This window comes from Nothoprocta perdicaria, unplaced genomic scaffold (assembly GCF_003342845.1).
Source record: "Nothoprocta perdicaria isolate Ctin4 unplaced genomic scaffold, notPer1 scaffold_39, whole genome shotgun sequence".
Lineage (NCBI taxonomy): Eukaryota > Metazoa > Chordata > Aves > Tinamiformes > Tinamidae > Nothoprocta > Nothoprocta perdicaria.
In genome coordinates, this window is record NW_020455632.1 from 10,289 (window position 1) to 82,377 (window position 72,089).

The following is a 72,089-nucleotide window of genomic DNA, read 5'->3' on the forward strand; positions in this document are numbered from 1 at the left end:
ATTTTAAAAGCTCTGTTTGGGGCAGTGCCAACTGAGCCAAGGGAGTGTTTGAAGGCTGCTGCTCCTAGGAACAAAAATGAATGTCCAGAAAGCTATAACCTTGGAAATACCACCCAGAACAGGTCAATAAAAGTTTACAGGAGCTCATACTAGCTCTTCCTTGCTAGTGGCAGGTGACTACACAGGGAGATTGTATAATTATGGATGGGAGGTCAGCTGCACTACTGTGCAGTTCCATCCCATGCAGACCTTAGGCTGCATAGTCCTGTTGACCATAGTAGATCATAGTCCAGTTAATTCAGAAACATTTGAGATTGACTGCCAGTCAAACCCATTTACTCTTCTGTATTGACAGTGCTCCTGCTCAACTCACCCTAAGGTATAATTGGACTACATAAAACTTCTAAGCTATTGTCCACTTTGTAAAACTTTATGAACATCAGCTGTGTAGATGGCAGTTGATGCTGTTTGACTCTAAGTTAAAATAGGAGGGATAATTAGCAAGTGAAGAAATAGAAAACCAAAACAGCAAACAAGAAAATGGATGGACAAGGAAACTAACCAATTTCCTATCACCTTCAAGACAATATTTTTAAAATGTGTGAGTTATTTGAAATGAATGATGCCACTATTGAAAAGATCCCCAGTAGTGAAAATTGGTTCTGAYAGACCAGGTTCATCTTGTTAGGTTTATAATATGTGCCTCAATAACATTTTCTCCTGCTGGTTCAGGCCTCAGATCTGAGTTAGTCCATGAGCCCTCCCTGACCTATGTCTGTACAATGAGAATACAGCAAACTGCAGAACAGAAATTTTTCATGTTTCAAGTTTTCAGGATAGCATGATGAGGAATGGGATTATTTCCTCTTTCATAATTGTAAGATCTAAATCCTCTCTGAAACTCAGAAAAAGAAAGGAGCATCAAGCTGAATGGCCAAGGAGCTATTGGTGTATATGACCATCTCTAGAGGACAGGGGTGACATGTCATGTCCTGGGGCATCAGTCCTGGGATAGAATCAGTCTTGGGAAAATACTGTCAGGGAGTTCATAATTATATCTCTCTTATCTTTAAGATCACATTTTATAATGCAATGTTAATTATTAATTGAAAACAGCAATGGTCCAAATTCTATTATCACTGCAGTGCCAATAAACCCAGGATAGCTCTGCTTAAGCATGTGCTTTTGGGCCTGTGTAGCCAAGACCATAGTACTGACAGATAAGGAACACAGCAGAAGGAGTCAGCAACTCTGATCCAAGTTGAGATCTTACATGAAACCAGGGCTGGCCTTTTACCATGTGGACTGAAGATCAAAATTTATCACATTCCCCTCTGTAACATTCCTTCAAAGTGGACTTTAAGGTAAATGATAATAACAATGCCATCACGTGTTGTTTAGCAGGGAAACCTTGCTATTCTAATAATGCCACAAAGGTGGAAAGCTCAAAGCTGGTTGGCTGATGTTCTGTGGAAAGCTCAGTGGCAGGCCCTATAAATTGCAAGGAATGAAAGCAAACAGTTTGTCTTTCCATCACAAAAATGAGCTCCACCAGCTTCCTGTCCTGCCTAGCTCTCCTATCATACTATGCATATGGTATCTCTGTAAGTAGAAACCAGTTTTCTACAGTTGCCTCTCATTCCAGAGATGTATTGGACCTTATACGAGCTSTATTTTACTTTCTTTCAGGTCAAGCATCTCTCCAGTGAAGTTGGTAAGGACTCTCTGAGCTGTTCAGAGAACTGAAGATTGTTTCTTTTGCTTGTTGTGTTGCTACCACCTCTGAATGCATGTTCTTTGTCTGTCTTACAGCACAAAATGCTGATGCTGGTGAGATAATCAAAGACATTCCAGAGATTAACTTAGGTGAGTTGATGTCTAAAAATCCATGCAGTCCTACTGAGAAAGTTGTAAGCAGAAAGATGAAGCTTTATTAAAAAAAGAGGCAGGGGATGGTCATGAAAAGACCATTGTTACAGGAAAAATAAATATAATGAAGGGGTCTCCAAATCATCTTTCTCAGACTGCTTTGCATAGAATTTTGAAATTATCCTAGTTTTCAAGGCACTCCAAGGCTTGGGTGAAACTGGGGCTATAGCTCTGCATAAATGAGAGATGCAGATGTCTTCCACTTGAGGCCGTAGCATGCTGTATCAGTAGTAAAGGCCTTGGAGTCTAGCATTTTCCTTATCTCTATACATGTTTTTTATAGAGTTTCAAAAAGCAGGTAATAGCTTAAATGCTTAGTTGAGTATATATGAGCAGTTAGGTAATCAGGAGGAAAAGGTACAACAGCATACCTTCTTTCTCTATTTTTTAAGCTCTGTAATGCAAATTTCCGCATGTACTTTACTGACATACTACRCAATATTGCTTATCGATGCATTATTGCAAATTGCTATGTTCTCTACAGAATTGTTTCATCATGTGACTGTTGCCACTGGCTGGTAACAAGCAAGAGGTTATCACACTGGCTACCAAATTTCTGCTCCCCACAATACAGCCTTTGTTAAGTAGTAAATATTGAGTAGAAGCTGCAGATAGAAGCTAATCCTTCCTTGTTCTCTGTAAATACCTGAGAACATAAAGCTCATACACATCATAAATAGATTCAATGCTTTATGAATTGAAATATATTTGATATTTGATTTTCAATTATCTTTCATTAAACTGCTTTTCAGCTGCTGGACTGGACCTCTTCCAGGGGGATATCTTGCTCCCAGTAAGTAATGCAAAGTGTTGTAGCTATAATTTGTCCTAATTATATTTTCAGCACAAATCAATCCATCTTCCTACAATAGCATCATCATTACCTATTAATTCTCTTTTCAGGACAAACAGCGAAATGCCCTAAGAAATGACACGTACAGATGGAAGTTCCCTATTCCCTATATTTTGGGTGATAACCTAGGTAAAGCAGATACGTTATTCATATTTTAAATCCAAACACAGGAATCATTATGAGAATTTTTTTTAGAGGGCTTTCCCACGTTAACATTCACTAATAACCACATTGTGCCTTTATCTGAAAACCAAATGTCTCCTCTATACCTGTCATAAAAAACATATAATTCAGTCAAACTCAATCACTTTTCTTTTGGTTGCATGTATATATTTCTTACTTATGTGAGATGAGTGACCTGCAACATGTTAAAAATGCATTCCTGAAATATGTTTTGCAGATCTGAATGCCAAAGGAGTCATTCTTGAAGCATTTGAAATGTTCCGCCTGAAGTCTTGCATTGATTTCAAGCCATATGAAGGAGAGCCAAACTACATATTCTTCAGAAAAGAAAGTGGGTAAGGTTTAGTTTTGTTCTGCAGAACCAGTATGGAATTCATCTGTTCTTACTTCTGCAGTCTGTACGTTTAGCCTAGGCAGGCCTTGTGCACATGATAGTGAGTAAATTTTCAGGGCTTAGGTTGCCTTCATTCTGTAGATGATCAGAGCACATGGTCCACACTTAAATAATAATTCATATACTTGCTTTGTACTTAAATCTTTTTTGATATTGCTTTAAGTCCAGTGAGCAAATGGGAACCTTAAATACAGAAAAGAATACTTAATGAACAATGAAATCTCTTTTTCAGGTGCTGGTCCATGGTGGGAGACCAGCAGACTGGACAGAACCTCTCCATTGGCTCAGGGTGTGATTACAAAGCAATTGTGGAACATGAGATCCTGCATGCTTTGGGATTTTACCATGAGCAGTCAAGGATGGACCGGGATGATTACGTGACAATCTGGTGGGATGAAATTCTTGATGGTTGGTATTGAACGTAAAGCYGAGTATTATAAAGTGTAGACTGATGGTATCTTTCTCATTAGTTGTTAAAGCCTTCTTAAAGATGTGAATTCAGTGATATGGGACCACACCTGAGACCCCCTGTAAATCAGTGTGTAGATGAAGCATGGTTTCCATACAGTTTCTCTTGTGGAAGATGAGGATCAATCTAAGCCCAGAGATGAGTCACACTCTTTGGAAGTTAGGAGGCAATTTTGCCCCTTAGTTGAAGGACTGTAGCCCTTTTGAACAAAACACTTTTTCCTTTCTTGCTGTGTAATGTAAAATTGCATTTACTGTCAGGTTTTCTCAAAGTCTGAAATGTTTTTTTTTTACTCAGAAACTCATGTTTTCCAGAAACTGGAAAGATTCACTTKGTACATAAAGAAGCTTCAAAGAGTCAGATGGGATACATAAAATAAGGTTCTTTCCCACTCTCCCCAGCCCACTATATCTCTGTAGGTCCTTGGTTTCATGTTTAGTTTCATCAGATTTGGTAGCTTGCTGAGTTTCAGCAGCTCTCTGTAGTCCTCCTGGTCTCTAGGCAGTTTATCTTTCTATCTCCCTTATTATTTAATAATACAATATTTGAAACAGAGTGAATGGTAGTCTGCAACAAACTCTTAAAGGCAAAGGCACCAAATATAAACTCGTTTCTCCCAGTAGTGGTTCATTGTCATGCCAAGCCTTGTGGCCATTTGCATTCAYACTTGCCTCTGCCCTGCCCACTCTCTTTTGGAGTGGCTGAGCAGTAGGTGGGATGTGGATATTCATGGTTTGGCAGACCATGATTTTTACTGTTATGAAAAGCACTAAACCCAGCCCACYTTATCTACCAATTTACCAATTTGATCTCAGCTTGAATCATGGTGGTTATGATGGTGATGATGCTAATACTTAGAGCCTGACTTTTGGGACCTGTTATATTGTGCTCTGTAACTACTCACCTCTTAAACCAAAAGTCTTGCAATGGATTATTATGAGTTTTGTGTTGTATAGAGCTATTGAAAAACTTAACAGAATAGTCAATTCCTACCTTCTATAGGTTTCTATCCATASTACATCATTGTATTTTCCAATGAGGAAAATACATAATGTAAAAAACTGTAACTGAAACTCTCTGAAAGAACTAAAAGGTTGGAGAAAGGTTGATTTGATTCCCTAGTTTGCATTAGATTTAGCCAATGGGCAGAATTTGTTTCTTGAGGCTTTTGGGTTAGAATTAAGCTCACAGACTTATACATCTCAACATCTACCTCTGTTGTCCGCCTATAAGCTGTATGTCTAAGCGTAGATGACTGTATTAGCATGACATAAGTCTCTCTGGGTTAGATGAATCCCACCACAACTGAGTCAGCATAGGCTGGATTTACTGAATGCTGCACAGGAAGGCACAAACCCAAAGAACCCAAACAGTTAATCAAGCCTTCATTCAGGCAAGACCCTTTAGACTTTGTATGTTTATTTTTACCCAGTCCTGAAACATTATTTGCCCCTCTAAAGGGTAATAAGGCTGGTGTATATGCATTTGTTTGCCCATCTTCTTTAATGCATTAATGACTTGGAAACCCAAATTTATAGCATGGTAATGTTTTTTATCATAATGCATTTCCATAAACTTCAATGCAAATAGAATAGAGGAGAAATAGAGGAAATAGAGAAATAGAGGGGGGAAAAAAACTCTTATTCATGTTCCTGTTGACATAAAAGCTAATAAGCTTTATTAGACTTTGGAGAAAATACACAAGAAAGCTAGGAAATGAAGTTGCCTTCTCAATGAATGGCTTATTTATTTTAAAAACATCTAGAMGTTATTCTTTTCCTGATAAGGATCTTAAAGAACAACACTATTATTACACAAGTCTGTGTTTTGCCACGATTTTATTCCCAGTTATAAAAAGCAATAGTGCTTAATTAGCAAGATTCTCACCCTTTCTGATAAGAGGTCCATTTCAAGAATCTGGAAGAAAATAATCCCCAAGCTTTTATATAATCTTGAGCCTTGGACTGAAGACCTTTGTGCCCAGTATAGAGCTTTTCCAGAAGGGAAGGGCAGATGTACACAGAGAAGAAGTAATTGTCCTCTGATTACAGGCATTTAGGAGAGAATGAACCCAAATATTCTGGAAATATGGAAGTATTATCTGGGGAAATGTTAAGAATCTCTCTTTACTTCCATACCGATGCATATGAAATGGTCTCTCTGTCTCAGAGGATAATTTCACCTTGAAAAAAAAGAAAAAAATAACCCGTTCTCTTGTAAGAAATGATTCCACCAAGGAACATGTTTCCAGAAGATTTTTCAGAAAAAAAAAAAAATAAGGAAAAAACCAAAAGATTAATAAACCGAAAATATGCAAGTTGGTGTGGCTGTAGCAATATGATCAATCTAGGGTAAAACCTCATTGCTTTGGCATATTACTCGTAGCATGTTCTTTTCACTGAAGAATAGAAGAGGCTGGAGGCACTGCAGAACTGCCACTCCTGCCCTCTTGATGGTTGAAGGGCTTCTCCTTGTTCCTATGGGATCTAATGTCCTGGAAAATGTTTGCATCATTGTTCACAGAGTCTGGAATGCACTATTATTTATCTCTAAATACATTATTTCAGGATGCTTATCAGGGACCATTAGACAACCTAATTTGACTTCCAAGATATCAGTGGTCTTTATAGCTGGCTTATGTTTTATTTTGAACCTACATAACTCACGTGGGATAGGAAACTGCAAACTAAAAATGCTTTGTTGTCCAAATGACTTCACAAACAAATCACATGGATTTTGAACCATCTATCAAAAAGCAATTGCTTTGCATATATCAATTCTACCACAGAAAATTGTATCCAAAGAGCCTTGCTAAACCCATTTCTTTTCTGATTGCTCTAAGGATGAAACACTTTTATGCTCTTTTCCCAGGCAGGGAACATAATTTTCTGAAGTACGATGACARCTACATCAGTGACCTGAACACCCCCTATGACTATGAATCAGTGATGCACTATGCACCATTTTCATTCAACAAAAATGAGAGCATCCCCACAATCACAGCGAAGATACCAGCATTTGATAACATCATTGGACAGCGTCTAGACTTCAGTGCCATTGACCTGGAAAGACTCAATCGCATGTATAACTGCAGTAAGTCATAATTTAGAGATGGCAAACTGCTTCCTATGTTTACACTTTACCCTKCCGGATTTATTTCCCTTAAGTCCCTAAAAATAAGAAAATTATTCTCAGGTGCTCTTCAGGCAATATTGAAGAGGGACTGTGGTACAGAGACTTAAACTGTTCATGTCTCCTTTTGTCCCTCTTTGGCTCTGCTGTCATAACTTTTATAGAACTCCAATTTGTCAATGAAAGTCAGCTCATTCCCATCTTCTCTTTCATGTTGCTCCTTGGGACTCAGACACATGGCTGTGTTCTGCTCTTTTTTGGGGCAGTTTCTCTGGCCTCTGGTATGAGATGAACGCAATTGGGTATTCTCTTTTACTGAAATTTGGACCAGATGCATAATGTTGCACCTGGTATGGGTTGAATCTAGACCCCATCATTCTTTCCATTTGGTTGCTCAGCTCGTTAAAGATGTTATCACATCTGTGCTTTTTAGCAAAAAATTGTTGTTCTCACAGCTCTGCCAACAGGAACATCCACTTGCAGGCAAACTTACCTGAACTGACCTAAGCTAACTGGATAGACTTTGCTGGAAGTGGGTTAAACCTTCCTAAATCCAAGCATACAAGTGAGCCATGGAGACTGATAACGTCCAGCAGTTAAATACAGGAATGAGATGACAAAATCTTTAATCAACATCGCTGTTCACAAAGCAACTATGTTGTGTGGTGGGATGTTGGTATCTTTATGCAGGGAATCTCTCTGGAAATAAACCTTTTGTTTTTTTCTCTCTTGAATCCTTGTCTTAGGACTTACATCTGCACTGATCAGGTATTCTCCAAAATATCTATACTAATATAAACAAAAACCCAAATAGGAGTAGAAATATCCAAATTTTGTTTTAAATGAGATACTTCAGACATAACCATGTATGCATTTTTTTTCAGCTTCAACACACACTCTTTTGGACCAGTGTGCTTTTGAGTATGAAAACATCTGTGGCATGATTCAAGGAACCAGAGATGACCTAGACTGGGTCCATCAGCAGAGCAGTGCTACAGGGCAGGAAGACCACACGCTTGCTGGGCGTTGTAGAGGTAAAACCAAGCAACAGAGCACCCAACCAGAGAAAAGGGGTTAGCTGGGGTAATGGCCACTTCTGCATGCCTGGCTGGACAGTTTGGTTTAAAGGAAGRTTTAGAGAAGTTGCTAAAGATGTTGTCATAGAAATGCCAACATTGTCTACTCTAAAAACAGAAGATTAAATGATTACACTCAGGAGACCACCCAGCAGACAGTTTAGCTGTAATGTTTCTAGCTAAGCAAAAATCTCATTTCATTTTCACGTGTCTTGGCACTGTCATTCTAAGTTTATGATCTCTTTAGTGTTATCATAAAAGCTTTTTGAAGATAGTGGAATGTTCTCCACACCAACAGTATAAAAATGAACAACAAACCATTTTAACTAGAGTCCTTTTAAATACAGCCTGGAAGAGGACTTACTGCAACTTTCAAAGTCTGAGTGGGAATTATTTTGTTGCTRTATGATAAGAAGTGCACGAAATAGCACTCATAAACCATGGATGAATGTGGCATTTGCAAAGCAAACAATAAGTTAAGCTTAAGAGTACATGCTCTGAAGATAGCAGAAAGTCACATTTCATTATAATGTTATTTTTAAACGTTAATTTGACATTTTTCAAAGAAGAGAATCTCAAAGATCTGGAGTCAATTCCAGTCAGAGTTGCAGGTTGTATTCTACAAGTGAAAGTAATGATTAAGCAAGGATATGATTTGTCATTACTTAGTCAGCTTTCTTGGAACTTTGGTGGAAAAAAAGTGTCTATATATAGAATGCAAGAATCAGAGCCACATTCAGTTGTGCTTTATTTAGTGTCTATATATAGAATGCAAGAATCAGAGCCACATTCAGTTGTGCTTTATTTAATCTTTGATGAGGGAAAAATTTGACCTGTCATCAGGATGAGAGTCTATTCCTCTTTTGTTGGAATAGGCAACACAAGGAAAGAAAAACAGAGTATCAACTGCTCATAAGGCTGGTAGTTATCAATCAGATAACTGTGAGACTGCAAAGTAACTTTAGAAAATCATCTGATATCCTTTACAAGAACATGCTTCTAGACTTCTTCTGGGATTTTTTTTCTTCTTTCTTCTACTTTTTTTCTTTTTTTCTTGATATGATTGTTGCTGAAAAAGCCTTTGAGTTGTTTGRTATTATTATTGGGTAAGAGCATGTCTTGTAAGAGTTTTTGTGTTTTTAGGGCTTAATAAGTTAGAGATAATTAATTAATTAATCATGCTCCTARCTCCCGTGACATCGCRAGATCTTCCGAGTGCCATGCCCTAAGCTCTATGCCCTGTATTATACTATATCATCTACTTTCGCTAAGCTCTCTAATTTATTAAGCCCTAAAAACACAAAAACTCCTACAATGTCTAAAAACTTAACCTGCACCTATGCTTTAACATCTAATGACTCAGCATAAAATAAGTAATCATGTTCCCTGAAGACTTAATGGAGAGGGGTAGGTGCCATTAAGGATCTCTCAAGGGCCTAAATGAATTGCTAGGTTGGGGAATGCCTCTCCTTTTCAAGACCTTCAAAGGCTCCTTAATTCCATCAGGAATTCAAACACTTTTGGAGAACCCCTTTTGCCACTATCTCAAGTAGGGGCTAATTTTAGGTTTCTAACACAGATGGACCGCATTTTGCTCAAACAGTTGCAAATCCAGTATTTTTTTACTTTTTTCCTGGTTTACCTGAGGGAGGGGCTGTACAGCTTAATGGTCAGAGAGAGGACATAGCAGGAAGGCTTTTGATTTGGTCGCTGTATGCTCTTGCTGACGTCCCTCAAGACCAATGGCAGTCATGGATCCTACTTTCTAAGCAGTGAAGTGCCTTATGTGTGAATAGAGCAGTCAGGCACCCTTGATAAAGTTTCCACAGCATATGTGTTCAAAGYACTCAACATACCAGGTGTGAGGCACCAGAGAATATTCCCAGACCTGGCTAGAAGGGACATGAAACACAGAACAGCTCTGCCAGCTCCACTGGCCGTACAGGAGGCTATACTGTGATTATACAGCTGCAGGTTGGACTGGTGACACCTCAGGCATCAGAGCACGTGAGTCCAAAAAACATGTCCCAAGGTGAGAAGGCTTTCACAGAATAGTTACAAGAATTTCACTTAATAGTGTAATCATCGACTGTAATGAATAACTATAGAGCAATGCGGTACAGATAAGATGTGACAAGGTCGTGTGATAAGAATGCATGTGATAAGAAATGTGTGCAATGGTGAGTTTGTGAATGTCATACGAAAACAAAGGTAAATATAAGGATAAGGGTAGATACTTCAATTCTAAAGATTGCTTCAGCAAATGTTAGTGGGGAATTAGTAGAGTGACAAAGATGATTCACAGAGAAACAAAGATGATTAAGGGACTGCAGCATGGATTGTGTGARGAAAGACTAAGCAAGCTGGGCCTGTTTAGCCTGGAGAAGAGAAGGCTGAGAGGAGATCTGATCAATATGTATAAGTACCTGTAGGGAGAACGTAGGCAGGAGGGGACCAAACTCTTCTCAGTGGTGGCCAATGATAGGACAAGGGGCAATAGGTATAAGGTGAAACACAGGAAGTTCCATCTCAATGGGAGGAAGAACTTCTTTCCTGGGAGAGTGACAGAGCCCTGGAACAGGTTGCCCAGGGAGGTTGTGGAGTCTCCTTCTCTGGAGATCTTCCAAACCTGCCTGGATGCCACCCTGTGCCCCGAGCTCTGGGTGTCCCTGCTGGAGCAGGGGGTTTGGACTAGATGATCTCTGGAGGTCCCTTCCAACCTCAACCATTCTGTGGTTCTGTGTGCTTTTGTGATCCTGTAAATTAAATTAGATGATAGACAAAAATTCTTATCCAATTCTTGCTGGTTATCATATACCGTTTCCTTCTATTTATGTCACAGCATTTTAGGCCTACTAAAAGAGTGGGGTTGAAATGATAGGTTTATACTATGCAGCTATAGGAAAGCCAGGAGGAGACACCAATACTCTATACTTTCTTCCTAGATGCTGGCTATTTCATGTACTTTGACACCAGCTCTGGCACGGCAGATGAGGTGGCTGTCCTAGAGTCTCGAATCCTTTATCCAAAGAGGACTCAACAGTGCCTCCAGTTCTTCTATAGGATCACAGGAAGCCTTTCTGACAAGCTGGTCATCTGGATTAAAGAGGACGATGGCACTGGAAATGTTCGCAAAATGAGGAAAATCCAAACCTTTCAAGGTAATTCTGAAAATATAAGGAATATACAAAATACTGCAGGAGGAAAGGTTGATTAATGAGTGCAGGACTAGTACAAAGCAGCTCAGATTTCAGGAGGCTTTCCCTAACCTACCAAAAGAGTATCTTGCAATTCAGCTAGTGATTTTGATATTGCAGCAGCGTATGTGTCAGTAACACTATGACTTGTAATAATRTAGCTCATGTGACCCACAGCAGAAGTCCCTAATTTCCTGATATTATATCGTGCTTAATGAATGGCACCCCAAACTCTGCTGGAGTTTTTTCAGTCTAGATTTCTACAGGCTACGATATGATCTGATGCTGGCTTGCTGACAAGCAACTATCTGTGCTCGCATTACTCAGTAAGAACCCCGACTGTTTCTTTTCATGTGGCCAGAGATAAAATACATGGAATTTTGGAACCAGAGTTCCCTCTTTGGATTATTTTGCTATATAGGACAAATCCAGCTACCAAGGGACTATTTATTTAATGTTGAAATCCAAGATGTGATAATCTCTCTTTATTAAGCTCCTGGAATTTCATGGAAGGACAAATTCCTGAAAAATTAGTGGTCACACTTGATTCCAATGTCCTGGAATACCTGCTCACATCTGCTTGTTATGTCTTGGCCTTTAGCATCTTGCCCCTTGAATTAGAGACTGTCATTCACCAACATCTGCATTCTTCCTAATGCAATGTGTCCAAGGCATTTAGATGATAACATCTATAATATTATTATGCTATTATCATTATAGCAACTTAAGATCTTTAGCCTTCAAGACTCTGTGAGAATTGTCTAAAAGTGCAGCTTAGTTGGATGGACAGATGGTTAGGAATAAACTGCTTCATATACCACTAATCTTGCTGATGTTTTATTTTTCTTTTACCAAAGCGGATAATGACAATAACTGGAAAATTGGCCATGTAACCCTCAACGCTCAAAAGAAGTTCCGATATCTCTTCCAAGGACTAAAGGGCAACCCCAGCTCTTCATCTGGTGGGATTGCTATTGATGACGTGACACTTGCAGAAACACCCTGTCCCACAGCTGTGTGGGTTGTCCGAAATTTCAGCCAAATCCTCCAAAATACATCAACCAGTGTTATTSAAAGCCCTCGGTTTTACAGCCCGGAGGGTTATGCCTTTGGCATAAGCCTGTATCCCCAGTCCAGAACCAGCGGCTACAGTCGCGTTGGCTTTCACTTGTGCAGTGGAGAGAACGATGGTGTTATGGAGTGGCCAGCTCTGAACCGCCAGGCTACCCTCACGGTGCTGGACCAGGATCCTGACATCTTGAAAAGGATGTCTGCAAGCAGAAGCTTCACCACAGACAAAAGCCAGGTTCTCCCAAGTAAGTGGTATTCACATGAAAATAAAAAATAAAAAAGTGAAAATTAAAGTAATCTGAGCCACAGGATTGAGTGCAGGACACAAAGTTGGGCAACTTTGTCTACATTTCATGATTTGGGCCCTTTCCCTCAGAACTCCTGTCCATTAAAGGCCATTTGAAGTGAAAAGTGTTGCACAGAGTGTTGTTGGTATTATTATGAAGAATATAAGGAATATCTGAGTTTATTATGAAGAATTTAAGGGATATCTGAGTTTGACTATCTGAGTTTGACACAATGCTTCTGCGCCAAAGGGTTGCCAAATCCCATCCTGCAGTTTGAGAATTCTAGTTTCCAAGCTCCTTTATGAGCTCTCATGCGAGCTCCTTTATGAGCTTTATGAGCCTTTATATCATCCAATATGATGGGTGCTGTGTCAGCACATGATAGTGCAATGTCAGCAGGGCAGTGTATTTCAGTGCTAATTCAACATTAATTAAATTAAAATTATATTTTGAGAATTGAGTTAACTTTAATATACCCGATCTGAAAGCATGGGGTTCACACTGTAGCTGTATTCAAGGAACAAAATATCTGCAAACACCTAAGAGATCAGTTTGCAACATTTGAAATTTATCTCACTCTGGTATGTAGTCCAGATTTGATTTTTTTTAGCAGAACCACAGCAATGAAAAAAAAACATTAGACTATAAACCATAGATGCTTCAGAACTGCACACGAGCACTCCACCATATTTAAGGGGTGTCCTTATGCAGGAGAGTTAGTTCAGCCCTTGATGAAAGGAGAGCTGTGGAATTCAAATGTCATGAGAATCGTCATGTAGACTATTTCTAAGCATCTACTGTCACCCACAGTTTGTCAGTGCTCTGTGATTTGTTTGGGCATCTGAGCCCTGAATTTGATTTTGCAGCATGAATCCTGTTTTAACTTGGAGTAAAAGTCATGTTATATTTCCAGACTGGAAGAGTTTATGGTGTCCATTTCTCTCTTTGCAGACGCTAACACGACCTCGATATGGGAGAGACCATCTCTTGTTGGAAATTTTGATGTCTCATGCAATTGCTATAGAAGTGTAGACTGGGGGTGGAATACCTTCATATCCCATAGCCAGCTGAGAAGGAGAAGCTTCCTGAAAAATGATGATCTGATTATTTTTGCCGAATTTCACGGTAAAGGCTCTGTTCCTGCTTCTTACAAAAAACAAACAAACAAACAAACAAAAAAAAAACCCACACAAGTGGCTGCTCTTTTCTACCTCTTTCCTAACTGTGTCTTTTCAATATTGTTTCCACTGTCTAAATCCTCTTCTCCTCTAAGCGCACTCAGGAAGAACTTTAGAAAGGAATTATTTGCCTTATTTCAGGGAATATTGACTGAAGTGTTTGTGAGTTCATAGAAATAGCAATGACTTATTGAGGGTTAGTTTCTTAGACACCTTTAAGCACCCTCACCACTACTCATCTACATTTCTGTGAACATATTAAAAAGCCTTTCCTACTTGGTCTATTTTCAAAAAGAGCAGCCACACTTAGCAGTTTTCCAAAGCACCGAATGACTCTGACTTACTTAAATCACTACTATAAATTCAGCTCTTTTGAGCTTTAAATTTACAGCACTTCTTGTGGCACAGCAAGAGCTCTCTAAGGGGTTTATGGGCAAGGAGTATCTTCTGATCCACAAAGGTCTTTGTGGACCTCTGCGATAAAGAATAGTGCATATAATAGTATCACTCATTGTTATCTGATGTCCTTCTCTCCTCTTTCCTTCTTTAAAAGATCTGCTTCACCTCAATAACACTGAAGTCCCTGTTGAGCCTGCCCCATCTTCCATCACGGAAGGCCTCATTCTTCAACGGCAGAAGAGAGCGGCCCAGGATATTGAGCCTGTTCAAGACTGGCTTCCTTATCTGCAAGATCCGTGTAAACCAAATCCGTGCCAGAATGATGGAGTCTGTGTGAATATGAACGGGAAAGCAAGCTGCAGGTACCACTGACCTCTCCTCTGTCAGCCTCAATTTTCTTAAGAGCTAAGTAACGCAAGTGATAAGAACTCAGTGCTACAATTCTCAAAGAAGGTCTCAGCTACTAGGTTTTTAGACAGCCGGAACAAAACACCTCACTGCAGCAATTATTTTTTACTAGCAGTCCCAGGAAGCCCCCTCTGCATTGCTTACAGGGGATGTAAATAGCCTCCTCATTAGGTGGGCATGTTGTGATGAGAACTGCTGTAATGGGAACCTTCCATGCAGAACCAGGCGTTAGAGACCTATAAGCCTTTGGGGTAGGACACAACACCTGCTGTGCTTGAATCTGTGGTTTATTTTCACAGGTGCCCATCAGGACAAGCCTTCTTGTTTACTGGTGAGAGATGTCAGTCAATGCAGGTCCATGGAAACATCCTGGGACTGACAGTGGGTGGAATTGCTGGAACCATTGTCTTGACCATTGTCCTCATTTCCATGATGGCTAAAAGATAAAGAGCTATAGGAGGATAAATCTCAGCCCAGTATTTTTCAAGAGTTCAAAAGGCATTGGTTTGCAGTGAAAAAATGTTAAAATACAACTTGTAAAAGACTAGTCAGCATACAAACATTGAAAGCAAAACAAATAATTTGTTAACAGTTAATGCCTTAACATGCTCGATTACCTGACTGGACCTTACCATGAGCTAAAGATAGTTACAGATCCAACTACCTTCTGCAAGCTGCTCCAACCCCCCATGAAAGTTGTCAAACCCATAAATTGTCCACAGTTATGTAATAAATGTAAAAAAAAAAAAAAAAAAAAAAAAAAAAAAAAAAAAAAAAAAAAAAAAAAAAAAAAAAAAAAAAAAAAAAAAAGCAGGACCTGCTTGTTAATCTGTGAGACTGAGAAAGTGAAATGAAGCCAAGTTGCTGCTCCTTATCCATCTGCAAAATTTTTGAAAACAGTTGCCATCACTTCATGAAAGCTTGTCTGCCCTCAAGTTCCCCCCATTTCATTTCTGGAAATGGCCTCAAGTGGTGCCAGGGAAGGTTCAGGTTTGTCCCGATCCGCTGTTGGGGGAAGTTCTGATATGATCCCCAGRGCGAGATTAAGACATGAACAGGGTCAAATGCCATAGAACCTTCTAAGCTCTATTCTCATAATTGCTATCGATAGAACAAAGAGAAGAAGGGAAAAGGAAAAAAACAAATATAAGCAAGTGAGCGGGAGAGAGAGATGCAGCAAGATTACAGATACCACCACCATCAGTCCAGCTACATTTTTTCAGTTCCACCTCAGTGCAGGTTATGGTCTCTTGAAGACGAGGCCGCTCTTGGTGCAGGTGATGATCTCTTCAGAGAGCTCAGAAGAAAACAAAGAAGAAGCTGCTCACTTGGTGCACAGGTGAAGAAGTCGCTCAGTGCAGGTGAAAAGGAAGGAGGCCTCTCTCAACAGAGAGGCCTCTCTCAACAGAGAAAAATGTACTCCTTTTATTGTCCCAGTTCTTGAAGAGTCCGTCCACCTAAAGATTTCTGGTATGTGTTGTTTATGTTGTATGTGCTGTGTGCTCTGGTGCACCTATTCCCCCCAGCTTGAGTGCCCATGGCACTTGGCAGCCCAAAGCCCACTGGTAGCCCCAAAAGTTGTAGATCCTCGAGATGATATCACAGTCTTCCTGGAGACAGGATGCCACAGTCAAGAAATGTGAATGATGTGGCAAGAATGTTGAGACATGCACATCAACCAAGAATGCCTTTGTTCGAGTCTTGAGCTGATATCCTGGTCTTCCAAGGTAAATGGTGCAGCAACAAGGCAACAAGAACGAGACAAACACAGTCCAAAACGGTCTCTTACAAGGTTAGATATTAGGAAAAWTTTCTACATGGAAAAAGTAGTCAAATATTGGAACAGGCTGCCCAGGGAAGTGCTGGAATCACCATCCCTGGCAATGTTCAAGGAACATGTAGATGAGGTGCTTATGGACATGGTTTAACAGGCATGATATTGAGGGGCTTATGGTTGGACTTGATGATCTCAAAGGTCTTTTCCAACCATAATGATTCTGTGATCACATGATTTGAATCATGCCTACAAGCAGGGACAGTTGCAGTAGCAGAGATGGGCCTTTCTCTGTGCTGTTTCTTTGCCCACATAACCCCTTGCCTTCACCAGCCCATCCAGTCTTTGGGACCGCTGAGACTGACCAACCTGAACAACTGCTCTTGGACACAGCTGTTGCATGCGGGACATTTGGGAATGGACACATTTGGGTGAGAGCTGGTCAGCCTCCAGGAGCCCTGGTGATGTCTGAGGTGAGGAAGACACAACTGTCCTGGGCGCAAACCAGCAAGCCCAGGGCATGAAGTGGGTGCAGCAAGAGAGGGAGGGTGAGATTGACAGTGAGACAACAGGTCTCCTTGTGCAAAGCAACCCATGACTTGTGCTGTCCACCAGAGGGAGAGCTGAGCATAAAGCTGGGCAGAGGGGCCTTCTCCCACCCACAGCCACCACTATGTCCCACTGCCATCAGCACAGCCTGGAGGCTGCAGAGCTCCTGCAGGCCCTGCTTGACCTTGTGGGCAGTGGTGCAATGCTGTGCGCACKAGGGCTCTGGCAGAGCCTTCTGAGAGGCTGCTCCGCACTCAGCAAGACTACAGAGGTGAAGCACTACCCCATGCAGGAGGAGGCAGCTTCACAGAGCACAGGGCTGGGCATTCATGGGTATCTCCAAAGCAGCTATTGCTGCTGCTCACTCCCCAAACACAAGGACAAAAGTCCTTCAGTTCTGGGGTGTTGGGCCTGCAGGAAAATGGAGTGAAAAAAAAAAAAAAAAAAAAAGAGTTTGAGAGCTTATGGAGGAACTGGCTGACAGTCATTCACAAACTCAGCCTGAAGCAAGTTGAGGGGATCTACTCTCACTCATTCCCACTACAATTTCACTCTCCCTTAATCTTCTGGCAAGCAGCCCCACAAACACCCTGATGGGGGTGTCCAGGGTTCCTGGCCAGCCTCACTGATGCTCACAGCATAGGACAAGCAGCAGCAGGGACTACTCACAGCATCCCTTGCCTTGCTCTTTATGCATGACAGCCTCTCCTTTGTGCAGAGATCTACTCCGTCCTTGACAGCCATCAGCTGGCATCAGGTACTGCTTGGCCTCCCAGTCTGACTCACTTTGCCTTCCCTCAGTCTCCGCCCAGGTCACTGCGCACTTCTTCACTGGGGTCTCGCTCTCTGTTCTGGCTCTGGCTCTGGCTCAGACTCTGACTCTGACTCACCATTTATCTTAGAAGCCAGGGATATTTAGAGTCTTCTGGCTCTGTTCTATGGGACTAAAGCAGGAGGCCTGGCAGAGGGCACGTGCTGCCTCCTTGGTGCTGTCTTCACCCTGGGCAAATTCAGGCTTTTCTGTGCTGGGGCCTTGCACCTGCAGCCTCTGCAACTTGTAAGCCTGGCAATTCCAACTAGAAGCATCTCCCTCGCCTGCCCTCTCACTCCAAGCCTGAAAAGAAACCTCTGAAGTCAGTCATGATCTGATCCCGGCTTCTTCTTTCCATCTGTGAGACCAGATCCTCCAGGAGGCAACCAGGAAAGACAGACTGACAGAGCCAACTGTGCCCTCCTTTTTCCAGAATTGCTTTCCTGGTGGCCTTTGGCTCTTCTTGTGACAAATTGGCACTGTCAATCTTGGGGCATGAAGCAACACTGAAGTATGAGCCTAAGAGCAAAGAGGGGCAGGGACTTGTAAGTTTATGGATCAACATGGCATGGGAAATGTTGAGCAGTTCTTTGCATCTTGATGGCCTTCCTTGGGCAGTGAAGGTCTTTTCAGGGTTGCTTTGGGAAGTTGCTTTCAGGAAACCACTGCTGTGTGCTGTGCTTTGGCTTTCCCTTTTGAAGCAGGACTTGGACCCCGAGCAATCTGCAGACTGCACATTTGAGTTATGCTGTCTTTGGAGACATGGAGCCTTGGAGGCTGAGAGCTATGTGTGATCTCGTGGCACTGTTTTAGTTCTATACCTGCTCAACATCCCTTTGGCTTGCAAAGTCTTCATGGCATTGATAAACAGAGGATGCCAAGGGAGGCAGAGGGCTGGGGGCCACAAAGAACATGTCCAAGGTCAATGAAAGAAAGGCCCAAGCCATGCCTGTGAGCACATGCTGCTCACAAACTCCTAAGACTCTTTGTTTTTTGTCTACTGGTGGAACCCTGGCCTCATGGTCCCACTCTGCTATCAACCTCATTTGGGCACTTGGTGTCTAGTCACCTGGGCTTCCTGCTCAGGGACAAAAGGGAGCCCTGGGCTACCTCCTCACCTCCTTGCTCCCTCCCACACTCAGAAGCATGCACACCTAGCCCACTGACCAGCCTCTCAAGCCCTGTCTGTGCCCAGGAGCCACSAGAGAAGCTGTAGCGGTTGTTTTGGGCAAGCAGAGAGCTCAGCGCCTGGGAAGGGGCACCATTATAAAGCACCCTGCTGATCTGAATGCCTTCAGTGTAAATGAACCTCCGGGCAAGTTGGAGCAGATGCGTAAATGCACCAAGCCAGCTGATTTGTAGTTAGCTCTGCATGCAGGAGAGGTCAACTCCCTTAAGCAGAGGACTGGGCACCCGCAGGCAGCTGTGAAGCAGAGCAGTGGTTTCTGCCATTCCCTTGCCAGTTTGAGAGACAAGTCACCTTTGTGGTGCTGGGCCTTCAGAAACTGGTGCAAAAAACCTGAGTTTGAGAGCTTATGGAAGAAGAGGCTGAAACTCGACCTGAAGCAAGTTGAGGGACGCGTTCCTGCTCATTCCCACCACTATTTCACAACACCTGCTCAAGAACTTAGGGTGCAGAGCAGGCCTTTCCCTCCAGGGCCTCATCCCAAGCAAGGCAGGCAGAAAAAGCTAGGAGATCATGGCGATGTTGAAGCCAGAGTGCAGAGCATGAGGCAAGTGTGTGGTAAAGATGAAGGTGGGAATCCAGTTCCACTTCAATGGTGGGTGCAGCCCAAGACTGCTGGGGCTGAACTCTCCCCACCACCCTCCACTTGCAATGAGCGGCTCCACTTCTTCTGTATGATGTTTCAGGCGCCGAAGTACTGGGCTGGGATCTGTTGCACRTGGAGGGAAATTCTGTTAAACACCACTCAAGCACACAGATCTAACCCGGACTCCTTTTTGGTCTAGCACTGCTGTATTGTTAAAAAACCCCATCACTGCACCGGAGCCCTTGTGTGGATAGTAATTTAGGTAAAAGAGTGACTGTGAATTTTGCCTGCTAAATGCTGTTACTGAAATATATAGCATGAATATGTATAAATACCTGAAGGGTGAATGTAGGGAGGGAGGAGTGAAACTCTTCTTAGTGATGACCAGTGACAGGACAAGGGGCAATGGGTACAAGTTGAAGCATAGGAAATTCCATCTCAACATGAGGAAGAACTTTCCTGTGAGGGTGACAGAGCTGGAACAGGCTGCCCAGGGAGGCTGTGGAGTCTCTGGAGGTCTTCAAAGCTGCCTGGACGCCACCCTGTGCCCTGTCCTCTGGGTATCCCTGCTGGAGCAGGAGGTTGGACTAGATGATCTCCAGAGGACCTTTCCAACCTGAACCATTCTGTGATTCTATGAAATGCGAATATGTGGGTGCCGAGCACAGGCCTCGATCCCCCGTTTCCTGGGGCCTTTCCAACGGCCCCCGGCGTGCGCTGAGCCACGGCAGCCCCGCGCAGGCGCTGTGGCGGCCGCTGCTCGCCGCCCTGTGAGGGGAACGGCGGGAGGCGGGAGGCGGTGCCCGCTGCGCAGCCCGGGCCGCACTTCCCAACGGTGCTGGGAAGAAAAGGAGCGAAAGGGACCCTGTTTGAGGGAGGGAAAGTGGTAAGAGAGAGAGGTGGGAGAGAGAGACAGGGAGAAAGGAGAGAGAGGAGGAGGGAGAGGAGAGGGGCAGCAGGGTGGGAGAAGGGAGAAAGAAGCGAGAGGGATGGAGGGAGGTGTGCTTGGTTGGAATGCTGCAAGAAGAGGCGGTAAGAAGATTAGTGCACCCCATCCTGAAGGAAAAGTGAACTCCAGGCATTCACCTGCAGTCTAGACCCAGGTTTACATGATCTTGGAAATGTATTGAAACGCCAGAAATGAAATGACTGCAGAGACAAGTTGCGCTGGAGYTCTGCTTTCTGTCAGGACCTAAAGTGCATGGTTAAGTGAATTAACTCACTGAAAGAGCAGGGTCATCTTCTGCAGCAGATCAAACTGCTTCTTTAGACCAAATGACTATCCCAATGTTAAATTGTACTTGGAATAATAAGTGTTTTTTTTCTGAAAAAAAAATCTGATCTGAAGACCTGAAAAAATCTGAAGAGGTCTGATGTTCAAGGTTCCCATGTAGTTCAGAGATTCTGGATTTTCAAGCAACTCTTTATCTCTAATTGAGTTCTAATATTTCACAATTTCAAACATCATCAACAACAAAAGGATTTCTGTATAAATAAAACAGTTGATGCTTGTTTATTCAGTCATTGTCACCATCAGCACCTGCCCATCTCACACCGACACACTGTAACTGTAACTGAAAACAACAGTTTCCCCCAAAGTTCGGGTAATGAGTTTGCCCCTGCAGAACACAGGCCTGGTTTTCCCAGGAACCAAAATGCTGCATTGCCTGATGACAATATTTGATTTTGGCCCCAACTCTAAATCATCATCATTTGTGCAATTCCTTCTATTTTGCACATTCCTCAAGATTTCACACATAACATTTGTCTGTACTATAAATACTTTGCAGGCACTTTCATAACACTCTGCATAAGACCTCTGAACTCTGCCTTTGAAGGCATGGATACTTGGAAATAACTGATTCCACAAATGTAGCATTAGAGCAATAATTTATATAGAACCTTTCATCCTGCCTGGCACCTTATAGTTTCTGTTCACTCCAGAATTGATTCTCTGAACACTCCAAGTGTGAGTCTCTTCTGATGAGCAACAGAAGACCTAAAAATACAGACTTTATATGAGAGTCCTTTTGTATGTTATGCTAAATAAATGCAGCCCTCTCTGAGGTAAAGGACAGCAACCATATTTCATCACATTACATATCAAGGGAGGGATAATTGTAGTTCTGGATATAAGGTTTGCTTCCTTATCTTAAAAACATGCCACGTGGAGTTTGCAGTGTATCTCATCTGAAAGATAACCATGCAGGAATCATCATGGTCTTCCTTTTTATCAGACTCAAAAATAAAGATCCAAAATGGACCTTCTCAGCTCAGGAATCTTTGGTTCCACACAGTCTTAAACAGAAAATGCAGAGCACTATCCCCTTCGGCTGTTTCAAACTCCCAACAGGAGGGTGGATGAGAAGCTCTGAGGTATCTGTGTATCTACATAGGCTTTTGACATTGTTCAGAAAATTGGCAATGGGAAATACTAAAATTGTTGGACGACAGCTGTGATGGCACTGCGCTTCATGGCTCGATACTGCGCAGTGCTAAGCACCCTCATAGAAGCTGAGAATTCTTCAGTCTCAGTGTCTTTACTGACACTTGAAGGTCTTCAAATCCTTCCACATTTGAAATGTCTTGTAATCTCTTCTGGCACTGGCAGAACTTGAAATTCCGCCTCAAAAGGCTTGCCTGCCTTGYACATTAACCAGAAAGGATCATTACAGAAGTATGCACCAAGGAACAGTTTAGTCAATGTGAAGCAGTTGCTTCTTGATGACTCACAGATGCTTTTTGTTTGCAACTCAGAAAGGTCATGGGTCCTTTTACAGGTTCATTGCTTAGCATTTGCAGTTCCTCAGTTCAGCAAAGAATATGACTTGGAAGTGTGTTCAGAGGAAGAGGTGGATGGCTCTGAAGAAGATACTTGGTATTTTCCTGCAAAGCAAAGCAAAGGAAGTAAACATGGGCACAAACAGTGTGAGACATGTTGGCGGTGACAAATAAGAAGGGTTAAGAGACACAAATCCTGATGACCTCAGAGGCCTTGACTTGCCCTGCAGCCCTGATGCTAGCTTTTATTTCTGGGATATGGCAGTGTCAGAGAATAAAAAAACTCCRTATGTTTGGTAGCACAACCTAGAGCTGTCTGTTTGATCTGAGAGTGCTATCATAGGGTTGTAATTTGCCTACACAAATGGAACATCTGAGTGGTTCTTGAGCATGGAAGACTATCTAGAAAATACACTTTTTAGGTGAGTTCCAGCTCCCTCTGTCCTGTGACCACAAGGCCTTTTACTGAGATGCACAAAGYGCACAAGCTGATACTATGGGAGTTTCAGATAGCAGCATGGGAGGCAGTCATAGGCAAGCCTTGTTCCTTCTGGTGGGAGGCGTTTTATACCAGGGTAGTGTGATCACGTAAACTAGCAGAACCAGGGACTAACTTCTCATTCCAGCATCTAACTCAACCAGCTTAAAAAGCAGTTGCTTATATTAGCCTTTCTATCCCACACTTTGACAAAACTTAGAGCCTACTCTGAGCAACAGTTGAACACAAAGATCACATGCTTAGGAATTAAATTATTCATATTTTCACTACTGCTTCTTGTAAAATAAACTTGTATCTGTAATGGTGGCCTCTGTAAAATAACTAACAGGGACCCTTAGAATACCTACAGCTGTAGCTCCAAGGTGGCAGGGAGTACAAGGACACAAACCTGAGGAGCAGTGTGGGGAGATCACATGAGATTATTTGAGTTACTACAGTTCATACTAGAAAATGAAACTGCTACTAGGGGATGCAAGGATGGAAGAGAGAGATGGATGGATAGATACTGAGATAGAAACACCCTGTAAATTAGAACTCAGGTAACCCCCCTTTTGAACTTAAGGAGGAGAAATATCACGTACCTGTTTTGCCACATAARTTGTTAAAAGTTCTTGAAAATGGGTAGTTCATAGAGAACATTGGAGTGACCAGGATAAGAGACGTTGACTGAAAGAGAGAAATTGCTTTTTGTTAAAAACATTGGATTTTCTCTGCAGTCAYGTTTAGAGGAAAATATAATTAAAATATTGATCAGCAGTATAAGCAGTCCAAAAAGGGACCTCATACATTTTCATGTTTATGATGGCAGTGAAGCTGATAAACTACAAGGCAAAGCAAACAAACAAAACTAGGCTGTATTTAACTGCTGACCAGGGAACATAGCTTTGTCTTTAGACTCTGACCTACCAGACAACACAGAAATTTAGTAGCTCATGTGAGGGAGAATATCTATAAAGGTAAAAAAAATAAAAATAAAAAATAATAATTGTTATGCTTTTATAGGTGGTCACAAAAGGCCAATAGGCTGAGATAATCAGAGGCAAATTTAACTTGATCCACTAGAGGGCAATCGAACACAGCTTTGTACAGTCCAAATGGGAAGGAAGAAAGGGCGCTTTTGTTAATGAAAATAAAGGAAGTTTTTCCTTTTGTTCTGAAATGATTGCATCAGGATTGAGAAAGTAATGATATTCCTGGAAGAGATATATTTAAAAAAAAAAGTATGGAAAACAAATCCATGTTCATTTCTTTGCTATTCATTGTTTATCATGCAGTGTAAAATATCAATTCTGTGCACTGTCACCTAGTTCCTAATGTGCTAAAGGAAGAATGTAAATACATTGTTTAAAAAGTTTGATGAAAGATTTTGACCATGCTTTGTTTATTCCTTATCAGCAGAACAGCCAAGGCAAACAAGCGCACTGACTGGGGCATGGTCAACAGCATCAAACAGTTGCAAGTGTCTGGCCCACAAGATTTTGCTAAAAGAAATTCAGAATTGAGGCCTGTGACTTAACAAGTGACTCTACTTTATTCTGCGAGGAGGAAATAAAAGAACTTCAATGCTTATTTTTCTTTGATAGTTGTACTGTTTGTTCTGGGTTGAGAATGACTTAATTCAGCTTCCTGGGAAAAAGGAAGTATTCTCACAGTCCAAATAGCACCATATCCAGCAGCTGCCATTTTCAAACCACAGATACAGAACGGCACTTTAAAATGCATTAGCAAACGTTCCCAGCTCCAAATTTCCAGCACTTACACTCCGGCAGAAATAGCTGGATATGCAGTGATAGTTAAAATACATACATGTATATAAAAAAGTGGATGGTTCTGGGTATCAGATCAAGCATAGTGAGGCAGAGTTTTTATCACGCCTGTCTCATGCTGACACAGAGCCTGCATGTGACAAAGCACTGAGGTACCCAAAAAATTCACTACTACTCTGCCTTGATCAGAATCTGCCTCCTGGGTTGCCCTCAAGAAGAATATGGTACAGAGACCAATACTATTTAATATCTTTAATGATTTAGACAATGAGAAAAAGTGCACCCTCCTCAGGTGTGCAACTATCTTACAAAACCAGAAGTGGTTGATACAGCAGATGGTTGTAGTGTCATTTGGGTTGACCTTGATGGATGGGAGAAGTGGGCTGACAGGAATGTCCTGAAGGTCAACAAAGGGATCTTCAGGTCAAGTGATGTCCCTGGGGAGGAGCAACCTGATGTACCAGCACGGGCTGGGGACTGACCGGTTGGAAAACAGCTTGGCAGAAGAGCCCCTGGGACCCTTGGTAAATAAGTTGATCATGAGCCAGCCCTTGAGACAAAGCTAACAGCCTGCTGCGCTCCACTGGGTAAGTGTTGCCAGCAGAACCTCTTTTATAGAGTCTGTAGGACATGTGATCTCATTTGGTACTAGAATTAGCACAGAAAAGATTTCCTGGTCCTGGATGCATCTGTGCAACRTGCCCCATTCTGGGCTCCACAGTAACAGAGAGACATGGACATACTGGACTAAGTCCAGCAAAGGGACACGAGGATGTTTGGAGGGCTTGGAGCATCATACAAGGAGAAGCTGAGAGAGCTGGGCTTGTTAAAACTGGAGGAGAGAAGGTGCGGGGAGATCTTATGTGTGTAAATATCTGATGCGACAATTAAAGAAGGGAAGTCAGACTGTCAGTGGTGGCCAGTGAAAGGACAAGAGGCAATGGATACAAAACAGGCAATTCTGCTTTGATATAAAAGAAAACATTTTTCCTGTGAAGCTGTTAGAAGACGTTGCCCAGAAAGGTTGTGAGTGGCCATCCTTGGAGACAGACATTCAAAATCTGACTGGACATGGTTCTGAGCAACCTGTTCTCGTTGTCTCTGCCCTGAGCATGGGGTTGGCATAGATGATCTCCAGAGATGYCAACTTCAGTAATTCTGTGATGCTGTGGGAGCTGAGATGACTACAGCCAATGCTGTCGCCCTCAAGTCAAGAGTCACAGAATTACAGAATCACAGAGGTTGAAAGGGACCTCTAGAGATCATCTAGTCCAACCCTCCTGCTCAAGCAGGGACACCTAGAGCACATTGCASAAGATCACATCCAGCAGAGTTTTGAATAAAAAAGTCCATCCGTAGTTTCTTTCATTTCTTAGGGACTACATACCTTTTTGTCTTAACAATGTCCTTCTTCCAAGTCTGCTCTCCAATTCTTTAGCAATCCATCTAGACGCTCTTCTGAATAAAGCCAGTTCAGATACCAGCCTAAACTCTCATCATACAGTAGAGATGCTAGTATTTCCCACCACTCTTTCCAAGCCCAGTCCCAGTGGTTAAATTCTGATACCTTCATCCCTGACCAAGCCTAGAGCGGATTCCTTGGTGATGGGTCATCAGTGGAAAGGTGTGAATTGAAACCAGGATTTCAAGGGAAGAGAACACACTGGGGGGCAGCAAWGGTGGTGAAACCAGATATAATAAATTGAGACTAAAAAGAAGCTAAAGGAGATTTGCTAACAAGAAGAGCTTCCCATGGGTGAAGTAAAGCTTTCCCTGGTGAAAGCCCTGCCAAGTTAGAGTAGACTGTAGCACTCACAAATTTATTGCAAAGGGATGAGCAAAAGATGGCTCATAGATTTATAGGTGGTGAGGTTGGAAGAAATCATTGTAATCTCTGCTGTAATATCAGAATAACACAAATTAATTATTCCTCTTTTAGGAGCTAAGGTGGTAGGACTTTCATTTTTTTACTTTTCAGCTGTATGGTGGAATGTGAAATTAAATGTATTGCAATGTAGAATGTTCAGAAATATCCATCTTCTTGTAGCTTTCTTCAGACAGTGGGTTTTTGTTTGTTTGTTTGTTTGTTTGTTTGTTTTCCCTTTTGTCTGAAACATTTATGTATTTTATGCCTGAGAATGTGACGACCTTCTGTGGGAAGTGATGGTAGAAGTAGAGGTGAACATGTCTGTACTAGAAACAGAAAGATGGTGGAAGAAAAGAGACACTGTTCTGACAAGAGATTTCTACTTTCTGCCATCCTCTCTTTCCAGTATGAATTGGAAGTCCCAGCAGTTAGAGTCTGCATCCTTTCTTCCCTGTACTTGGAAGGCATCTTACCAAGAAGTTCCCTTTGCATTTATGGTATGGTTGCAAATATTAACAGTGCCACTGAAAATTTCTGATTTTTCTAACTTAGGAAAACTTTCAGTTCAATGTTTTTTTTCTTACGGATTTTAGCGTTTATTTTATATGTGTTGATTGTGATCTCCCAGCCTCCTCTCATGTTTGAACCGCAGCTGAAATAACTTTGAAAAGAGAGAGAGGTGGCATTTTTGTAGATATGTTGTTAATTTCTCTGACCAGTCTTTCACTGAGCAGTTCTTGTAAATAATTAGTAATAAAAAGTGCAATTGTCTATAAAAACACTAGAAAAATGTTAGACTATTCAACAGGAATTAAGAAGTACATTCTTAGGGAAGGGATTTAACCTTTGTTTGCTGTGAACTCCATCTGGACAGTGAATTCCTCTTCAACAAGGCTTCTTGTATCTATTTGTTCAAAAAAAAGTCAGTAAATACAGCAGTTATGTTCAAATTTCAATTATATCTTTCGTGATGCAGTATAAATAGTAATTTGAGTTCTTACCTTCTTGTCCCAGAGAGTCCCAAACACCAAAATGAATAATCCCTAGGGGATAGATAATTACATTCAGTCCTTGATGCCATCAACATTTTAAGTACAGTATCTCATGGTTATCTCAAACATTGTCCATGTTGACTATTTAAACTCTGACRTCTTTGGTAGAGGGCATTTTTCTTTCTGCATCTCATTTAACACACCACTGATGTGGTAGAGATCTCCAGGCCTAGCCTGTCCAAGCCTTAGACATATCTGGTCTTCAGAAATGATAGAGCTAGCACTAAGCACTTTCCTAGCACTAAGCACACTTGTTAGGATAGCCCTTCCTGTATGGAAGACATGATCTACTCGTGTCCCCAAGATAAGCTAGAAGGCTCACAATATGAAAGGCAGGTGAGTTTGATCTTAAATATGCAATTTTGAAACTATCCTTAAGAGACAGAGTAGGCATAGCCACAGTGTTCATAAGAAATTCTTTTATATCTCCATACTGGTGGCCAGTTAAAATATATTATGAAGATCTTACTGATCGAAAACAATCAATTATCTGGATTTTGGTTAGTTATCCCCCATTTCCCCCTCCCCCCCTTAATATTGTTCTACTGGTTTTAGTGACTTTCCTGTTCTTTATATTCCCTCATTACTTCAACCCACAAGAGCATCCTATGATAATTCTAGATGCAATGAGAGCAGAAATGCTGAAGCTTGGCCAGCTGTAGGATTATTTTTCTCATTTTTGGGATGCAAGTTATCTCCAAAGCAACTGTCAAGGGCAGAAGTGATGTTAGCTTTATTTGCAAGGCTTATCTGTGAAGGCAGCTGAGAACACATGATGCTCCTATAATGGGTTTCCCAAAGAGCCCTTTGGGAATAAGGATGTGTAAGACAAATCTGAACTTTTCYAAACTATGTTTATTCTCCTCAAGCACAGCCCTGTAGTAATGTTAATACATGTTAAATGGTCATAGAAAAAACAAAACCATGCACAAGTGTAACTCACCTGAAAAGAATTGAGCAGAGCAAAGAGAATGTGAAATGCCCGAGAGCTGCTTCTGACGATGGTGGCAAAGCCAAATCCCCAGGTGAGGCCTAATAGTGGTGTCAGGATAGCCACACTTTTCCCAATTTGAATCAAAGAGCTCCTCTCCTGCTTGTTTGTCCTGTCTCCAATGGTTGGCCTCAGTATTTTTATTATGACGACCGCAGTGATGAACAGATTAATGACCACAACGATGAGGACAGGTATGACAAATGCCAAGAGAGCCTTGCTGTCCATCCAGTTGAGCCAGCAGACTTTCTTTCTGGTGTAAACACCCCTTGGCAGAGTGACAGCGATGGTGATGACTGCAATGACTAAGGGGCACCCATATCCCAGGCAGAACGCCACTGCTTTCTGAGCAGTCTTGCTTGTGTTGTGTAAGATGAAGATCAGTCGGTAGAAAAGAATAAGGCCTAGGCTGAGCATCCAGAAAAAGACACTGAGGTAGAATAAATGGACGAAAAAGGTGACCGCTGTACAGAGAGGTTTCTTGTAATGAGTGGAAGCGGTGACAAGGAACCAGATGTCAGCGAGTAGGAGTGACATAGCTATGTTGAGTATACAGACATGGCGCATATAGGACGTCRTGTTGTTTGTCACGTATTTCCAGACTAAGGATTCAATTGTAATGCAGACCACCAAACTAAAGATGGAAATGGCCAGGCCAATGTAGGTAATATAATCTTCAGTGCTTCCCTGATTGGATTCGTCAGGTGACATCAGAATTGAAAATGACGTCAAGTGACGGCAGGAGCAAATGACATCATTTCCTATCTCCGTGGGTGTGCAACCACTGCTGTTCCATTCTCCGCTGCTGTTGGGACCGAAGCTCCAAAACACACACTGCGGATCCTTTAGGGAAGTATTTTTCTTTGCAAAAGTCATATTGATAGAGATGCTGTGGCTTCTGCTTCTGCTCACAGTTGTTGTTAGCAGTAAGCCATTCACAATCATGGACTTACTCTGGGGCAAAATACGTCCAAGGGTTGAGTAGGCCACACTGACAATGGTTGAGTTTTGTGGCAGAGTCTGAACTTCATCTTCATTTATTAGCACATTAACTGTGAGGTTGTCTTTACTGGTGAAGTTCTTATTATAGTCTGTGTTGCTGTTTTCTGTCACTACTATGCCATATAGTTGAATGGTGTCTGTTTTTACAGACGGAATGGTATTATTAACTGGTTGGAGTTGCTCCGAAAATCTTTCGACTGAGCGCAGTAACAAAGAACTTTTCTGTGGCTGCTGCTTATCCAGTGTTTCCCAAGTTTCTATTTTGGAATCATTAACAATCGTGTCCACCGTAGAGAGGAAATTCTATAATGGCAAGAAAGTAATGATGTTATTGGAATCTCACAGAAATGATTGTTATTTTTGGTGGCATTTTCTATGTGGTACTACAATTGCCTTTTGGAAATCCCCATCATTTCCTCTTTTTCCCAAGTCATATGAAACCTTCAGTCATTACCCCTCTGCATGCCCTATTTTGAAGCCAAGTTTTTGAAAAATTAAGCTGCTTGGCTTTTCTTGGCATATTATTTACTATTTCTCTTTGCCACCCTTCTGTCAGAGTTCTCAGCCAGTGTGCTATTCTGGATTCCTCTGTCTCTCATTTAGGGTTCTGCAGCTACAAAACATCAAGTCTTCTGACACTTGTCTGCTCAGAAAAGCAGTTCTGTTCTTCTCAGATTTATACCTCACATTTAAGGTTTTCAAACATTTCTGAGGTATGTTCTGCCATTTATTTTTTTGCTACATTCTGTTGATTTTACTCACTCCATCATGGCCCTGGTATTAGCCCCCCTCTGTTAATTTTAACCCTTTCCTTTTTGTATTCATGCTCCTAGACCATCATTCTTTTCCTTTTCTTCAGATGTTTAGTGCCAGAGACATTTATGGAACCCTAGAACATTTCTGCTAAGTATGTAGTAGTTTTTCTTCCTAGTGCTTAAATCCTTTTGTCCTGTCATTTCATGCATAGACTCATGCATAGATCTTCATCCTGATTTTTTTTTTCTCATATGCTCTTCTGTTTCTTTCTGTTATTTTATCTCATTCCTCTCAGTTCCTCCCTTCTCATGACTCTTAACCATTAATTCTTTTGAGGGGAATTTCTTTGTCTGTGACACAGAATCCAAAGGGCTTGGTAAGTATTGGCAAGACTTAAATAAAACCTTACTGTAACAGTGGCTGTCTCTGCATGTGCTGGGATAGTGGAGACCAAATCCAGGATAGTAACAACTGCACCTAGGTTTGCAGAATGATTTAGTGCACTTTGCTCTGCTGCTGTGTTTCTCTGAAGCTCCTCAAGATACTGCGGCAGGTCTGTTCTTCCGTTGGGATCATTGACCAAAGACTGGAATAGAAGATAAGACATTATATATATGCAATTTATTTAGGGTTTGATCCTCCATAATGGCTGTATCTATACAAATAAAAAAAAACCTGGCCCATGCTTGCCATACTGATAGTATTGAGCCCTCTGTCCCTCCAGCATGGGGTATCTGGACTACTTGTTGAGAATGGTCTCTTGCCTGTGCTATCTCTTAGGCTGATTCTGGGAATTATTTAGGAGAAAATACTTGGCCTCGGCCCAAACCATACCAGGGAGCAGCCTGGGAAAGAGTTAAGATAATAAATGATCGAGTAGCTCTACCTCTGCTTGTCTGATTTACTAAAATAAACCTCAGCCCCAAAGCCTCAGCCCAGCATCTATCTGGGAAGTGCAATGGCCAAGGGGACTCGCTAAAAAGGACCTGCCCGTAGGCTTGGCCGATGGCTCATAGCTGTCCATACTGCTGCACTGCTGGTGCACTCAGTGCCACCTCACACAGGCAATGCCTGAAAAGCCAAGAAAATGCCAGAAAAACTCATAAACGTTACCTCAGCACCCAGAAGCAAGTTGTTTATTGGTACAGAAAGGCAGTCATTTCTGGCAACCACCCAGGAGCCGCTGATGCACTCGTAAGTTATAGTGCCCCGGTTAAAGCCGTCCGCGCTGTTCAGCTCAGTGCACGGCTTCGTTATTTGGGACCCTTCTTCTCCAATGCCCAAACTGCCTGAGCACTGAACTTTCCCACCTGCATTGAGAGAAAGGGATGGAGAACTGAGAAACAAAGATAAACCCCTCATCAGACCTGTGAGCTCACAAAGTTCACAAGTCTTTAGCTTTTAAATTCCAACTTAGCATTTCAGTTTGCCATCTTTGGTAATTAAGACTTTTGGGAGTGTGTATGTCTTGGAAGATGGATTTTTCATAACTACGAAGTCTTTGCTACTGTGCATAATAAGACTAAAGTGCATGTATTTATATCTTACTCTCAAGCTYGAGCATGAACTTTCTTGAAGGTTAGGAAACTTCTCTTTGGGCACTGTAAAATGTATGCTCATTTACAGGGATCTTAACACCTGCTGATTCTGTCAGGTACCAGAAGCAACATGCTTGAAACTGTATTTTTCTCAGATGAAACAAAAGCAAGCAGCAAATCCTCTTGAATAAAATAAAATAAAATAAAATAAAATAAAATAAAATAAAATAAAATAAAATAAAATAAAATAAAATAAAATAATAAAATTATTTTAAATTCCCAGTCCATTTTTTTGAATCATAAAGTTCAAAAGAATATTGAGTCAAACCCCTTGTTTTGAAGTACTGAACCAAGTCCAAAAAACAGCACCCAAACTTTTAGAATTTGCCTATTAGATTAAATTGGAAAACAGAATTGTAGATGTGATTATATTAATCACTGTGGGAACTGTAATTYTTTTTATTTATGTGGACATCTTTACCCTAAGAGTTATCTAACCCTGCTAAGGGATTCAATGCTGCTGCAGCACTAACAGGAAATTTAGACCTTGCTTGTGAGGCCTCAGCACCTTTTTCATGAACTGTGACTCTTGCAAATAATGTAATCAGCTTTGGCTAAGTTAGTCATACCATTAAGTACCTGCTGAGTAAGTAAAYAGTGTTTGCAGTCTGATCTTAATGTACACTGTGTTTATTGCAAAGATGGTGAAATCTGGCCAAATACACTTGAATTCATGGTAGGCAGCACTGTTTATACTGTGGAAAAATAAACACTTTCTGCCCCATGTCTTTTTTTTCTTTTTTTCTTTTTTCTTTTCTAATTCAGAAAAAGAAGCTGAAATAGCCAAACTCTGATCAGAACAAAACTTACCATTAAAAATGCATTTAGGAATGTTGAATTCTGTCTACTATTTGTTTCTTCCAGAGCTGACTGGAAACTGGACCTGCTCAGGTGTCTTCAGCATCTTGGGGAAGTTGCCACTCTTGTGTCTAAGCTGGATACACTGTCCTGCAGATTGGCCTGAGCTGGGCAACTTCTTCCTGAGGCACCTCACTCTTTTACCCTTGCTAAATTGTTGGTGCGGGCTGAGATGTTTATGGACATGGGAGTCCCTGACCAATCAACGTGGGAGATGGAGCCCAGTGGAGCTGGACACACCAGCGGGAGTAGGGACAGAAGATGTCTGAGCTATGAAAGCTCAGGAACATATTGGGACACTGTCAAATACAGTGAAAACATYTTCTTTTTTTAAGTTTTCTGCAAAACCCATTCTTTCCTCTGTATTTTCCATTAAAAAAGGGACAAAATATTCTTGGCTAACACAAACTTGCTTCTGCTACATATCATGAGTAATAAATTTATGGCCTATGTCTTCCTATTTAACTGCTTTAAATGGCATCATTTTCTTACCAGATACTGGTGTCAGTGTCATACTGTTACTCCTGACTTCATCTCCAACACGATTAACGAACTTACAATATGCCTGGAACGAAGCTGTGTTGCTGTCTGGTTTTGGTGCCATGTAATTGTACATTATGTAATAGCACAACAAATTTCCTTCTTGCTTTTTTTCTGCATGGAAAAAAAATGAGATAGCTTAATATAGACTTGGGGGTCAATCAGCTAACAGAGAGGACAGAGCTTCTGTAAAACTTTTTTCCTTGTTTCCTAGAGGAAAGGTGATTCTCTTTATGGAGAGTATCTATATGCTGATCTGTCACTGATTTATTAAAAATATTAAGAAGTTTAAAAATTTATATAGATAGTAAATATCCTGGCAGCCACTGCCTGATCAGCATCCTTTTTAGTTGTTGGTGTATGAGCAGATCCTGCCCAAACCATCTTACTATGCAGGAACCAGAATTTGATGTTCTGGTGCTGCTTCTATCACAGACATTTGATTTAGGCTGAGATTTTTTTTTCTTCTGTTCATACATGATTCTTTCAAACTCCAAGTCTGCCCTGCACTCCCATTGCTTTACAATGTCTGAGGATCTCTGATTGCAGCTTCTTCCAAAGGGATCCTGGCATTTTTTCTTCGCAATCCAAAGATCCAGTCTCTCCTGCCTTATACTTCATCCTGTTGCTTTTGCACTCCTACATGTGGTTTTTGTTTTGTTGTTTGTTTGTTTTTTGAACATGTGTGGGTTTTTTGAGTCAGTTTAGGTGCCTTTTCTATGCTCTTTTCTAACCTAGCTATCTTGTGAGCCACTTGACAATTCCCAGAATATTAAACATCTCAAAGAAGCTACAGAACAGCCCCAAATTTAAAACGTAGAATCCTGGGCTTTTGCGCTGTTAATTATATGTTACTTATATCCTTGATGAATATAGGATAGTTTTCTGAATTGCTTTCTAGTACATTATTCTACATTTTTCATGAATTGTAAGATCTTCTTCATAGGTAACATTTCCTCAATAATGAATTCATAAAATATGAGAATGGAAGATAAAAGTAAATACACAGAATTCACTATCTGAACACTGCTGAGGATGCTTATTCTCACTGCCTGGGAAARGACATAAAAATTACTCATATCTGTATTTATCGCTATTGCATTTAACTTTAATATTCCCCTAATTAATGTTAGCCATTCTTCTCAGGAACTGCAGCCACTCTTAAGGAAATAGTATTTTTCTCCGTTTTTATATGCCTGATAGTCCTTGTAAGTGGTCATAATAGCAGTAAATATGAATTGGTTACACGGACTCAACTGAAAACAAACAAAYGCTCAGACACCAAAATAAATATTCAAAAGTACATAAATAATGTCAAGGTGAATAAAAGTCACTGATKAGAATAAAGAAGGATTCTAAGAATATGTGTAAAATATTCCATTTTAATTTTAAAAAACACATTTTGACCAATTCTGAATAGGTGAGAGTAAAAATCTGGTGCTTTCTGATGACTAGGAGTAAGGAGAATGGGCTAATAGACAATAGTAAAACGGGAAGGAACTGGGTATGARTAAGCGTGGAAAGGAACATAATGTGTGAAACCCAATCACGTGAAAAGTAGTTACAGTTTTTAACTCTAACTCTGGAGATTGTGGAGAACTATAGACTGGGGTTGTGACAGTGTAACTGTTAATGCAGCAAGTTTATGGTCACTTACCAGCTTTAAATTCGTTTTGTTGAACCATAAATGTGACATCATAATTTTCAGTGGCTCCTGCATTTATGCAGCAGCTAAGGTGCTGCGGCACATTGCTCTGTATGAACGCCGTGATGGGGTCTACCAGGATGTTCTGCCTCAGAGGCAAGGGAACAACTATGACTGTSGTGTTGGCAGAACTGTTCAGGTTCTTCTGGGTGAACGTGCAGATGTAGGTGCCTGCAAGCAATAACACAGGAATGGTCTCAGACAACAGAGGAGTGTCTCAGCTTTTGTCTGGTCATGAGTGCCAGTTCTGAACAAGATGGGAACAAGAAAATGTGGTGGGCTGCATCATGCCTTGCTGTCCTCCAGCAGTTTTGATTCTAATTCTTTTATTTCCTGTGGCCAGGCATCTCGGTAATCTGCTTGACTAAGGATGCTGTAAATGATCTGGTACAAGGAATTCATTGCCTTTGTAGTCTACACAAACTATTTACTCACCGTTCCAGTCCTCAGTGGCAGTCCTCACACTGAGCACAGACTTGGCTGGGAATTTGCTGCTGTTGATGCACATAGCACAGTCTATGGTTTTCATGTTATTTCCATACTGGATTTCCCAGATGACGCTGTCGTAATTGCTCACATCACTTGTGCACGTTAGATTAAATGAGTTTCCCGCAGAAACAAATGTTTTTATGCTTGAAGTTATGGTTACATTTGCTGAGAAGACACAAGATAAATGGCACGTTATTGACAGTCACTCACTATAGGCAGCCACTTCCTAATGGCATGTGCCACCTGGGCATCACAGAGCTTGTGGCTGGTGTTACATGATGCTTACCTGTTCGGAAATATGTCACTGAGATGTTTTGACTGGTGCTTGCACCATGTCCACTTTGCAGCCCACATGTGTATGTTGTCACCATACCCGACTTCTCAGGTGGACATAGCAATGCATTGACTTGGAGCTTGTATTCAGTGCAGTTTCCAGTGAAGCTGGAGACCCCTAGAGTGAAATAAACAATCCTTGAGGGACTATGAAAGTCTCAAAATACCCAGGCTCTGAAAATCACAGTCAATCACAATAGCTAAGAAGAACCCTGTGGGTTTCTATGTAATCTTTGGTTGCACTTCTTGCTCATCAGTGCTAAAAGCCATGCACACCCCTTTACTCTGTCAACACTTACACTGGTCTTCAAAGGCAAAAGCCCAACAACCATCAAAAAAAAAAAAAAAAAAATCAATGGAAAACAACTGTATTGCTTAGATGTCTCAGGGTGTCAAAAAGAATGTTGTGGTTCAGGCCTACCCTTGTTGCCTATCATATTTAGGGTGAGTAAGATAAGTAAAATATGAGGAAATGCTGCAAATTCTAATGTCATCTTATTTTGAAATAAACATTATGAGTATCTTGACAAGCATTCAACTTTGAATCTGAAGAGTGCAGATTTAGTTGTAAGAGGACAGAACTGCTAAAGCTATCCCATGCTAAAACTGAGTGTATATCTGGTTTATGAGCAAAATTTGTGGATGAAAACCTGGCTGCGATGAATCACACAAAACAGATGATTACATTATTTAATCCTTTCTTTCAGCAAAACCCCTCCACATCATTATCTGTCCCCTGTAGAAATGACTGTGTAGACATGACAAATGAACTTTGAAGGTTTTCTTTCATTTTGCTATCCCACTTTCTGCTGGTTTCATTTATACCAGTTAATAATAAACAGTTAACTCATAGCCATAAAATATTTAAGGGTTCAACAGGGCCATAGATTGTTTATGACCATGCCTTATAGGCATTTATGATGGTTTCTATTCATGCTATCTTGTAATTACCTCTAGCACATTGTTCTTGGAGCTGTATTAACTCTTTATGACTCATAAAAGAGGCCTTACGGGAAGCCTGACTAAGCAATCACATAATAGATCTCAACTACCTATGGAGAGAGAAACTGTGGAGACTTTTTTTATGTTTGCAGGTATGTTGTATCATCTGCCCCTTTGGTTGTCAGATCTTATATGTGGTACCCAGAGGCTTTCACAAACCAAAGGTGATTTTGGAGATATTCCTAGAAGCTGATCCACCACCTTTCCTCTCAAGACTAGAGAGGGCAAAAGTAAGCTTTTTGGAAAACTCAGTATGGTTCTGGTGTAGCCAGGGGCTCCCAAACAAGATGGCACAATTCTGAGCAGCAGTATTTGCATGAATATGCCCCAAATCAGACTAGGATCAAGACAGCACAAATGAAAGACTTTGTCTTCCCCACTGGAGCRCATACCCAATATTCATCCTATAGCCTTGTCTTTTGGGAGGAGCTACTGCCCAATAAAAAGAGAAGAACAAGCAAACCAGGCAATCTTTGTTAATCTTACCTGTAATATTGATAGGTCCATTTACTTTCCAGTCACCGGTTAGTGATGGTACTTGTCTGTCAATACAGCAGAACAGCAAAGGACTGTTTGTCTGCATCTCAGGACTGTCACATGTAACATCAATGTCATTTGAGTGTGAAATGATGTATAGTGGAGAGATATCTATTGCTTTTGTGGCCTTATATATCAGCTTGTAGAATGGACCACTCTTTGTGAAAACGCACATATAGGAACCTGTAAAGCATAGGCAGTATCTGAGAACATGTTTCACCATTGTTTCATCTAAATTTAGAGTTAGGAACTTCACATCTCCCATCACACTGCAATACGATGTGACTGTATTGACTGCAGTGACTACTATTGCTAGTCAAATTTTTCTCTCAGATATGGGACTGTGATGCTTAAAATTCAGCTGATGTGGTGGTTGGGGTCTGAATCCAGGTAGTGGCAACATGTCATGCTAATAAAATGGTTGGACTGTGCAAAAGGTATAGGGAATGAGTGAGAGAGAGGTGCGTGAGATAGAATCCACAAGAACTGGCAGAGTGTGGCCACCTACTCTGCTCAGGAGGTACTGCCAAAGAGAACAGGACGGGCACTTTTTTAAGCATCTATCTCCTGAGTGCAATCTGGGTGCCTTTGAAAGAGGCAGTCTGAGCCCTTCTTCCTTACTTTAGACACACAATTTTTTGGCTTTGTGAGAAGGCCACTCTTCACAGGAGCGGGGACCCCAATATTCAGGCTGTCCTTCACCAGAGGAGGTCTGAACACAAAACTCCCACCTCCTAAATGGCACAAACTATCCTGCATCGCAGCACCCAAGCTTTTTGAAGTCAGATGTAAAATTCATCATCCGAACTCAGGAACGTATACAGAATACAAATACAGAAGTTACAAGGAACACTATACTTTTGCATTTTAGGGAAATGCAATCACTGCATTTTTTTAACATATATATGCAAAATTACTCACACTAGAGATTTCATATGTTGTTTTGACAAGAGAGAAAATCATACCAGAATCTATCGCTGTAACTTCAGTAATTTTAAGAATTGCCTCTGAGGTACTTTGCGTGACTTTTATCATCAGTGAATGCCGGTTGCTGTTGGAGACGATCTGACCAGAATGGTACCAGGTCGCGTTCTCGGTAGCTATATTTGTCTCACAAATCAATGTTATTGTGTCACCTTCAAAAATATCCATGGGATTCACAGTGAAGTTTGTCTGATCTGGGAAGATGAAGACCACSATTCAGTATTATTGTCGTTCAGCTCACATCTTACGGCATCTTTCATCTCATGGGAACCATAGGTGTTTCACAACATATATATTTATATAGTCTTCATCATTTATTTAGATCATCTGTGGTGTAAGATATGTCATTTATTTTTCCATGATAGATTCTTTTACTGTCTTTGTCAGCCATAGATCCCAGAAATATCATCACCACTACTTTTTAAGTACAAAAAAATGGGAAGAGATAACCAGGTTGAGGTAATTCTCCAAGTTTAGGACAGACAATCCAGTGCTTAGTGCATGGAGAGTACAGCACTTTCCAGGGCAGTTGGTCGGGCTACTGAAGTGTGGCAGATCCTCCAACACTGGGATGGAAATGTGCCAAGGGAACCAGAAGGAACCCACTCATATAAAGAGAAAGAGATTTATTGATTTGTTTAAAGAAGAAGCAAATACTGGCAGCCTGATATGCCAAGGGTTGTCACAGTTCTTGAAGTGAGCTGAAAGGTATTCAGTCTCTCTCYCATGGAGAGATTGCATCAGGGTTCAGTGGAATTGCTGGAAGGATTTGGTTTTCTGTGGGAGCTACTGGGTGGATGGCCATCATCTCTTGTAATTCTTTAGCTTTCATGATGTGTGATGAGATGAAATGAAACAGCCAGAAAAATGCAGCATTTTTGAAGGACCAGTACCAAGTTATCAATAGTATAAGGCAACTGCATGGATAAGTTTAGCACTTCCAAGGAATGTGACAAAGAGAAATATCCAGAAAGTTTTAAACTTACCTGTTATTTCTGTGGTAAAGGAGGTGGGGTTTAGCCTGTAGGAGGTATCTAGAAGTTGTGGTACATATCTGTTAGAATCTTCTATCTGTTGGAAGGTTGCTGATGCTGCTTTTAGTTCATAGTTCACAGAAACACTTCCAGGCCTGAGCAGGTACAAATGACCAGAAAGAAACAAACTTGCATATTAGTGGATTAATTTGTTGTTGTGATTCGTCCTGCATGAGTAGGAAAGTGTGAGCCCATGAAAGGCTCCTCCTGTAACATAAGACTTGTCCTTGTGTACAAGAAGTTTGTGCTACAGGTTTTCTGCAAGCCAGGACACTTTTAAGGGCCATGTCCTCGGCCTGGATGCCTACTTCTAGTAAAATTCCCTTAGAAATCCTGAAATGCAGCTGCATTTAAATAGGGGTTGACTTAAGTAATGTCTCTTGTATTGATATCCAGTGTTGCGTCCAGAGCCAATTTACTAATTCATCTGCCTAATGGCCTGGGAGATATTCCTATAATTTGCATCCCTTTTTTCTTTTGGATGGAATTCAGCCTTTTCAGAGAGCCTATGAAAGGCTTTGAACCAGCTGAAGAGTTATTTTATACAAACTTTTGCACAGCAGTAACTTCTAACACATTTTCATGCTAATACCTGGGTTTTCCTTTGCTTATATTGTACTGTTATTCACTAGGTATGTAACAGTATAGTTCTAAACACAGTGAATATTGTTTTTGATGATCTACTCCTAACTGAGCCTCATTAAGGAGACAGACAGAAAGATGTCTATTCCAGAAGAAAGAAATTGCTTCCTTACCTGAAACTGGTTACTGTTGCTGATACAAAGCCTGGTAAGCATGTATAGCTCTCATTAAACTGGAAAAAAAAAAAAAAAAACCCAAAGAAAGAGATATTAAATGGCATGTATCCTCTATATCTTACTCCAAGCTGCTTAAAATAGGAAGAATAGAATTCTGGAATTTAAATCTAGAATTGAATAGAATTCAACATGGACATAATTAAAAGCACATATATGCTGGTATAATGGGCCTTCTCCCTTTCACTGGGATAAATTTGTGCTGATAGTTTCATTCTATAATTATATCGCTTGCATGGTGTCTTAAGTTAGGACCAATATAGTGAAAATAGTAATGCTTTTTTATATTAAAAGATCTTAAATACTTCCCTGCCTAAATGTATATTTAAAATAAATGGGAATGTTGCYGATGTGTTACTGTGCATAATAACTTTGGCCCTCTTCATAGCTACCACTGCTGCATGCTTCACAGCTCCCCACTGGCACACAGACAGGATACACTATTTTACAGATAAGACACTGATACTTAGGATAAATTCTGTACTTCTTAGGTGACTAGGTGCCTTTGGAGATGGGAAAAAAAATCTTTACCGCTTTTTCAAGGTCAGTCTTGTATTTTTTGTATAATTCAGAAGAAGAATCCATGAGATCATTTGAAAAGACTGTGTCAAGTCTGACCGAAATATTTATTGCAAGGGGCTGTTCCATACCACAAGAATCTGTAAGAAAAGGATAAAAATGAATGCATAATTAAAAATGATAATTACAGAGTGATTTCTTGGCTTTCTGTTCTAACATAATCCACTATCTATTCAAGCCTAAATCTTGCAACTTGCTCTGATTCAGCTGTATGACAGGAAAAGTAGGGTCCTCCCAACTGTCTTTATCTGAGAGATCTGGTGTCTGCTGGATGTCTCTGCTTCTTCAGTTGATGCAAAGCTGTAGGTACTTCCAGAATGTGATACATTCAGAAGGCAGTAGACAGCTTTCCTAAAATGGTTGAATTGTCACCAAAGATTTCCAGTTGTAGAGGGAGTTTAAATGACTAACTTTGACCAGATGATTAACTTCTACTTGGCTAAAATCAGGTGAGACAAATTTCCTTCATAGGACCAGGTTCTGTCCCATTGAAATGAATGGGAAAATCCTCAATGATTTCAGGAGAGTAAAATTTTGACTCAAGACTTATCAATCAGCACAAGAGAGGGAAAAATGCTTAGAAAATTGCAAGAAAATAAAATAATAATAAAAAAAAAGATATGTTCTTCTTTTTTGTTCCCTCTCCTTATAAGAAATAAAACACAATTCGGTCACACTTTTAAGTTCCTCTGTTGAAAGTCTGAGGATACAAAACTTGCTTTGCTTAGCAAAAGCTGAAAGTCTCAGGGAAGCAAGTGAGTGAGCTGGGACTCCAGCATGGACACTAAATATTTCTGGTACCCATCTCAAGGCAGTGTCACATCACGATGCCAAATATGAGTTCCAAGGCATCTCTGTAGACTTTGCACATTTTTTCTTCTAACCAGCATGTAGGTTCTACAGTGATGAAATTCAGCACTGTTTCTCCTTACCTGCTGTCTGAGGCTCACAGTAGGGCCCATAGAAAGGCAGTTGCTTGATGTAGCCACAGGACTGTGTGGATGCTAGACTGACAGCAGAGCAAGTTMTCAAGTCACCACAAACTGATCTTGGCCATGCTTGTCCACTTTCACAGGAGCAACAGCTCTTGTTCTCCCCCGTGGGCAGACAAACTAGCATCAGACAGAAAGAGAAGTACGTGAGAATGCCAAATGGGGCATAACATATTGCATGATATATCATAGAWTCATAAAATCATAGAATCCTTAAGGTTGGAAGGGACCTCTAGAAATCATCTAGTCAAAACCCCCCTGCACACGCAGGGTCATCTAGAGCATTATATTTACCTTGCTGGACTTTTATGCCAGTGATTTTAAGTAATTGTTGCCTTTCTTGTCTGTTCAGTTAGTTGATGCAAACATGGTGATTTGATGCTTTGCAAATCTTACCATACTAATCATAAAACACTAACCAAGTAGGCTTGTGCAAGGATAAGTCTGATCAATTATCTTTAAGCATTACATGAATGAAAATGTGAAGCCTGATCCTAAAAATTTTCCTGGCATATTGGCGAAGGCCATATCATAGTTTTAAGACCGGATATTTAGTCTATTGCCTAGGCTAAAAGTAAACATCATACATGCTTTTCAAGTAATAACAACCTTCAAAAGTATTTGTGATCTTGATGGCTAGTGAGACACTGTGTCACTCTCTATCTTGACATCTTACACGATGATTATGTGTCTTGACATCTGMGTGCTGCATGAGAGAAGGCAACATTCTCAGGAAGTTCTTTCAAAACAAACATTCTCTAATCAAAATTCATTTCACTATAAGTTTTCCTGTTCTTGATGYGCTATTGGTTGCTCAAATAAATTTAACTGTCAAGCGAACAGAATAAAATATTAACAAAACTTTTTTTTCCACGTAGCATTTGATCTTGAAGGCCCTTAAAGTAGTAGTTTGCATGTTGTTTTGAGAACTTATGGACACTTCCTTTCACTGGTCTCAATCCAGTGATAAGAAAGCACAAAACATCCCGCTCTACTATTGTAAATACTTGGTGTGTTTATATGGCCTCTAGTATTTTTTTAATTATGTGGATATGATGTTGCAAAGTGACGGCTCAGATAATATATCCAATATCCTGGCCTTAAGAATAATTTAGAGAGTTGCATCAGGAAAAGATGGCATCCCATGATGCATGTCCTTGTTGGGGACAGAGTACAACCTCTTATTGTTGTCATTTACTTTCCAAATGCAAGCTTGAGGGAAGTGAACGCTCTGATAATTGCTGATACAGCTTCCTGAAACTTAAAGTAACTCAGACTATTAGTTATTCAAACTGGAGCAAAACCCTTCAGCTCAGCATCTCAAGGCTACTCCCAATGCCAATGTCATGCAAAAAGAAGCAGCAGGGATGTAGATGACAGAACATGATGTTATGTTGTGTGCTGAAGCTTCGGTCCTGGGCCTTTCAGTAGGYGCCAGAGACAGCTCAGTTTTGTTGACATCTAAGTGTGGTGGATGATAAAGATGGGAAAGATTAAATACTGACAARAAAGCACATTTACCAGAATGCAAGAAAAACAACCAACCCACCTGTTGTAACATTGAGGCTTGAAACTGTCATCTCCACATTTGAAACATTTGATGTAGCTGGAAGACTAAGGTTCTTGAAATATTCTTTCATTGGCTCCAGATAAGATGAATCGGTAAGGCTTACTTCAATGTCAATAGTATACTCCACAGCAGGCAAGTCAAAAGTAATCACTGAAAAAGAAATCGGATGAGACTGCAAAGCTATGTGTTATAAGCCGATACCTCCAGGTCAACATTTGGGCTCTTTGTTGCTGTTTAGTGTTAACTGAATGTGATATTCTGCTTCCCATTTCCKAATCAGTGGATATTCCACACGTGTCCTATCTGTTGCTTCTTTGACAAAAATAAAATAAAATAAAACAAAAAAAAACAAGTGATTTCTTTGGACTCAGACCAATAGGAAATTGATATAAGTGGTATTATATATACAGAAAAAAGCTGCCTCATCCCTCTCATCTTCAGCTCAGCAAGTGGATAGGTTGTCAGCTGTAGACTGAGGCCATATGGGATTATCATGTGAATTTGTCCTGCTAAAAATCCTTTATTTTTTCCTACACCATGTATTTCATATGGCAGAGAAAGCTGTGCTCATGTATTTCAATCTCTGACCAGCTAAATATTTCCACCACTGTGGCTTCTGCCTTTGTTACCTCCCRCTTTTTGTTGACAATCCATAGAGATATGCTGTCCCCATTAGTYATTTCATCCATTGTTTGCTAGAATATCTGTTCTGGTATCATCCATTTGTGCACATACCATTTCGCTTCTGCCTTTGCCACTCTGAGTGGAAATGTTCCTCTTCTAGAGCACTGTCCATCTGCCAGAGAAGGCAAAAGAAAGTTTTAGCTGCTCTTGTTATCATGATAGAAACAGTGACGAAAATATACGCATAAATAAGAATGCTGCCTCCACTCTTCTCCTCCCCCTCATCCTCTTTAAATAGAATATTTATATCTTCCAAGCGGGGATATGTTAAGCACCAGCTGAAGGGCTGTACTGAGCTTGCATCTGCCTCTTTGCATATATCCACAAGGTGAAATGCTTGAGCTTAGCAGGAATTCTGCGGCTAAGCCACAACTGCCCACAGAGCTGCCTGGGCAGGGAGAGCTCTCTGGCAGCTTTGCAAACCACTCTGGATGCATCTGGACCTTCTCCTGATTCTGTCCCCTTGCACCCCGTTTGGGCAGATATGTGTGGTAGGTGGGATCCCTATGCTGCTGCCCTGGAAGGAATAATTGCTCCTGAGATAAGATATTGCTTGTGGGATTTGGGGGAAATGAGTTCCACACAGTCTTCTCCATTCAGTTCCACTCAGAGAACTGATGTTGCCCTTTACTTTCCTCTTTGCCCTGAAATTCCAGCTCCAAAGTAGCACAACCAGATGCAGGAGGAGCAGAAAGAGGATTGAAATGCCTTGGCTGCAGTTTAGATTTTAGAACAAATAGCTATTTCATGAGTCATTACTAGCACACCATTGTGTAGGACTGGTGGCAGTGGTGGCACAATTTCAGAGCGAGTGGATTCATGCAAGATGCGGCCAAATGAGATGCAGACCATCTTATTTTTTAGAAATACACTAAAAATAAACTGGCACCATTGTTAGGAATAAAAGCTAAAGAAAAGCAGACGCAGGCAGGAAATTTGAAGCTTTGCCAGTTTCTTCAACACTACTGAAATTTTTATTTACAGAAAGGGTGAATAGCTTGGCAACTCTTAAGTCATCTCTTTACATAAAGGAACCATCTGGTGTGTGATTAGAGTTGGACTTCATATCACAGTTGTTCTGGTGCTGGAGATCCCAAGGAGTGTTGGCATTTTTAGACAGCCAGGGGTGCTCCCTTTCATCTTGCTCAGAGATCAGCTCAAATTGTTAAAAATAAAATGATTTGTGATCCACTGTGATCCACTTCTTTCTCCAGGTTTGGTCTAGGTGGTTTCCTTTTTTAATTGTCCTCCCAAGCAACTGCAGAGTATTTTCATATTGTTAAATACTTAACACCATATTCACACCAGTAAGTAATGACTCATATGTAGGGTGTATCATGGCTCAACGATGCTAGGAAATAAGTGATTGTTTTTTTTTTCATGAAAATGCCTAAGTGCTGAGTTGGAAGCACTTTGAAAACACAGAACAAACAAGATACTTGGTCCCTATTAACCATCCACAGTAGGGCAGAAGGTGCAGCAGGAACCAGTTTGTCTTGATTTGCCAAGGTAGGGATCGGTGGCAGTAACAGCATGAGGAGTTCCCATCTTCCACACCACTTCTGGTGGCCTCTTTTCAGCCTGATTAAAATAAGTTCATTGTCCACTGGCTGGTAAAACCATAGCAGGATGCCATGAACCACAGCAGGGAAGGAATGCAGCTTAGAAATGTTTTATTTTTGCAGTTGTCTTCTGTTAAGTCTACTGAGGTTAAGGGTCCTTTGTTGCTAGAGGCTGAACATAGATGCAGAGGGGATCATTTTGACTTGAAAGGATTTATAATGCAGAAGCCTTCCCTCATCTAATAACTGTGATAGACTAGAAATTGGTAGATTTATAGACTAATTTTCTTTAATAGACAATGAAATTATACTGAATCAGTCAGTCCTTTTGTTCCTCTGTTCCTCTTTTATCCTTTCTAGTTAGAACTTTTTGTGAAAAGATATCTTCTACCAAACACATATACAGCACTGAACACAAACGGATTTCCATGATACAGAATACTAGTATGAATCATTATCCCAGAAAATTATCAAAAAAAGTAGGAAAATGGAGTTAAGTCTGGGTCCAACCTCAGCATCTTATAAACAAGGTCAGTCAGGAGCAGTGTTTTATTCATATGTACTCATGTCCTACTGTCAGGACATCAGTGAGACTCCTGTCACCTTCATGTAAGCTTCTCCATATCTGCACTGGTTGTATCAACCCCCCACTTCTAGGCAAGATTCATTTGTCCTGTTCTGGGTCTTTGTCRTAGGATGATAAAGCCCATTTAGGAGCAGTATCCACATAACTTAGCTAGGCTTAACTCAGGATAGAACAGATAAAAACCCTTGCAGACTTAACATGTTGAGGTAACAGAAATTTTGCTCAGTTGTCTTTGGAAAGTGGGAAGAAGAGCTCAACTCCTGGCTTATCCATTTATACCATTGGAGAAAATTTTAGGGCCTTAGTTTGAGTGCATGATCTTATACTGACTTCCTTTAAGATTTTATCCATGTAAGGCAGAATTATGGCAGCATGGTCATTATAAGCAGAAATAAGTGAAAATCAGTGGTGCTGAGAAAGGATACTCACTTCATATTGGATGAATGGATCAAAGTCCAAGCCTTGTGATATATGGCACCTTCCTGCAACAAGTAGAAATAAGCAGCACAGAGCTGCAGTATCCCAAGATGGCATTTTGTTAAACATCTTTGCTGTACAGCCTGAAAGCAAAATGCAGCAAAAAGGTTAGGAAATTTTCAGTTGACTCACAACTCACACAGTAGGAAGCATCAGCACACTGCACAAAAATGGTATTTTCAGAATATTTCAGTATGCATAGCCTATTTGCTATGTACAAGACATAACATGGAACAAGATACATAATTATTCCCCTTCCACTCTCACCAGAGTATTTCTCTCATCTCTCTCTTTTTTTTTTTTTTTTTTTATGCAGCTATGGCCACCCTAAGCGGAAAGAGAAATAAAGGTCCTGGAGAAAGCAGACTCCAAGCAGATTTCTAATAGCATCAGGGGAGGTGACAAAATTCCTCTCCCATGACAAAAATTGATTTTGGCAATTATTCCTCTCAGGAGCACTTAGCAAATGCACAGAAAGAACATGGGAAATACTGAAAAGTGTTGCTATTACTGAGGATTTGCTCCATTGCAGCTTGGCTAACAAGAGTAGATGTGGTTTCAGCCAGACTTATAAAAAAAAAAAAGTGAAGCTCCTAAGATCTTTGTAGAGTCTATAGAGTAAATCTCTTAAAGGGGGACCCCATGTGCACAGCTTTAGGGATCTAAAATGGGTAGAGAAAACTCTTCCTTAAGGCTGATATTTTTTTGATTTCTTGTGAAGAGTGACTGCTTAGTAAGAGCTAAAAAAATAGCAATGTTAATGAATTTGTCAGACTTTTAGCTGTGTATTAAAATTCTCAGCCTCCTGCATGGAYATCCCTGCCTCTTGAACAGAGGTGTCTGATCTGCTCCTGAACTACTTCAGCTTTCAGCACAGCAAACTAGTAAAGGAATATTATTTGGGCCTGCTTGGAAAATACCATGCATTTAATCATTTTTGCCATCCTCTGCTTTCATCATTTGCCCCTTTTTATTATCCACCTGTTTGAGAGAAAATTCCTGGATTGTAGATGATACTAAATGTGGAGGAATGACTTACAGATGTTTATGCTACTATTCAGAARGAATTTGACAGACTGGAGAATGGGCAGACAAGAGCCTCATGAAGTTCCACAAAGGGAAAAGCCAAGCCCTGCCCTGGGAAGCAATAACCTCTTCCATAAGTATATGCTGTTGGCTCACCAGCTGAAGAGGAGCTTTGCAGAGAAGGATATGGAGGGTACTGATGGTCAAGCTGAACAAGACCCAGCAATGCACTCTCATGGCAAAGAAGACCAATAGCATCCTGAGCTGCATTAGAAAGACTATTGCCAGCAGGCTGAGGGATGTGATCTTCCCCCTAAATTCAACTCTGGTGAGGCCCAACACCTGGAGTGTTGTGTCTAGCTCTAGGCTCCTCAATTCAAGAGAGACATGGATATGGACATGGATTCAAGAGAGACATGGACTGGAGGACATGAAGATTACTAAGGTCTGGAGCATTTGTCTTATGAGGTACAGCTGAGAGAGTTGGGACCATTTAGTTGGAACCAAGAGAATGTTCAGGAGGCTCTTGTGAATTTGTATAAATGTCTCATGATGCAGGGGCAAAAGCTCTTTTCRGTGGCTCTTTTCAGTAGTGAAAAGCAAAAGCAAAGACTGAATGAATGAAATTATATCTGAACATAAGAAAAATTTATTCACTTTGAAGGTGGTTAAACACTGGAAGCATTGCCCAGGAAGGTTTTGGAATCTCCATTCTTAGAGGTACTCAAAAGCCAGCCTGACATAGTTCTGAATAACTTGCTGCAGTTGACCCTGTTCTGAGAAGAGGGGGTTGCCCTCGATGATCTCCAGAGGTGCCTGCCTACCTCAACTGTTCTGTGATTCTGTGATTTCATCTAAAAAAAATTTACAGATTCATCATCTGTGTACATTATGCTCTTAAATTACATGTAAAGTGATCCCTTCCACACCCAARCATTAAGTGATCTCTCACAGTTCAGTGCATTTCAGCATTTTTAGATCATCTTTCTGTGAAGTTTGAAGTAAATATTGACACCACCAGAAAGGCCTATAAGGGAGAGAAATCTGAATGCATTGCCAGCAAGACATCCTGAGATTATCTCCTGGGGAAAAAAGTGTGTAATTTAGGTTTTTGGAATACACTACCATTAACAACATGCAAGAACATAATGTTGTACCTGAAAACAAGCCCTGAAAAAAAAAAAATCATATCAGTAATACCTATACCATGATTTACTCATGCAGTAGATTAGATAATGAAACATCAAGGGCAAGCAAGCCATGCATGGACTCTTAAAGAAGGTGCTGACACACTTTATTTACCAAGAAGGAATGAAGAAAAGGAGCTGAAGAATACTGCAAGCTTTGTGTTTTGCTATGAATATTTATTTTGTATGAATATGTATGTTTGAATATGAATATCCCTAGTGGAGCAATTATCGAGTTCCAGAATGAACAGTTAATGAGAGCCATGGAAAATGGCAGAGCTCAAGCAGGTTGCAAAAATCATTTTAAGAAAGACAAGCACTGTGGAAACATTCTTAAGAATAGCCCTGAAGAGCATTGGAATGGATAAGATTAACTTGATTAAAATTCTGAACACTGTCAGTGGGTGACACATCACCCATGGCAGTGATTCACCCAAGCAGACAGGGTACTTCACTGATTAGTATGTCCTGTGACAAATACGTATATATAATGTAAGCATGATCTGTGATCTTACCTTGGGAATAGAAGGAGGAGGGCAATGAGCTTATAGCCAAAAAATACCCTCAAAGTCACTGACTTGGATTTCCCTGACAGGCATTTGTCACTGTTCCTCAGCAAAGGTGGTTCTTGGTGAGATTCATCTGTTGTGGGACTTCACCTAGATATAGACCAGGATGAAAGACAGGAGACAAGAGTTGGAAGAAGTGGTCAGTTTTTCCAATGGAGAGATGTCATTACCAGAGCACACAGGAACAYACATGTAAATTTGCTTCTTACCATCTCTTTTCAAATAATGAGGAAAAGACAGCATGGAAAACATTAAGCAACTGAGATTAACACATCCCTACTGTCTTTGAAGATCTGTGTAGGGACCCCATTAAATGAAGTTCAACACTGATAAATAAAAGATAGAGTACACAAAAAAGAATGATCCTTGTATCACATATTCTATGCTGTTACATACGTGCCCTGCTTTTAATATTCTTTCAAGTAAAAATATCATAGGGAACATACTGTGCTATCTAGACTTCTGAGCTGAGTCAGTGTGTCTATTCTATGCTCCTATATAGAATTAGCCAGAAAGAAAAGGATCTCATCGACTCATAGTATCCAAAATAGGTAACCTTAAAACAAATGTTGTTAAAGGCTTTGTTTATCCATCAGATGAATATCTGACAGGACTGAGAAAAAATGMAGGGAAAATGTTTTCTCAGGTTCTTGAGCATCTCTATCAATATCCAGAATTCCACCAAAATAAAAAATAAAAAATAATTTTAAAAGAGACTATTTTGCTATTTGGAAGACATCAAGCACTTGTGATAACACTGATAACATCAAGACTTCCTTGGATCAGGCTGATCCCTAGATCAAGATACATCAAGAGAGAAGCCAGAAGCAGTGAAATGGGTACTTTAGATTGCCAAATGACTCAGTAATAGACTAAGAAGAACAAGATCTATGATAGTCTTGTATGTTTGCCATATACACACTATGTTTACTGTAGTAGCTTAATCTGTACAAAGAACTTGTATTTCAGTGATAACTGGTTGATATAACAAATAGGTAAAAGAAAAGAAAAAAGGCCATTAAAAAAGGGAAGTTTTTGCAGCTGTTATATTTTGCATATATCTTTCCACTGTTCACAGCCTTGCATTCATATTCAAATATCGTGGGTTATTCTGTAACCTGAAATAAACCCTTTGTGCAACCATGTAACCGAGACCAAGCAGCCCATTAATTTAATATATGCTAAACTATATAGAAGATAACTCATGTAAATAATGCTGTGCTGTTACTCAAGTTTTAATAGCTAGTTAAGAGTTCAAAAGTTTTGAAACAATATCTGGACAATTAGAAAACTAGCAAACAAAAATCAAATTGCAAAAGAGATAAAACTTTTCAACCAATGTGGCTGTTCTTTCATTTAATTCCTTGCTGAAAAAAAAAAGACTCGATGGAAACTTTCTAGCAAGAAAYTGCTGCATTATATATGCACACATAACTGGAAAATGAGAAGCTATGTGGACATATTCAGCATTCTGGATATAAACCATCTGCTAGAGGCAGTATTATTGACTTAAAACAGCCCAGGAGAACTTAGGTAACTAAAGCTTGATAGCAAATCTCTTCTTCCCCACAGCATTCAGGAAAAAAAAAAAGAAAGAAAAGAAAGAAAAAGCATTATTTGATTATCTGAAGTTAATTTTAAAATACAAAAGATTCAATAGCTTTAAGTAGATCACAGATGATCTACACGTCCTTCCATTCTTTTTTTTCTCTTAGTTTTTCTTTTTCACAAATGTTGCAAAAATAATGACACATTGTCTTGCAAATCCACCTAGCACAAAAAATATTAATCCATACTTTTAGAAAGCAAAGAAGAAACACAAAGATAGTTTACCTTTTCAGATGATTCAAAGAGATGGTCTTCTAATTAGATCCATGCCATCTTAAAAGTCGTCTGCTTTCCACAACAGCCAAGGTTGCTTTGATCTCTCTAAAATTGAATACACTCATAAGAGCTCGTATGATTAACCGAGCATGTTATTACTGCCTGGAGAACATGTTGTCTCTGGAGTCTGCACTTGATTTTCAAGTGTGAGGCTGCCCAGAGATGCCGCTGCAAAAATACAAGGAATTTGAAGAGATATTTCCTGATACCATTCATCAGGTAGCTGCATTATTTCCCCCTGTGCTGATCTAAGTCCTTCAGTGTCTTATCTGCAAATTACTTTATCACGTGGACGGACTTGTTCCACAGCTCTTATTCACCTGCTCTGTTCTAATGGAAACAGTGGGTTGAGAACCGTATGCAGTAAAAATGTTTGTGTAGCTGGGGCAAAATATTTATGGGCTCTGATTTAAAAAACAGAGGAGGGAAAACCTCAAGTGTTTCCTACCTGAGCTTGCAGCATKCTTAGCTTGTCAGGTGCATGAGCAGGCTCTGAGGACATGTACAGACTCAGACCTAGACTCGGATGGCTACTGTGGTGGTTGGTGAAGAACAGGAAATTCCCCAAACTAGGCAGGGACTTTGAGTTCTTATCTGTTTTTCTACCTTGAACCTTTCAAGAGCTGGGAGCCCTCTGCATAAACACAGGACGTCCAAATAACAATGGAGTTTTTGTCTCTACAGTATTCAATCGCAACCAGCTTACCAGTGGAGTTTGCACCTGTAGTGGTGCAYATGAGGCAGTGACTTGCTGAACTCAAGCGATTTGTCTAGAAGAACTTGGGAGTCATTTTATATGAGATGAATTTATTTTTTTAAGCAACAATTTCCTCAGCAGATGAGTCTATGCAGATAGTTCTGTTCCCTCACAGACTGGGAACAGTCYCTCTGGAGATCTTAACTTCTCATAAGAAGGCCTAGGATGGGCTGCTATAGGGGCAGTATACATGTCAGGTGGGTAGATGCACCCCAAGATCTCCAGGGTCACCATACAGCAGTGGAAGGCCAGGTGGGACACGTGAAGGCATCCCAAAAGACAGGCAACTGATTCAAGCCATAAATCTCTTTCATTGTTGACTGCAGAATAATGGTGGCCCAAAAAAAGTGAATATAAAGTCACCGGTTGAGGTGACATGGCTTCACCACTTCTGTAGTGCTTCCCAAATTAAGGGTTCATGACCCCAGAGCTGRTCCTGGGTGCTAAAGTAAAGTCATGTTGCCAACTGAATTTTGTAGTTTGTGATAAATGGTGTTGACCCTAGTAGAACTGGAACAGGAGGGTTGGCTATCAGAATATCCTTTTGCATTTTCATTYCAGAGTAAGCTCAGGCTAGATCTTCATCCCTCCATTGGCTATCTGTGCAGAGGATGCTTTTTGCCCARTTTCTTCAAGCTCTGTGACATGTCACACCGTATTTGCCCTTTTTCTGTACCTGTGTCACTAAAAGCAAAAAATTTCCCTGGGCCTTTGCAAGTGCTAGCATTTGCAAGGACATTGTGGTGCGTGATTGTTAACTTCTTCCTGCTAAGCCAGGTGAAGGGGCCCTTGTTTTTGGCAGCACAACCTGCCTGCTCCTGTTCTCTTTCCTGCAAAGCTGCCCACTCACTGCTGCCTCTATGGTGGTGAGTCAGTRCTCAGCCTGCTCTTTGGCAGCAGTTTTAAGCTGATTAAATTGGCACAGCTGATGTCCTTGCTGGCAGATCCAGTGTTGCACTGGCAATGGTCTTGTTTGATGCCTGCCTGAGCTGCCTCAGGGACCTAAACATGCAGAAAATCAAGGCTACAACAGAGTTTGCAACCATCTATGTTTCTGGAGAGGAGTTTTACTGATAACTACATGCCATATCTAATGCTTTTCAGGCCCCTCAGTGATTTAACTTATTCTCTCTACAGAAAAATAAGCCTAGCTTAAGACAGACTTAGCTGTAGTGGATCCATAGTTCCCACAGTACCAGCTCTATGCCAAAGAAATGATCTGATTTAACCTCTCTACACCTACTTTTTTTTTTTTTTTTTTTTTTTATTTTCTTTTTTTTTTGTGCTTTCAAAATATTTAACCATCAGCACCTTGGAGTATAGGAATGGGGTAAAATAGTGKCAAGGGGAWGAGACTCCTTAAAATAGGGTTTTTGCTGAAAACAGTGGATACGGTCAGTGGATAGCCTAAAAAGTATCGGAAATCTGTGTTTGCTTTACAGGAAAACTGCAATGTCAGAGCATTAGGTGCCATAATCAACGTGGTACGTGAGCACAGAGGGATCACTAAATCTAATCATCTTGGTAAATGCTTTTTTTCCCTCTACTTGGTCATCAGGTATCCTCATGTCACCTGAAACTATGAACTCTCTGGAGATTAGAGTTCTGATTTAGCAAATATTTTGAAGGAGAAAGCTACAAACATCTCCTCAGTTGAAGGAAGTGGATTTAGCTAGAGGTAAGCTTGTTTCTAAGGCAGCTGTTGTTTTTGTTTATACATATTTAAAGTAGTGGCAGGTGAGCAGGTTACAGAATGCCCTGTATGCTGTACAAGCAAGCAAAAAAAAAAACCCCAAAAATCTGCCTTACAGAGGTTAACCAAGGTGAAATGCAGAACCAGGTGGTTCTGACCCATTTGGGGTCGCTGGAGGCTACTTGCCTGCCTGTACCACGCCAAAAGCACATCCATCATTAGGTTTGCATGACAACGAATTACCAGCTACCAGGGGTTCCACACAGCCCACCTGATAATGGTCCTGAAACTATTCTGCCATCAGTTATACCCATCAGGGCACAAATCAGCTGTGTTTATTATCATGATTCCAACCCAGAGCAGCTGCACTTTAAACATTTGCACCTGCACCTTGAGAGTTAGGACAGGCCAGACAGAATGCGAGGGATATCTGCTCTGAACTAGGACCATCCTGTGCAAAATAAGGCAGAGCTTTGCTGAGCCTTTGCTTCACTAATTCATTGGCGTTACAAAAGTAGGGGGACACGTTTCACTTGGTGCAAGCAAACTMGGACATGGTAGTGCTCCAATGTATATGCAACCTGAGACATACCATGCAAAGCAAAAGCAGACTTGAAAACAACTTAGAAGTGAAATTAATAGACATTGCTCTCTAAACTTATCATCACCTTCATTCCAATCCTTGAGAACAACTTAGAAGTGAGATTAATAAGATATTGCTTTCTCAACTCATCATCTTCATTCCCATCCTGTGAAGGCTGTTAACACTTCAGTAAGTAAGAAGTCTGCTTTGGTAAACCTCTTCTCTTAAGATCTAACTAGCATATCAGCAGCTTTTGCAATCCTGTTCCATCACTACTTTCATCCCAGATTCAGAAAAAGCCAGCAAAAACACCAAAAGCAAGGCTGAAAYAAGATGCAACATACACAAACGTAAGAAGCAAACCACACTGCAGAGGTCTGATACACTGCAGATTCTCACCATAATTTTCTCATGCTATTTTATTTTTCAGTCTGAATTTTGCTTGCTCAGCCTCTCAGAAAGGTATGCTTTACAATTAGAAGAAGAGATTGAAAACAAGTCTTATTGGAACTAATGTGAAGATTTTCTTAGACACACAAAAAAAAAAAAAAAAAAAGTTTTGGAGTGAACCTGGCAATGCTTGGGTCTTCTTTTCTTACCCTTCCCAAGTAATTTTGTATGGTGTAATTTTGTATGCAAGATAGTTAAGCATGCCTCAATACTGCAGCCTCTCTCTAAAAAAAAAAAAAAAAAAAAAAAAAAAAATCTAGAGGAAGTCAGACATATGACTGCCTGAATCACAGAATCACAGAATCACAGAATATTCAAGGTTGGCAGGGACCTCTAGAGATCATCTAGTCCAACCTTCCTGCTCCAGCAGGCACACCCAGAGCACGGGGCACAGGGCGGCATCCAGGCAGGATTTGAAGACCTCCAGAGAAGGAGACTCCACAACCTCCCTAGGCAGCCTGTTCCAGGGCTGTGTCACCCTCACAGTAAAGAAGTTCCTCCTCACCTGGAGATGGAACTTTCTGTGTTTCAGCTTATGCCCATTTCCCCTTGTCCTATCGCTAAATACAGTCAGTATAATTTATTACGAATAAGATTATCTTATTCTGAAATGTATCAACAAACATTTTGAATTTAAGACCTAGAAAATAACTAATCTGTCCTAGTGAACAACTCTATTTGCTACTTTTAAGGTTTTGGAGAAGACAGTATTCATGACCCTCTCTTAATTACAACTTTCTAGTTCTCTTCAGTTGCTTCTTTTTATTTGCAGTGAATGAGGTTTAAATCTGGAATAATTTTTTCTTTGAGACAATTCTGTTTTAAGATAAGAGAGAGGCTGCTTTTCCTGTGAGGATGTTCGGAGAAAAGATTGCCCAGAGATCTTGTGGAATGTCCATCCTCGAAGATATTTAAAGTCTGACTGGACATRGCTCTGAGCAACCTGCTCTCATTGACTTTGCTCTGAGCATGGGGTTAACCTARATGAYCTCCAGGGTGCCAACCTCAGYAATTCTGTGATTCCATTGGAGATGGGATGAGTAGAGCCAATGCCCCCTCAACTGAGAGTCTAGCCATGGTTTMCTTCATTTCTTRGGGRCTACATACCTGGTTATCTTAGCAATGTCATCCTTACAAGACTGCTTTTCTGCTGTTTAACATCTAGAGACYCTTCTGARTAAAGCCAGTTCAGATACCATTGTACAACAGTGATGCAAATATTTYCCATCATTTTCTCTTTCCAAGGTAAGCCCCAGTGGTTAAATTCTGGTGCCTTCATCCCTGACCCAGCCTAGAGTGGCTTCTTTGAGAGGTCACCACTCCAGAGTGTAGAATACCCCAGAATATCCATCTTCTTGTAGCCTTCTTGAGATAKTGCTTCTCATTCCTGATAAGAGTAGTCAGCATGGATTGACCAAGGGGATCATGTTTGACAAACCCTGCAGCCTTCTACGATGGGCTACTTTCCTGTTGAAACACAGGGGGTTTCATCTCCATACGAGGAAGAACTTCTTTCCTGTGAGGGTGACAGAGCCCTRCCCAGAGAGGTTGTGGAGTCTCCTTCTCTGGAGGTCTTCAAAACCCRCCTGGATGCCACTCTGTRTCACATGCTCTGGGTGTCCCTGCTTGAGCAGGAARGTTGGACTAGATGATTTCTAGAGGTCCCTTCCAACTTTGCCCATTCTGTGATTCTGTGCTGAAACATTTACATATTCTTTGTCTGGGAATGTGAGCTCTACTTGGGAAGAGATGGAAGTGACACAGAAGTAGAGATGGACATGCCTTTACCAGAAGCAGGAAGATGATATGAAACATCCAATTGCCTGAATATTTTTTCAACAGCAGAGTTCTTTGCAAGGTGAATATTTGTCCATAGCCTAAGCCATTTGGATTTTCCTAGACAAGGATGTAAGACACATTCTTGAACACTGAGGCTATGACCCTCCCCATGATGATTGGCTCCTGAGCTTTGCCAAGCTATATTTTAAAAGCATTTTTTTTCTTTTTTTCTCCCTCCTTTGTTCACTCTGAGAGAWTGTTCMCCAGCCTGTCTAATGGCTAGTGATYGTTCAACATCATGAATACCCTTGGTCCTATTGAAGGACCCACTAGTCCACTTTTCATCAAAAGTGGGCTATAGCAGATGCCCTGGGGTGTTATTCTTGCCTCGAAGTCATCTCATCTTTTCAATTTCCGTTGTTATGCTCTGCACTTTTATAATGTGGTAGATCTTTCTTGAATATCATATTATTCCTGGCTGTTTTAAACTCATTTTTCTCTGTGCCAGTATTTTCCATGCAGCTTAAATAGCTCTTCCCCTCTGGCATTTCTTCCAAAAAAAAAAATTCTATGATGCTGTAGGCTGATCTGTGGTAGTAAAAGATACATGGAAGGAGGAACTGGGAGCAGTTGAAGATTAGAAGGGATGAAGGGAGCAGATAGGCAACTGGAGTAAGACTCTTGCTCAAGGGAGCTACAGTTTATTCCTGCAGACGAGGTACTGGTATATCCTTTTAAACTGGTATATCCTTGAGCATATAATTTTTAGAGCTAAAGCCCTTGTGTCAGTGGCAATTCTCTGTGAGTATCTAGCTTATTCTTCCTCAGCCACAACAGAAGAGCTTTCCCTTCTGTGCATAACACATGACCTTTCAGGACTGCGTGATAAGTTGGATGGTCAAATATTGTTTGTTTCAAACATAGAACACACAATGACTTTAAGAAACACACACCCAGGCACAACAATATTTCATAGGAGAAAGGATGGAGGTAAGGGAAGTTGCATTGACCTTAGATAACACATCTGAGTGAGAACAAAAACAAAATAAACAAAAATTAATCTAGAACTCCAAATCCAACTGCTTAGTGATAAGKATTCAAACAGGCGATAAACAGTCTGTGAGATACTTTCTTCTTTGACGTTTGAGGGACTGTGTTATTCTAGCTTTGTGTCTAGYGCAGTGCAAGGGTTTGAACTGGTAATGCCCAGGATATGGGCACAAGTTTAGTTCAGGAAGATTATGGTGCTAATTTTTATCTTTTGCTATTTGTACATAGACTGATGCCATGGCACTTGATGAGTCACAYGCTAATATACCAGGCCAAATGAAGGAGTAACTGAAAGCAAAATTCAAAGGGCATTTAAGCTAGAACATTCTGGGGAAAAGAAGAAAGCTCTGCCCAATAACTGCCCTCTTTTTACCATTTCTTCCTCACCCCTGCACAAGAGGTTTTGCCTGTCTCCAGCACCTGCTGAAACATTGTTTGGGSAAACATTGTAAAGAAAAAATAAATAAATTACAAAACAGAAATTGGGAAATGGGTGGTGGGCTCTGTGTTATTCCAGTTCTGCACACAGCTGAGAGTCATATGTTTTGAAACGCTGTGGGAACACACAGGTCAGCAGGCATTTGCTCACCTCGGAGGGCTGCAGTGGGAGAAGTGATGTGACCATCAAATTTCACATCCCCTCCTTTTTGGAGCCTCTGCATCAGCGCCAGCCCTATCTCAGATTTAGCATTAAGCAAGCAAGAGATCTGGAGCTCAGCTGTGTGCATGGGTAGAGGGAAGGTGGGAAGCTCCACACACTCCCATATTTATACAGTGAAGAGTGTTGTTTAAAAACATCCGTCAAAGTGAAATTTCCATGGCCTTCAATGGGTTTTGGACTAGGTCCCTAGCTCAGGCCAGCCACAAGCTATTTCTATAGAGTGAAGTACTAGAAAGTCTGATGACTGCATGCTTCCTGCTCATTTCGTTTTATTAACCTCCTGATTTTTTTCCTGTTATTGCTGCAAGTGCAGCCTGCTGCATGAGGAAGCTACGGTGCATTGCGCAGGTGTCAGCCATTTGGAGTTTACATAACCCTGCCCTGGACAGCAGGCGTTTCCTGCATCATGGCCTAGTCTGTCACACCTAGCAACCAACATCTAAAAGTAAAAAGTAGCACCCACTTGTTGCACACAGATTTATACAAGTAGAGGCAAATCTCCTAGATCAGTGAAGCCATGTCTCCGTGATCCATAGCTTATAATTCCTGTCTGCAATTATTGTTTGAGTGAAGAAAACATTTTTTCTTCTTTTTTGTTCAACTAATCTTCTTCCAGCCTTACTATTTTTGCATAGCTCTGTCTTCCAGCACATAGCATAACTCAGAAATACTATATATTGCTAGCATTTAACTTCCTAGGAGGCCACATTTGCCTACAGTCTTTTCAAAATCATGAGATCTTTCAGTTCCACCTTTGTGATTGATATCATGTAGGAGGATCAGATAGACTATCATCAGCATTGATGAATCTAGTTCATTTTAGGTACACTCAAAAGACCTTTAAGGCATATTAGATTAGGCCAGATGCTTGGTCTCAAACATTCAAAATGGCATCCCCTTCAAATTAAGACYAAGGATGGTCCAGCCCTTGTTGTCAACCCCCACGGTGTGTGTCACACTCTCATAGCATGAAAACATGATAACATGGAGACAACTTTCTTGCACAAAGCAGTAGGTTTGCTCCCACAAGTTCATCTCTCATCTGAGAGGGTGAATAACACTACTCTGGCCCTGGAGATGTCTTGAGATAGGTTAAATAACCATGAGATAYAGGACTGCAATAGATGACTTGGTGAGGTTTTTTCCTAATGGATTATTTTCTAGGAGTTCAGTTATGCCTTGACAGAGTCAAGAGCTAGCTTTCTCTCCCCAAATTCCCAGAAATGGCCCCAGAAAGGGCCAGAAGGTGCTTCCAGTCAGCAGCACTACCTGAACTACCCTGTTTTGGAGCAGAGGAGAGAGTTCAGGCATATGGAGGTGAACTGTGCCCTGCCAGGTAACCTCAATATTAGAGAAAAATTCCAGACTCCTCCTGCCCATTTACTCTTGCATAAGTTTCTCCTAGTTCTAGCATGTAAAATGCACATGTTTTATGAAATTTCCTATCATTTCCTATTTAAGCTCTTAAGCCTTAATGGGAAGAGTCTGGTGACTCTTTTTGGTGGTATCTCCCAATGCAAATTTTCGGGGGCACCTGTGTGGCTATATGGACAATCTAAGTGCTCATTTTAGAAAGAATATCCCCGACTTCAGCACCCTCAGAGATATGTGTACTTAAATTAGAGATATGGATCTCTAACAGATCCGTAACAGATATGCTGTTAGATGTGTTAGGTCTGTGTTGGGATAATTACTACAATACTAAGAACTTATGAGACTGCCAGTGTGAGGCCAGGTGAAATAAGGCAATTAGAAAGAGCCTAGACACCTTTCCAGATAGAGTCTCATTCATAGCATGGGACYTCTCAAGTGTCCTAACTGAGATAAGGGCCACTGGTTGGTCTTAACGAGTGACTACATATTTTAAGCAGTGGGCTCAAAATCAGACAGATAGTGAGAGAAAGGAAGGAAATGTCATCATTCCTGTTTTACAGCCAAAGAAGATTGAAGTTTGCACAGGCACATCCAGGATCTCAGTCAATGGGATCAGTCACCTCTGGTGCTTAGAGACCCCACCCAGTAATTTGAGGAATGTCTCCTTCAAGAAGGAAAAGTAAAATGATTTCAGGAGCAAGGTCTGTGAACAGCCTGTCATCAGGCACGTAGGTGGCTTTGGAATGAAAATGATTTTTACACATTCAGTCTGATGGTTGTCGAGGGCCGCGTTTGTAGTCACAGGAGTGCGCCAAAGCAGGAACTCTAGTAGACCTTTTCCTCTGCACATGAACAATGAGGGGAAGCTCTGCCTTTTTGGAGGAATTTCCGAGGACGGTAAATTGCCTACTAGATTGCAGTTCTATTACATTTGGTGGGAAGGCATCTGGAAATTAATGTTTCTTATTAAGATTTAAATAGGCGATCCACACAGCTCTCCACAATCATCCTCGATTTCAGCCTGCCACATTATCTTCTCTCCTGCCACTGAGGTGGCTTTAAGCAGAACTTGGGTTCACAACAGCTAACCGAACACATAAACTCTCACTGTCTCTGTCCTTCAGTTTCCAATCAAGGATGACATTAGTTCTCTGCTTAACCTGGTGTTTAAAGAGAAGCAGGGCAGGAATAASCCATCAATGTTTGGCCTAAGATAGCCTGATAAAGCAAGATCTGCAGGATAACTAGAAGACCAGTGAAAGAGAGTTCCCTTGCAGCCAGATATAAGGAGCTTAATGCCTGATGTGGGCCATTTTACATGACCATAGATCTCTTACTAAAGCAAATATTACTTTTCATAAATTAGCTGATTGAGACGATACATGGAAAAACTTGCTTCCATGCATGGGGAAAAAAAATTTGCTTATTTGAAAGAGATATATTAGAGCTCTAAAAAGTGATYTAGTTCTCCCATCCCCTTTGCTGTGCTGAGATGGCAGTTAAGATGGACAAGGAGGGCCTTGGGGCAGAATTCATTATTCTAGGCTTCCAGAGGTAAACTGAAATTTAGACAGAAGTTATAGGTTACATGCAAAAACAATGGATTAAGGTTATTATTTGATCCATTCCCTGTCATGGATGATCAYCACAGCAAAACCTTTGTAACAGGCCACCACCTTAAGCCTGCAGAGTAGGCTGCAAATATAGTCAAAAAATTCTTAACAAAGTCCACTGATGAAAGTCCAGCATTAAAACATGCAAATAACAGCCCTGCAATTACTAGACATCCTGCTACAAGAGGTTAGCTGTTCTGCAGGAACTGCCCTTTCCCTCACTGGACGTGAAGCAGATCACCCCTCCTACACAGAGAAACAAGCCAGCACACATTATCTTGTACTAGCCTTTTCCCATGCCCCCAGCTCCTGAGCTCCTAATGTGCCTTCCTCCTCATCTGCTTTCCTTGTATTGCAGCACTATGGTCCTGTGGTCCCTGCTTTTCCCATCTCAGCTYTCTGCCTTCTGTCCTCTCCCAGCGCCAGCTCAGTCTTTATGCAGGATGCTGCTGAGCACAGAGAAGGGGGACAAGTTGCTCTTTCTCTACCAGAGAAAAACACAAACCAGACATTGGGTCCTCCTAGCTGGAGGGTGTTAACCCCACCTAGACAAGATCATTTGGGAAAGAGACTCYGTATAATCATGCAGTTACTGTGGACCTGCTTGTAAATGGCAATGTGGAGCCCTCTTTGAGATGGTAATCCTGAGAGACTGTTTCCTGCAAAACCACAAATGGTTTTCCTAAAGGAGATTGGTTTTCTTATAGAGACATCCCATCTGGTCTGAAAAAGCCATGGTTCTTACAGAAGGCTGAGGTTAATTCCATCAGCAAATTATGTCACAAACTATCAGAGTACAAATATAGCACCAAAGGTAATGATGCCTGCACAAATGAAGCAATTCACATCCATACTTCCTGCTGTAATCCCTCTCTCCTGGTAAACCAGGAATTGCAGCCATGAAACATAGCAGCAGAGGCATTGGCAATCAAGATGAATGGGTTAAAGAAAGGAACTCTAGTGAAGACTGTGCTGCCCTTTTGTGTTTTAACAATGAGAGGAAGCTCTGCCTAGTTTGAGGAATTTCCCACGTCTCCAATTCAGACTTTGGAAACCTGCTTTATTAAGCCTGCCTAAGGTGTTAAAAAAATAAAAATAACCAAGCAGATTGGGGCAAAGAGATCTTCCTGGAGCCTACGCAATGTTCTCCTTTTGTTTGTTTTCTAAACCTGGAACACTGGAGGCAAACTCACAGAAGATCCAAGGAAGGTAAATAATGACAAATGCCAAGGGCTCACACCAGATTCCCTGCAGAGCTGTCGGAGCTGTGCTGGACTTGGCCAAGCATCACTATGAGGCAGGGGCTCATTTTGTGGGCAGCATTGCACTCCAGGGTAGTTTACCAGACTTTACAAGACAGGCTAAATGTCAGAAACAGATGAGGATTTTTTGAGGCTGAGAGGGATATCTAATAACTAAGAAATGCAGTTCTCATTGTGCAACAGCAAGTAGCAATTCAGAGAGAAACGGAGCCTCCAGCTTCCAGACCCCAACATTACATAACATCCTTTGTTATTTCCTTGCCACCTCCAAACTCRTTGCTTCCCATAAAACTGTCACTGAGGCAGAGAATGACAACATTTGAACAATAACAGCTTTCATCTGGCAGCCTTTAGGGCAGGTAGGTGTACATTGATTGCCCACTAATGGGCAGAAGGAGCAGAGACAGAGGCTTGTACAGGGTCACACAGTGGCTGTGTTTTCCTCTGAATCCCTGCCACTTAGGTAACTGGTGCGTACTACTACATCAAAGATATTTTGGGAATGRATCTGAGCTTCTGCATCTGCCTACATCAGTAGAAGTAAAAACATTTGCCTGCATCCTTGCATCCCCTTGACAGTGATCACTGGGAAAAGCACYCCAGCAGTCCAACATGATGCAGCAAAACAGGATTTAAGTAAGAGCAGCTCAAAACACAAACAGAAAAAAATGGAAACAAGATAAATATCACACTCAAAGGTAGGATGCAGCAATACCTCAGCCTGGAGCCCCAGTCCTGCCAGCAAGTGTCATTTAACATGAAGCAGAATGGGGTTGCAAGAGATTAAAAGAAACAAACTTGCATGTCTGAAAAGAATATTGTGCCTGTTGCCTGCACTGCAAAATCACAAAATCCACTCACAGCCCACATTAAGCATAAGATAAATTAAAATAAATAAATAAAACCACCATCACCACCAACAACAAAACAGAAAAATCCAGCAGTTACAGTAGTCATTTTTTTTTTCTGAAACTATGGACCATGCCTCATGGTACTTCAGGAGATAACAAATACCAAGCAGATGAGTAGAGTATTTTCTTGCACTTCCCTCCCTTCCCTCTGCAGCCCTGAGTTTAACCTAAATTAGTCATAGCCTCAGTTAGAACTCACTARGCAGGCTAGCAGAGGTTATCACTTTGACAGAAGACTGACTACTCTAATCCTTAACCCACGAAGCCAAAAGCATCCTACAGAGACCATTCATCTAATCACCACAAAATGAAAACGTGGTCTGATGTCAGTTCTCCCCGTGGCAATCTGCAGCACGTTTACTAAGCATGCAGATCTCACACCACAATGTCAGGGTCTGCCCCCAGAAATTCCTCGCTGCCACCTTCGCCTGTCCCAAGCCAGGAAACCACGCGTGGAGACCCCTGCTACGTTTCACGTGCATCGTTCTTACCTGCAGGACAAGTGCTGGTCTAGCCTGAGTCTTTTCCAGACTTCTCCTGCCGCGCTGGCTCTCGGTGCTCCCTGCTGCCTCAGCCTCTGCCCTTTGCTTTCCCGAGAGCTCAGGACACACCTGCTTCTTCGYGTGTGTTGTGTGCTGTTGGGTTTGGGGTTTGTTTTCTTTGCTTTTCTTTCTCAAACAAGCCAAAGTAGCCTGCGAGCAGCTCTCGGCGAGTGAGAGCGCAAAGCTCTTGGCTTGCAGTGGTTTAATCAAACAAACCCCGCAACCTCCCTTTCCTGTGATCAGTGGGAACGGGTCCCTTCTCCACCAGCACCGGGTGGAGTTGCGACTGAAAAACATGAGCCTGAAAGCACTCTGCTAATTGGGCAGGGCAGATCTTCCTTCTCCGTTTGTTGTGTGAGGGAACGCGGTAATCCCTGCTGCTCCGAAGCACGGAGGTGACCCCGGTCAGGAAGGAACCTGGGAACTATAATTTTGCAAGCGTTTTCCTGCCAGTGCAGGGGGGTGGAGGTGGATGGAAGGGAGACTTGAGAGAGAGCAGGCACAGACCTGCTGAAGAGCRTAATTCCGAGGTGAGGAAACACTTTTGGAGGGGTCATCAGTGCTATGGAAGTAGAAGAAATAATCTTTTTCTTTTTTATAGTATGAACTTTTACAAACTTCCCAATTAACTAAGAACCTGAGTCATCACTCTCCAGGCTGATCTGGACTTTTAAGTCCTACAGGTGCTTTTTAGATTTTCAGCAGAGTGCCTTTCATGTGAGAGGCACTGAGGTGCTTTACAGATTAATATAGGAAAGTCTTACCCCGTAGAGCTGGCATTCAGCAACACCCCAATGACTCATCTGTAACACAAGGGCCCTTTGTCAGGGTGCATAAGAAATCAGGGCAGCTGCAGGGTTGGGAAGGATGGATACTGCCATCAGATAAGCCCCAATTGCTGTGCAAAGGTCCTAGTGCTTCACACTATCSATCACAGAGGGGTATTTAATTACACTATCCAAACAACTGTGTGTCTGCAAGGGGCAAGAGAAGGTGGAGAGGGTTGTGCAATGCCAGAGGAGCTTAAGAAAATGAAGACCAGTCTCATGTTGCTCCTCTGTTAATCCTGATGCAGTGATGCATTGAGAAAATCAAGGACACTTTGTGGCCACCTTGCTTTTGTCTCTCCTGGTTTTGAACCAAGAAGCCCTGGAGCTCTGATTTCCTTGCAAGGTGACACGTTACAGCACTGTGACTCAATGTCAATCCATAGGAGCATAATTGGCTTCTGCAGCCAGTGGAGGGAAGCATGAGCCATTCAGCTATAAATAGAACTTGCTTTCTGGTGGTGTCTACTTCTCCTCCTTGACAGTAGAAGTAGACGAAGACAGGTGTGCTCTATATTTATTTATTTCATCTGAGTGGGATGAAGCTGGAACATTTTTGTGAGAAAGTCCCAAAGTGGAAAGTTAGGTATATTTAAACTGCGGTGGGAATAGCTGTGCTGAAGACCTYGTCTGCAGTACTCCATTCTCTGCAGCTAATGGCAACCTTATTTCTGGACACRATGAGAATTTATCTTAGCATCTTGGTATTTTTACTCAAGCTTTCTTTTGATTGCTTTATCATGATTCAGATTATATTGTAAGGGCAAGAATAAACATGTGGAGCTTTCTCTAGCAAAGGCACTTCCTTCACATGCTCAGTCACATACATGTTTTTGATTAAAGACTCAGATCTAGGTTCTCTCTACATGCATTTCAGTGGGATTTATGATTTCATTTCTTTATCAAGCTAGAGCTGGATTTTTTTCTTCTATATATCTCCTCCCTCTTATTAACATGAGTAAAATATGATGGTTGAGACAGGTAGGAGAGAGGATTAGGCTGGTCTACTTTGATTAGTGACAGAGTGTTTCTTGTTTTCTTGTGATCTATTCAGTGATTGTTCTGAAAGTATTTATAAAACCCTCTTGTATGTTTATTTTTTATTCTTGTTTTGCTGAATTTTGTTCACAGCTCTATCCTGATTTAGGATATAGCTGTAGCAGGTGATGATGATTTACATCCCCATGATAGTTTCCATATAGTTTCTATTAGTTTCTAATTTTCCCCATTCAGCACCAAGATCATTTTAAAATCTTCAAGGAAACCTGTGGTAGACTCATCAGTTGTGTGTGAGAACTGAAGAGAAATGGGCAATCCAGGTAGGTGGCTCAGAAGAGCTGCTGAATTACTTAAATGTGCTCAGACCAAAGGTGTTAAACTCTTTATGGACTAATAGGAGTCTGGAAAAATATCTCAGGACTAGGTATGTAGGTATTCCAGTGAAGTGGGATGAATCCTACTCTTTGTGGAAAGACCCTGCATGCAACTATTAGTATGAAACTAATTTTAAGTATGAGACTTAGTATGCAGCTACTTTGTGCAACTATGTAAGTGCAAAAAAAAAACATGCCTGAATGGTTGAGGAGGATAAATATTCACCTGGATAACTGCTATCTATGTCTAAATTTGGATTAATTTTTCTTGGAGACAAAGAAAGTCTTGCATAACCTCAGCTGAAGTGCTTTCCTCCTTTATCTTCTTTCTTTGATCTGTTTTTGCATGGCAAAGTTTAATCAGTTTGTGTTTTATCGAGGATTATGAGACTGAAGTTGGCTGGGACGTCTCTGTATGACTGTATCCACTGTAACTCAAAACTTCCATGGGTCACTAGAAGGATAACACAGATGGTATCTCACAAGTCTATCCTGTCATCAAAGAGCATCAAGACTATCAAGTGAGCTGCAACACTCCAACATTCATTTGGCAGCAAAAGGCCATTTCGGTTGTCCTGGTGATCCTGGCAGATGGCAAAAATTTAACCTTTACTCATTTTGGGATGGTAAATCCCAATTCACCCTGCTAAGAAGGAAGGAAGTAATCAAATGTCTCATTATACATTGGTCTTGACAAATATATTTAGAACTGAACATTGTGCTTTAGGCTCCACAGTTTCACAGCAAAAGGAGTGGTCTGTTCTAGGCTGTCTTGCCAGTGATCATCTGTAACTAGTTTGGATGAATAATATCTTTTTTTTCTGAAGCACCAGGAACTAGTTGCAGTGATAACACAATTAATTTAAATATTTGGAGGACTTCAGGTGCACACTGCCATCCTCCATATGGCTTAAATGAAATTTAAATTTAAATGAAAATATGGCTCAATATGGCTTTCTTTTAAATTTAATTTAAATTACTTCAGCTTGTCGTATATTTTATAGATTAATTACCATGTTCATATGATTTGTTTCATCATAGGGGAATGGCAACTAGAATAATGTGTAGTTCTTTTATCCATATTTAGAAAAAAAATACAGAAAATATCATGATAGAACACACTTTATGGTGAGACACTGTAGTAGCTCCAGTTTGACTTATTGATTCAAAATGACACTGAGGCAAAGAAGATGTTAAATGTTTCTTTAATCTTCAAGAGAAAAGTCATGGGCAGAGAGGAACCTCATGAGGTTCAACAAGGACAAGTACAGGGTCCTTCACCTGGGGAGGAATAACCCCAGGCACTGRTACAGAATAGGGGCTGACCTGCTGGAAAGCAGCTCCACGGAGAGGGACCTGGGAGTCCTGGTWGACACCAAGTTAACCATGAGTCAGCAGTGCCCTCGTGGCCAAGAAGGCCAAAGGACTCCTGGCTGCATCAGGAGGAGTGTTGCCAGCAGGTCAAGGGAGGGGATCCTGCCCCTCTGCTCAGCTCTGGTGAGGCCGCACCTGGAGTACTGTGTGCAGTTCTGGGCTCCCCAGTACAAGAGGCATGTGGAGCTTCTAGAGAGGGTCCAGTGGAGGGCAACAAAGATGATTAAGGGACTGGAGCATCTATAGTACAAGGAGAGACTGAGAGAGTTGGGCCTGTTTTCTCTGGAGAAGAGAAGGCTGAGAGGGGATCTGATCAATATATATAAGTTCATGAAGGAAGAATGTAGGGAGGAAGGGGMCAAGCTCTTCTCAGTGGTGGCCAGTGAYAGGACAARGGGTAATGGGTGTAAGTCAAAACCCAGGCAGTTCCATCTGCATTTGAGGAAGAACTTCTTTCCTGTKAGGGTGACAGAGCMSTGGAACAGGCTGCCCASGGAGGTTGTGGAGTCTCCTTCTCTGGAGRTCTTYMAAACCWGCCTGGYTGCCACCCTGTGCCCCRTGCTCTAGGTGTCCCTGGGGGAGCAGGCAATTGAAYTAAATGATCTCTAYAGGTCCCTTCCAACCTCAACTATTCTTTGATTCTGTGAAAAGCATAGAAAGAATAAATATGGGAAACTGGGGCTGATCAAATTTAAAATAAAAGAAAGGTGCACACTTTTAATAATACCAGCCAATCAATGCAATTCCATGCAAGCTGAAAAGGAATTCACTGATGCAATCACAGGACAGCTGGGCACGTTCCTACCTGAGGTCCTTCTTTTCTCTTAATTATTGGGCTCAGTATMGAGGTGTATCTACTGATGTTTATGGCATACTTAGTACAGAATCTATTCTTTCARCCTTTAGACTTGCTGGAGTTTTTTCACTGTTAACTTAAGGACATGGATTCTGGAGAGGATTGTGGTTTAAACAAAGTATTTTGTTARGGTTATACAAAGCTTTACGTGCTAAAAGTGGTATTGACAATAGACAAGCAAGAGCTTTCAATAGCTGATAGGAAATCCTGCTTCAGAGACACAGGCCAAAGTGGGAACTTTTGCAGGATCCTGGAGAACTCATTGAGCACTTCTAAAACCAATAAAGGAAGTGGAAAATGCCTGTTACTGGGTAGCCTTTGTATTCATGCAATTGTTGGATTTCCCCAAACAGAAAACAGGCAGACATTCCTTAAGGGATTTTTGATTCAGTCCCTACCCATAAAGCACAACCCACCCATCCCTCTCTGAAAACTTTAAGCAGCTTTCTCTGAGTTAGCAAATCCTTGTTTAAAATGGATGGCTGCAAGTAATAGCCTATTTTCTAGTCCTTTCTCCTGATAATGACCCATAAAGGGAGTGCAGTACCACAGAAATCATCATATATGGCTGTACAGAGCTCTGCAAAGCTTCATCCTGCATAACTCAAARCTAGAGAGGTCTAGCAGTGCACCATGGAAATCCCTCTTATTGTTGCTATTATTTGCCTATACAAGTTATTGGTATAAGTATTATCATAATACAGAGAACACATCAAAACACAGTATCATAACACAGAGGCCCCGCACTCAGCAGGATACCTTTGCACTTGCAGTGAAGAGATATGGAGTTCCTGCCCCAGTGATTAGGACAGCAGGTAACTGAGGATAGATGAAGTGGGATAAGGAAATAAGGAACCAGGCAAGATAAAGAGAAAACTAGGACAACATTCAGACTAGTCATAAGGTGGGCAAAAGTGGTGGGCAAGGAGATGAAAGAATGAGGCCATTGTGATCGTGACAGTGTTGCTGTTAGCAGGAGGGTCAAAGTCTAGGTGTGGATGGAGGAAAGAGGTGGTAGCAAGGAGAACCTGCAGGATTTAGGCAGACTCCAAATGGGAGTACTTAAAAAATTAAARATCAAATGGTGCTCAGATTCTCATGTGGGAATAATTTGATGCAAATGAAGACTCCATCCAGGAGTGCTTTAAGGATCAAAGGCTTCATTTTCAAGTCTGGTCTCAGTGGCACATGATTCAGCCTGGTAGGAAATTTGACTTGTTTGGTTGTGATCAAAACAGTGGTGGGCCCTCCTCCTGGGGCACAGGGAAAGGAGTAGGGAAAGAGCTCTGGGAGACTTTCATCCCATCTAGTACCGATGATAGGTACAGTATTGAAGAGAGATACAACATACTGCTTGTCTTATGTTCTCATACCCTTTTTATTTTAAACTAATAATTGTAACTAACTAGTAATGAAGTGCTGTATTTATTTATGCTTATGCAGATGTTAAAATAATAAACTTGTCTAGGAAGATAGGGCTTTAAAATTCTTCTCTGACAATACATGTCATTAATGATCTTAGGGCATAATATCTTGGCCCAGCTGCTTAAGAGTGTTTTTGGTGCTGAACTTTGTATGGAAGGGTAAAGGAAAGGCTCTGCTACCTGTGAACCTCAGTAGCTCTGCTGAGATGAGTGCTCTCCTTCAAAGCTCTAAGAACAACACATTCAGGACTGTGAGCTGCTCCAAAGGGAGCATAGTATATCAAAGGCAGTATAGGTTGTACAAGCTGCTTCACTGCTGATTCACCTTTGAAGTGTTCTGGCTATTATATATATTAGTAGGTTACATGTGTATTTAGCCTGTGGATTTGTACAGCCTTTCTAGTGGAAAGTGATCTTATGACCTGGTCAGAATATGTTTATGTATCATGAAGATTGCTAATAAGGARTATTCTGATCATACAGCGACCTCTTACTCAAACTTATCCCCTAAATGACAGTCTTCTCACTGCAAAACCCAAGTGGGCTATAGATAGCAAAAAATGGATCCCTCCGTGGGAACTGTGAACTCATCACATGCATGATTAGAAGTCAACAAGCACAAAGAAAGTAGAATATGAAAAATGATATATGAATTCTAGCCTGCAGAGAGCATTATATACTACATTCATTCAGCAAGTCATTTCCTCTTTTGCACAAAAAGCAACTAGGCAAAAGAAAAACCCCTGAGCATAAAGAAATCTGTGTGTTTTGATATAATTCCCTGTGAAAGGTACTTTTACCATGCGAATCAGATCTAATTCTCTTCCTGTACAGACATTGATGAGTTCTCTTCAACATCATATGTTCCCCCGATAGGCAGATTCGATTCCTAGTCTTATTTTCTTACTAAACTAAATTGGACTCTTCTTTGTGTAAGTCCTGAGGCTTTGGACCGAGAAACACTCTTTCTACTGCTGTTGACCCACTCAATCCAACCAACAGCCAAGCTAAGCCAGGTAGGAAATATGTGTTTTTTGTTAGGAAGGGAAAGAGAAAGGGACTGAAAATTATATGAAAATGAACTGGGGGGCWCAGTAGTGAGGTAGGGGATAGGACTGTTGGAAATACAGAAAGGAGCTGGGAGCCGAGTGAGGCGTAGAGAGGTTGCATAGGAAACTGGTACAGCAGTAAGGTTTGGTGTCTCGAGTGTAGTTTTGGTGTGTATTATCAGGACAATAATGAGAATGACRGATATTGCAGCAACAGATGTTGAGTATAAAGAAGGAAGAAAAACTTAATTACTTTGACTGTTTGCAAAATAGCTTGATCCTTTTATATAACAGTGCTAAGCAGGTGGGAGTTTCACCTGCATCGCCTCTACAAGATGTTGCTATGTTTCTTCAAGCTATGACTGGAATTCCCACCTCCTCTGTTTGTTCATTTACCTTGACTACCTGTGAAATAGAGAAACTCTGTCTGTTAATAATGTTCAGGAAGGGTGTTGTTTGTTTTCTAGGTAGAAGGAAGGGATCTAGCAGAATTTAGTTCCTTATCAAGGGAATGCTGATAAACATCACAATGTCCCAAGACCTTCCTCGTCCCTTATGATTTTTCTCATTACACTAGCATGGTCTTGCAATGGCTGATAGCTCTCAGCAAGTGTCTTTGCTTTGTGTCTGATCAGTAATAAGTTTTTCCTATTCAAGGAACATAGGGCCATAGTTACAGAATCATAGTACGGTTGAAATTAAAGGACCTTTTTGTCATCATGTAGGTCAACCCCCTTGCTCAAAGCAAATTCACTGGGTGCAGGCTGCCCACAGAACACATCTAGCCTACCCTATAGGATTCCTCCAAGCAGATCTCTGAAGAGATCAAAAGTCTACTGCTCTCCTGAAGTCCAAGTTCAGTTGCTCTCCTGAAGTCCTGCTTTTTGCCCTGATCTTTCCTCCCAAGATCTTGGACCCCACCATCTCATGGTCACTACAACCAAGACTGATGYCTGTTTGTGAGCACATGGTCTAGCAGAGATGCCTCTCTTTACTGGCTCCTTGATCAACTGTCAAGTGTRATGGGGAATTTGTCACTGATGTCCTCTGGGAACTTTTTGGGTGGCTTATGCCCTGTTGTGTTTTTTGTACAGCATATATTGGGGTATAGTCCAATACCAGTCCATAGACTCTGGAGGACCAGTCTATGATGGTGAAGTTATTTTCAGCTATCTATAGAAACCCTCATCTAGTTCTTCCTGATCAGGTGGCCTCATCCTCATATTGGTCTGCCCCTTAATTCTTACCTATAAGCTCTCAACCAGTAAGTACAGCACCACCCTATAGGCAAAGCTCAATACAAT

At 41.1% G+C, this 72,089-nt stretch overlaps 2 protein-coding genes across 2 annotated transcripts; one reads left to right on the top strand and one right to left on the bottom strand.

Annotated features, from left to right (window-relative positions):
- The first annotated feature begins 1,836 nt into the window (after positions 1–1,836).
- On the top strand, positions 1,837–15,236 carry MEP1A (meprin A subunit alpha). The gene is made up of 12 exons (XM_026044905.1): positions 1,837–1,866; positions 2,682–2,722; positions 2,833–2,911; positions 3,183–3,300; positions 3,592–3,767; positions 6,700–6,921; positions 7,845–7,994; positions 10,982–11,197; positions 12,091–12,549; positions 13,543–13,716; positions 14,323–14,530; positions 14,876–15,236. Exons 4-12 carry the CDS (start codon positions 3,221–3,223, stop codon positions 15,021–15,023), a joined length of 1,833 nt encoding a protein of 610 aa, XP_025900690.1. The 5' UTR covers positions 1,837–1,866; positions 2,682–2,722; positions 2,833–2,911; positions 3,183–3,220; the 3' UTR covers positions 15,024–15,236.
- A 6,237-nt stretch (positions 15,237–21,473) lies between these two features.
- Positions 21,474–49,397, bottom strand: ADGRF5 (adhesion G protein-coupled receptor F5). The gene is made up of 21 exons (XM_026044922.1): positions 49,270–49,397; positions 46,494–46,624; positions 43,968–44,028; positions 43,212–43,382; positions 41,603–41,782; positions 40,623–40,750; positions 40,032–40,090; positions 39,229–39,371; positions 38,224–38,436; positions 37,208–37,441; positions 35,673–35,837; positions 35,333–35,551; positions 34,850–35,068; positions 33,145–33,306; positions 31,310–31,506; positions 30,606–30,782; positions 28,391–29,743; positions 27,397–27,438; positions 27,240–27,299; positions 23,344–23,428; positions 21,474–22,368 (listed from the first exon to the last, which is right to left on the bottom strand). The coding sequence occupies exons 2-21, from the start codon at positions 46,608–46,610 to the stop codon at positions 22,289–22,291; spliced, it is 4,065 nt and encodes a 1,354-aa protein (XP_025900707.1). The 5' UTR covers positions 46,611–46,624; positions 49,270–49,397; the 3' UTR covers positions 21,474–22,288.
- Between the last annotated feature and the right edge of the window lie 22,692 nt (positions 49,398–72,089).